Genomic DNA, 72,089 nt, shown 5'->3' with positions numbered 1-72,089 from the left:
ATGGCTCTCAATGCTTACTTTGAACCTTTCGTTCCCAGGGTTAAGATGTAAGGTTTTCTCTGTTTATTTTCTGAACCCGCAGAGTTATTTGGTAGATAGGCAAATAACAACCTGAACTGAGGGCTTTTGTGTGCTCATTCATCTTGTTAAAATATGTGGGAGGCTGACGGCCCTCTCCCTCATTTGCTCCAGAAATGCCAGGGTTTTCTCACTGCTCCCAGCGTATGCATCAAAACAGCACAGAGGCCTGTCAGAGACCCTGTTGTATCCCTTATCCTTACTGCTCCCTTTTTTTTAAATTTATTTTTCTTTTTTCTTTTTCTCTCCCCTTTACAGCTCAAGGCTTCTTCCTCCTTCTGTAGTTCTTTCTCCAGACCCATGCAGTTCAGGCTTTGGTCCCACTGAGGGTGAGCTTAGCAGACACAAAGCACGGTGCAGTCGTGTTCTCCTCCTGCAGGAATGTTCACCCAAATTCAGGTGTATGTGAGGGTCACGCAGCTCCTCTCTGTTTCTGTTTGCTCCTGACTTGGTAAATATGTGTTTAAATTTTTCCAAAGTCTCACCTGTTCCTTATTACAGCCTGTGCTTATTGGCATGTGCAGCTTCAAGCTTTATGGTCTCGTACTCCACAGTTAAGTTTGGTTGCTTTTCTCCAGCAGTGGCTTTTCTCAGCTCCCCTGCGAAGCCTGGCTTGGCTGACTGCTTCCAAAACAGGGCCCTCCCCGAAAGAGAAAGGGAAAACCCAGCCCCAGCCTGTGCCCAACAAAGGCGAGCAGCACCCACGCTCTGCCCACCTCCAAGATGCAGCACAAGGTCTGCACAACATCCTCCTGCTTGCTTTGTGGGAAACAAAATTCTCGGGCATGTTTTACAGCAGACCGACATCTACACAAAGCCTTGTTAGATCCCTCCCACGCCCACTCAAAGCATTGACCTTTTAGCTTCAAAAACACAGGGATTTCCTACTCAGGCTAGAGAAGAAGCTCTGTGAGGGAAGCCAAGGGCACCAGCGGCTGTCGTGAAGCAAGGCAAACAGCAAGCCTCACTATAAGGGAGGAGAATATTGCTCATTCCTACGGTTTCCATAAACACTCCTAAAAAACAGCGTTGCAGTGAACAGCATGAAGTGAGCTTTGCCTAGCTGGTGTTGTGAGACTAGCACTGCTCCTGGGTCCTCCCCTCTGGTGAGCATCCCTTGCACAGCTTGAAGGAGCAAAATCACCAAAGACAACCCCCAAAAATCCCCAAACTGGAGAGATTCCTTGTTGCTCTGCCTCTGACTTTTTATCTCTTATGGTTAGTTATTTTAATGAATGTGCAAAACTTGAGATTTATTTTGTGGGCTAGTGTACAGTGGCATTGATCAGACAGATATTTCATGTAGCACTCGTTCTAACCACAGAAGAAAATTCCCTTTAGGATCCCAAACTCCCTTTAGGATGAAAACCTAATTAGTGCTGTTGGTTGATGGGTTGAGGAGCCCTTCCAGCCCCCTTCAGGAGCTCAACGCAGAGCTACCGAAAGGTCTGGGTGGATGCCAGCCTCAGGGAAGGAAACACATTTGCAGAGAAACCCCAGATAATGTCCAAGGCTTTGCTATATAAACATATCAAAGATCTTAAAGTAATCCGCTGGCAGAAAGCGTGAAGCTTATTTCTTCTAGGGTGTTTGTTTTAAGATGCCAATCACGCAGCCTTTCCGCAGCGAGAACTCGGTGGAAGATTTGCCTTTGTGTGCATGGTGGGATCAGGCCCAGGAGGTGACAGCTTGCAGATAAGGACTTAACTAATGTCCCGTAAGAGGCAGGAGGGACAGGTGTTATCGGCGGCTTGCCTGACTCATGCCGTGGGCTGATAATCTCCCATGAGCTGCTGCAGCAGCACGAACACCGCACAGCTGCCGCAGAAAGGCAGTGTTGCAGCCCATCCCTCCTGGTACCTGCTGAAGAAGGACGGTGGAAAAGTCCCTCCTGACTTCCCTCGGGCCAGGCATCACCACTGACCTTTGGGAGTGCGGTCAGCGTTGTGTGCATGGAGAAAAACAGGTGAATTTTAGGTCTGATGCTCCCTCCTGGGGATGGAAGTGAGAGGCGTGAGGGCTGGCACATGGTCCTCTGCTGTCTGCAGCTTGGTACCTCATGCGATGAAGCATACACAGTACCTGATTTCCAAATCATGGCTTTCGGTGAGAAGTGCTATCAATATATTCAATAGGGATGGACATAAATAAAGTCTCAGATAAGTTAAACAGAAGAAAAATGAGATCTGTTATTATTTTCCTTGTAGACCCAAATCCCTCCTGTAGGGTTCAGAATGCTTCTCGACAAATAAATTGACTTCAAAACACAACTGCAGAATTTTAAGGTTCTTGCTTTAAACCTGTTGAGGAAAGAGGCAGAAAAGAAACTCATCTATAGTAATCAAAGTCATGAAGACGTAATTCTATCGAAGATCAAAAAAATGCGTTAAATCCTCATCTAATGATGAGCAGGAAGAATTCCCTGGTGGCTAAGTCACAAACCCTTGAAATTGATAGTATATGTATGTTGTATCTAGGTTCACCTAGTTGGGACTAGTAAAGAGAAAAAAATATTCAGAAGAAAAGCTGTTCTTTAAAGAAGCAAGATTTCCATGAGGTAAACATCCTGGTGCAGGACAACTACTCCAAAATATCATCTGGGCTGCTCGTGTCTGGCCTCTGGACAACTACAGACCCCAGTGGGTCAGACTGAGATCACATATAAACTTTCCTTTTCTCTCCCAAGTCTCCCATAGCTTGAAGGTGTCACACCTTCAGCTGTCCTGCCTTACTTGGTTTCAAAGTAAGCGTAACTCAAACTTAAGGCCAGGGAAAATCTGTGTCAGAAAGGACACACTTGGAAGGGAAATATGTGTATATATTTTTCAGTGGTGGCAACCATTTAAAGCTGCTCAGAGATTTGAAATACTCTAGTAGCAATGAAATCAGCTCGGACTGCCAGAGACATGCAGTAATGTCCTATTAATAGATTATGGGATCACGTAATAGATACGTGATCTGTGGGTACGTAATAGATATGTGATCAATAGATCACGGGAGCCTAGAAATTTATCTCAGGGATATCAAAATATGCATGGCAACATTTCCTAATTAAACAACAACAAAAAAAAGCCAACATCTGGGTGAAGCTTCATAGGGAACAATGTTATCAGATCTCTCTGGGCAAACATGAGGACCGTATAAAACGAGCTGCTCAAGGGAAAGTAGCACCTTTCTTCCAGCAACTTTCTCTGCCAGAGCAGCCGGAGGCCTGAGGGCTCCCAGGAGCAATGGATCTGAAAGGGATCTGCGTGCTCTCCGTCATCCTTGTTGTAGCCCTCATCACCACGACAGAAGGGAAGACACCACCAAGTAAGTACATTTATCTCCTGTTGCTTTTGCAGGTATGTATGTGGGCTTGAACCTACTGATTGTACAGGCAGCATGGGCATGTCTCCAGTTCATGTATCAGACAGTGAAAGTCTTGTTCTGACACTATTCCCAAAGCTGGAGTCTTTTTTAAAAAGTCTTTCAGAGAAAGCTATGGCAACAACAACAGCAAAAAAGACCACAGGTGAACTCTTATGTTGGTGGCATAACCGGGAACCTGCCACAAAGGTAGAGGGACAGAAATGCTCAGAAGCTCACTAGAACAAGATAGGGACTGGAACAGGATCTAGCTCTGCCTAAGTAGTCTTCTGACATCTATTTTATGCTACTTTTCTATGTTAATGCAATCTCAAAGAAGTCTATCTGCCTCCGCAATAGAAGGCATTTAGACAACTGAAGAAGTGGAAAGCAAGTAGCTCAACAGCAGACACCTAGGGACGTGCCAAGAATTTCTTGGTTGTGGATGACCATGTAGTAGACTCAAAATATTAAAAGTATAGCTGTGACTATTCTCACATAACCCTATGATTTTATAGTTAACTGAAGGTAAAGCAAAGATTTTGTATTTTTACACCTGTCTTATGTCCACAGGACCCTTTACTTGTTCTTTCTTCATCTGACATGGGCAAACCAACAAACGTTTACTAGCATAACATCTAAAGCTGTGTTTGTACCGTTTGATGTGGTCTATTTGAAGTCCACAGCCCCCACTGTGCTGGGCTGGGTTGACTGCAGGTGAGACCACAAGATACTTATGGGTGAAGTACAGACCTTACCGTAATGGGGCCAGCATTTCACCTGCCATCTTTTTACTACAAGCGGATCTTAAAACAGACAATTTCTGGTCTTAGCAAGTGACAGAAAGTGTACACTTGCAAGATGGACAGAGTCTAGGAAAGTTCACTGCTTTCAGTAGCCTCCTTATAAATACACCTCCAGTAACAAATGTGCAAACTGACACACAGTAACTTAGGATTTCTGTCCTCAACAGCAAAATGCCAGTGTAAAATAACCCCCAGGGAGCGGAAGAACTGTGGACCCCCAGGAATCTCAGCAGCGGACTGCAGGAAAGCTGGGTGCTGCTTCAACGCTTCAGTCCCTGGCGTCCCCTGGTGCTTCACTGCTAAACCAAAGAAAGGTAATATCTCCACCAGAAACACTGATTTACCTAGTGTTTGCTTGTACAGAAATGTGGACAACCAGGGATTAGCCCTGCTTTGCTCTTAGGCCAATGAAGCGGGCACACACCTCTGTTAGAAGACCTCTGGTAAGAAAGTACAAAGTCAAATCCTGCTTGTCCATCAGGCTTGTAACTCGTCCTCTCTGCATAAGGTATTTCCTTTTCCTTCAGGCTTCTAGTTATCACGTAGCCAAAGCTGATTATTTAAAAACATTTCACTGCCAGTTGTGGTCTTGTTGATCAGTGGAACACAGGATCCTCTGCACTTATTTAAATGGGTTTTCTGCGTGGCTGACAAGGACTTTAGCACTGCATGTTGAAGAGATCATGAAGAGTCACGAAGCGTCCTCAACAGATGAATCCATCTGTGGTTGTTTAACACCACAGGCATCCTGTAACTTGTAGGTTTTTCCCCTTTTTTTTTTTTTCCCCTAGATTGTGTTGATACTTGCCACTCCCTTCCTTTTCTATGTGTTTCCCAGTATATTTCCACTGGTGGTTCTTTTTTTCCTTTCCTATTTTTGCTCCCAGTCTTCATTCAGTGAAATCTCCAAAATACCCCAGAGCAGATCTTTTTTTTTTTTTTCTATTAGATTCTTCCTTCTAAAGACCCCTGGAAAATCCAAACATCTGCTTCCATTTTTTGCCCTTGTGTTCTCAGAGAGGGTTGGATCTGGTCACCTGAGTCCTTCAAGGACTGGGTGCATATTTTATGTAACTGTTGAGTGTAAGCTACACTTGCAGTGCCAACCCCTTTTTAGGAGAACCTCAGCAGTTGCACAATCAGCCCTGGGAACACAAAATGAGGGGAAGTGGGGGTACAAAGGCAATGTTAGCAAATAAAGTAACTTGATACAAATCAAGATTGGTCAACAAGGCTTCGAATTGTTGGAGGACAAAAAGTGATTTTGCCTTTGAACACTGCTTGCATTTCATGAAAATCTTGAAAAAGAAATGGCTGCATCTTAAAGTGTCATTTTCACAGAGCTGATTTTTAAAGCAGGAGTCTTCCAGGAGAGGAAAACTTAATTATTCAGGCTGTGTGGTGAAACCACTAAAAAAAAAACGGTTTTAATGCTGTGGAAGGGGTCTCAACATAGATTCTCCACAGCTGCAGTTCCTATCTGTTGGCTGCATCCCCACAAAGGTTCCCTCTGTACCTTTGATTTTACTTTTAATTTGCTGGATGAGCTGTGTTTTCCCCTAGATGGCTTACCTCCCCTCCACAACTGAAGCTGGCATGCAAAGGTGGGCTATGGCCTTCTAAAGATTGGGCCAAGACAGGGACAGCCCCGGACCTGAGGCCAGTGTCCGTGGTACCACCATGGGAGACAGGCTGGGTTGCTGCCCACCAGGCACTTTTAGGGGTGAATTTTGGCCCCTCTAGATCCTCTGGTGTGGCAGCAATCCCTCATCTGTTGGCATTTAGTTTTGCCTACCAGGTATGGCAAGGACTTGGGTGGTATTGCTGCCTGAAATCAGCATGGAGAAGGTCACTGTGGCTGTTGAGCTCTCTCACGGGCCGCACTTGCCTTTCATTTGTGAATTCTGCCACCAGGTACATGGAGCATAAAGTAACGTAGCCTTCTTCCTTCCTTCCTTTTTGCTTTCTGCAGTTAAGAAAGTCTGTCCTGCCGACCCTCGGATCCGAGTGAACTGCGGCTACCCTGGCATCACAGCTAAGGAGTGCACAAATAGGAAGTGCTGCTTCCGGGCACACCCCGCTGGTGTCCCTTGGTGCTTCTACCACCGCACGGTTGAGGAAGGTAACATCTCGCATGAGACATTGCCTGTCTGTCCCCACGGATGCCCTGCAGCTCCAAAGCAGGACAGACCCTCCTCTCCTTCCCAGTGGGGGTTCAGAGTGCCCAGGGCACATGCAGGAAGAGCTGGCTAAACCCAAAGAAGACCAGCTTCTTGTGCAGAGGGGTGGTGTCTATGGCCCACCAGAGCCAGGGACTTGTGGGCAATGGGGCTCTGATGTGAGCACAAGCCCTCAGCTAACACCATGGAAAAGGTGTAGCTACCAAACCCACATCTACGTTATCACTGGAGGCAAAAGGCTTCAGTTTAGAAAGGTGGAATGCACCTCACAGAAATTTCTGATCCCCTCCTTCCATTTCTGTAACTGGTCTTGCAGCACGCCTAGTGTAGGTAGCAAATACCCCTGGCTGTTTCCAACACACCTCACAGTCTGTTTTGCGTCTGGAACAATTCCCCATAATTCAGTTTTATTGATCTGAATCATAGCTAGGAAACACATGTAAGGATGGGTGGGAAAGTAATTACTAAAATCTGACATCTGGATGCACACAGCCTTTCTAATGTCCTTCTTCTAGGCAAACAATTCCTCGCATCTTTTCAAATCTGTGGAAAAAACAAATCCCTTAATCCGTTTCTCCCCTTTTTTTCTCCCTAGCTTGTTAAAGCAGAAACTTCCATCAAGAGCCTACTCAACTGGGAAATAACAGCCAGACGTCCCAGCCCAAAATTCATCATTTGTAACAACAACAATTTTTATGTCATTTTTTCTCCTTTCCGAAGAAAAGTTTTCCACAGCTTTTCTTCTATCAGTAGGGTAGTACCATACAGTTTTTCAATGTAATAAAAGAACCAAGACACAATCCATGAGTCCTTTGCTGTCTTTATTTTAAAGCCATGTATTTCTTTGTTTCCTGGGAAATCAGACATCCTAGCAACCTGCAGATGACAGCACGGTCGCTGACATTTCTGTAAGAAGCAGGGTGCCGTGCTTACCCTTCACACTTCACAGAACAGCTGCTTGCAGGTGTTAGCTGATGGGTGTTTACATGGACCTCTGTTGTTTGAACACTGAAAATACCCAGCATTTCCCTTTTTACAGTGTCAGCAGCAGGACTGGTTTGTGTTTTCCCCTCAGGACATAGGGAAGGGCCCCTTTGCTCTCCCGCCCCCGGTGCTGGCCCCAGCAGCCAAACCAGCACTGGCACGGCCAGCCTGTGTCCTCATGAGTGGGTCCCCTGGTTTGGGTGCAGGAAAAGTGTGATTGAGCTCAGCAGCATTAAAAACAAACCAAGAAACAGGGTCCCTGGTCCCAACCTAAACCTGAATCATATCCTGTGGTATGTCGCCAGACACAGGAGAAGCTCCAGGCCTCCAGGCGAGTGTGACTGCTTTCTCCTGCATGTTTTTAATGCTTGGCACTGCAGCTTAAATGCTTCTCTGCTCTGGCTGAGATAAAGGGTCCCTAAGAGCTTCCTTGGGAACAAAATGGGTAACATGAGGCTGCTGCAGTAGCATGCCGTGCTCGGGGGCTTTGCAGGAAAGAGCAGTTGAGCAGTTTTGCAGGGATGTGCTGCAAGGAGAGAAAATGATGAAGACACCAGCCTCCTTAGAGCCTTCTTTTATGATGATGAAGTTATCCAAGTGGGCGAAAATCAGTCATTTGTGAAACTCCATTATCTCGCAATTAAAACAGGCTCAGTAACAGGATATAAATATGGTTGTAATAGAAGCAAATAAACGGACAAGACTTCTGAATGTCTTCGAAGCTCTTTGCTAAGGAAGATTTGGAGGTGTAGCCCAGGTGAACTTGGGAGGATTAAGTACAGTGTGATCATTAAAATAGTGAAGTGGCCAAGGCCCCAGAAAGACAAGCTCAGCCGAGGGGCCATGGCTGCTCGCTATCGATTGCGTTTCACAGCCCATGTCGGCCAGCACATGGACACCAGCAGATACACGCAGCTCATCCATTCGGTCTGCGTCAATAGATTTACAGGCTTCACTAGCTGGCACAATGGAAACAGCTTCAAATGACTGGGTTGTGTAAAGCCTGTCCTTTCCTGTCCCTTCTTATTTATTTATTTATTTATTTATTCATTTTTAGCCCTGACTTGCCTTGGGAAAAGAGATTCAAATGGAAACTTGAACAAAGCTGTTGTTAGTGTTTCAGGCTGGTTACCCTACCCAAATTAAACTTCCAAATATAAAGAAATCCGAGTGCACCCGTAATGCCCTGAGAGCGATGGGTGGACGCACTGGGGCATTTCAGAGGTTCATCCAGCCCCGTGTCCTCCAGTCCCCAACAGAATTCTCCAGGGAAAGGGGCAGAATAAGCGTATAATGAGGCTGCCCTTCTAACACAGCACAGAGCTCTTGTCACAAACGTGAATCAGTTTTAACGAGTAAACATGGGAATCACAAATGCAGACTCACCCTTTGTATCTTTGCTTGCACACCCACATCGCTGCACAGCTAGTGCTGAACAAGTAAGCAAAGTGCTTAGTATTTTTCTGGGGGGGGAAAAAAGTAGGTCAGCTACACAATTTTCATCAGCAAAGGTGCTACCGTAATAGGAATCAATGCTGTGACACAAAGCATTTGTGCTGGTGAAGCTGTTACGCAGCTAGTGAATGATGTTTAAAACCACGCATGCCTGGTGGTCCTAAACTGACTGCAATCAAGACAGCTGTGTGCAACCAATGCCCCAGCTTCCAACAAGGCTGGAAAGAAACTGTTTGGCAATATAGATTGATTCCATGTGTGGGTCTTCAGCGACTGAGGATATTTGACTGTTTTTTAAAGCAACTGTAGCTAAGGTAAAGGTCTCAGAAGTCAAACATTTTGAAGTAATGCAGGAGAGCTGAATTTGGCTGACATGCAGAATTAATGGGAAAAATTGGAGCAGACAAGGAGCTCAGGGTGCAGATGGGTGCTAGCAACAAAGAAGAAGAAACCTGTAGCAATCTGAAAACACCTCTGAAGATGTATATTTTAACATGCCCACTTACTGCAGATTGCATTCCCAAGTATCTCTGGAAAGGGTATGCTGCCTGTTTGAGTATCACACACCTGGTATCACACACCTCCCCTGGCAAGGCTCCCATTCAAAAGGAAGATTTAAGGTAAGGTGCTAAGCCAAAGTGAAAACAAATACAGAAACTGAAATGTTCCTGTTGAGAGCAGCTAAATTACACAGTTCTGCCACAAGTCTCAATGAACAACTTTGCAAAAGTTTAATCCCTGGGGTTCAGTAAATATAAGGGACACTTGGCCCATATTTTCAAGTGAATTTCAAGACTCCTAGTTGCAGAGAAGAGCCTGGAAACTTGACCATGATGCCCTCAACCAGCTTGGAAAGCAGAAGGTAAGACCCAAGAACTACATCTGATTCCCTGTTAAATCCAGGAAGAATGATGGTATCAAGACCCAGACTAAGTCTCCAGGAGGTTGTCCTCACTGGCAGGCTGGGTCCAAAAAGGTGGAATCAGTGCTCACAGGTGCAGGTTTCAAAACCTTCCTTAGGAGCAAAGTTCAGCCAAGAGTTTCCCGAGCAGCTCTCTGCCAGAAAAAAAATCCTCTTTGGGCAGAAGAGTCCCCTGTTGCACTGTAGCCTATTTCCTCCCCATCCAAACCTTCTAGAGCATTTGAAAGCTGCCAGTGTCAGTAAATGAAACAGCAAAGTGCCTGACAGCCTGATGCAGCACGTGCAGTCCCTGCTCCAGTACACACCACCAGGTACACGATGGGAGGAGACTGCAAACGTGTGCTCAGCAGTAGGAGACAATTTGCCAAATAGACAGACTTTGCTTAAAAATAGGTGTGTTGCAATGCATAATACTTGGTTATATACAGTAGCACTCACCAATGCTCTAGAAGAGGATGCAGTTTGGTTGTCTCCTCCTGCTAGAGAATGGTAAAATTTCTGTGACGTTATCAGAGCTGAGCAGGGTAAGAAAAGAAGGTACTTTTCTGCTGGAGACTCGTGTATCTATTCTTCTAACTTCTTGTAGTTTGTGAGCACCCTTTCATATACCCATTGTGGCACCCAGAAGCACCTCTCCAGGAAGATCCTAAAGACAGGCTCTCTCAAGGTCTTGCTCCCATCTGTCTCTGAGTTAGGTGTCCCAGGCTTCCTTCAACATGCACGTCTGTATCTCAGCATATCCAAAGGCTTTTTTTGGAAAATGGAGTTTTTGAAGGATTTAACACTGAAATATCACAAAAATTGAAATGAAACTAGAATTCTTGAATCAAATAATTTCATCGCTGCTGAGCCAAACAGCTCACTGCTGAGCTTTCTTGTTGCAGAAACTCTAGGAAATACCCAGGGTGAATACCAGGGAAATACCAGGCTTTAAAAAGCCTGTGCAAGTCACACAGGGGTGACTAAAGATGGGAGCGGAGTGGTGGTGGTTTGAAGTAGTTATCAGCAGCTGGATGATTTTGATCTCTTGTGCTTTGAGGAAGCTTCATGGAAGCTGAATCTGAGAAGTTAAACCTGACCAAGTTCTCCAAAGGCCCCGTGATCCTTCCTGCCATGAAGTGGGATTTCCCCGGCTACCTCCCCTTCCTCAGACTTGGCATTACACCCCACCCAACGGGGACATTGCTACAACAACATACAGGTTTCAGCAAAAAGCAGCAGCAAAATCCTAAGCTTTGATTCATTTCTGTTTCTTCTGTAACGACTTCGGAGCTACTTTCTGATTGTACCATGGGGGAGAGCCAAAAACCACCTGTAAGACTTTTGATAAAGCCATGAAATGTTTTTAATATCTGACTGTAAGGATATGGAGGAATGAGCAAGGAGTTCCCAGGAACAGGTGGAACTTCATTCTGCCTGCTTAGCAGAGAAGACAAGCTCGCAGCAGAAAGGCAGTGGGACAAGGCAACAACTAGGTGCTAGTGGAGAAACGGTGCAATTCTGTTCCAAAGTCACAATTTGATAATGTTTCAACTTCATGTTCTGTTAATATTTTCCATTTGTGGAAGAGATGAAGGACTGGCACAAAACTGCAATGTCAGGTATCTAACAGTGCTATTGCACAAAGTTGACTTGGCATAAAAAATTCACAGATCTTCTTGAAAAATCAAGGCACAAAAAAAAAAAAAAAGAAAAAGGGAAACCAAATGAGGGTATGAAATTAATAAAAAAAAAAAAAGCAATTAGTGCTCATGCTGCCCTTGGCAGCTTTTCTGCCACAAAGGTGGGAATTCCCAGCCAAGCCCCTTATTATGGCTTTTCTAAGATAAACCCCAGTGCTGGTAAATGGCAGCATGACAGCTGCTCATCGCTCACCTGGGCGCTGCACACATCCTGGCATCCTTCCATGCTGAAAGAAAGGATCATTCTTATTGTAGCAGCTTCCTTGTCTTTCCAGCCTTTCCCATCCTGCATTATGGAAGAGTTTTTAAATTGATAGCTACGGGAAAATGCAACATCAAGTGTTCTTTGTTTTCTAATGCTCTTTATTTTATGACGCCACTTAGAGAACAGAGTGGATGGTAATTGCATGTGAGGTATATTAATTTTTGTACAGTTGATAACGAGAAGTTTATGGATGGCTTATTTAATGGCATTAACTGTAATATAAGACAATAAAAGTGATTGAAGTTGCCGCTCGGGCTACGAAGGAGTCCTGTTCCTCCTCTTCCTTGTCTGATCTATGGAGAGTTGGCATAGGGAGGAATCTAGTTTTGGGGACCATGATGTCTTCAGTCCAGCATTTTTTGCAGGTCTATAAAACATAAAGTATGACCTCTATTATCATTAGAAAACTGTCTTGCTCTTAGTTTTGAAAATACAGTCCTGGAGCATCCTCTGGGTAGTTTATCCTTTAGGCATCACTGCTCATGTTGTCTAGGACTGGACACTTAACTAACTTGTGGAAGTTATGGCTGTTAGCCTTGCACTGTGGTGAGATATACAGCTAATTTTGTTGCTGTGGCAGGCAGGAGGGATGGCACAAGGACAACTTAGTAGCATGAAAAGCCACCCAGCCAAACGAGTTGAAGAGACCTTTCATGATGTATGTGACGGAAATGCACAGGAGGCTGCAGAAGAACTTAGCACGGGTGTCGTGGCTGAACAAGGGAAAATGGTGCTTGGTAAAATGGGAAATGGACAGGTGGGACTGGCAGAATAATACATGGTTTCCCTTCTCTGGGAACAAGGGAGGAGGAAATCTGTAAGTTCCAGAGTACCGAGCAGAAGGTAGATAGGGAATGATCATTCACTCCTTCCTGTAATGTAAGAGTATGGGAAACCTCTGCTGAAACTTGCAGCTAGCATGGTCAACAGGAGACTCAAGCAGCAATTAGACAAGTCCATGAAAGAAAAATCCATCCAAGGCAAGAAAATACAAAGAAAATCCCAATGTCTCCAGCAGTCTTTGAATTGGCAGGCAAGCACCTCTCGATGCTTACCCTGTTCTTACACTCTTCCCTGTGTGTTGCTGTTGTCCACTGTCAAGCACTGGGCTTGACAATACAAATCCTTGCCCTGAGCCAATGTGACTGTATTTATGTTATGAAAAATTTTTACGAGTTGTATCTGTAACCTACCTCTACTGGGAGTTACCTGAAACCATATCTAAAACAGGCAATTTGTTGTCCTTGCTGACTGCCAGGGGCAGTAAGTGAAAATGTATCTCTACCACTGCAGCTGCCAGTTCCCTTTGAGAGAGAACAGGGACGAAGGCATCTGTCTGAAAATAATAACACTTTATTTGATTTTTTTTTTGTTACATTATCATAAATGTCTCTATTCTCAGAAAACAAAGCCCTAGTTTGGAAAATAATGCACATACAAATCTCTTACGGGTATTAAGTATACAGAAATATACAAAGATTTCTCTATTATTGTCATATATCATTAGAATGCCCCACATCCCACATTTTTACTCAGGTCCACTGTACCAGTAAGCGTTAACTACAAAGGTAACAAGCAACCTGAAAAAGACATGGTTTATATAATATAATTACATATATGTATATATATATCTACAACAGTGCAAATATATCACAGCGTGCAGGCAGCAAAAGTCTCTAGAGAAGCGTAATAAAATTGATTCATAGTAATGCAAATGCATTACAGAAAAAAGAGACAACAATGACATTCGATATACAGAATATGCACACTTCAGCACGCTGATTTAGAATGATACTTGCATTGACTCTTGCTTTAAAAACAAAAGAACAAATGTTAAATAATTCAATTACAGATTCAAGGATAGTATCTCACAATAAGGTCAACTGACTCAGATAAAGTATTTCGCAAGGCTTACTGACATACATAAGGGTTTGGCTACACTGCAGAACTTGTTTTCTTTTTAGATATATCACATACTCTTTTTCCTTAAATTTCATGTATTTATCCTGTAACTTAGGAGCATTTGTTCAATATTTAAAAAAATTGTTCAACAACTTTGCGCGGTGGGAAAGCTGCTTTTTAAAGGAAGAGGAAGAAGTTTGTGTAACGATTACACTAAATGGGTTACAAAAATAAATTAAAATGGGGTAAGAAGAAAGACATCACAGATGTCACCGAAGTAAAAAAAAAAAAAAAAAAACAAACACAAACTTAAAAATAAGGATTTCCATGTCATCTTATAATCTGCTTAAAAAGACATTTTAGATTTTGTTCTTCTTGAAGAGCGGAGAGAAGCGCACCCTCAGATCCAGACCGTGAGGTATTCAGTAGCTCAAAGAACTCTAAAAAGTCAGCGCTTCACCTCAAACTCCTTTGCACTGGTCCCAAGAAGCTCATTTTAACCACGTAGACAACAACAAGTAACTAGATGGAAGGACACGAGAAATTGTTTTGCATGGCCAGAGCTGTACAGAAACCCCAAGAAAGAGAATGGATCAATAAATTCTCGATGTACCTTGAAGGCACAAACAATGTACAGAACGCAGGCTGGTAGGCTGAGTCGTGGGAATTTCTTTTGCACAAGGGTACATATTTTGACTGGTCATCCTTTTACAGTTCTTGCAATTAGTCTCAATAGAAATCTAACTCTCTTAAAAGAAGCTTCTACAACTGACATCTGTGTAAAGCTATGGTTCATTATAAGATTTCAAAATAATAAAAACATTGAAGCTAGATTTAATGCTGTAAGGTACCATTACTCTTTAGCAAAATCTGTAAGAAATGTGTACAGAAAGAGAAGTATGCTAACATACAATTAAAAGCAAACTTGTGATGCTTGCAGGCTCAACCTGTAACTTCTGGACTTGTAATACGCATCTGGGTTATAAAAAAAACACTCGGTGGGATCCACAAGAAAAATCTCTATATTATGAGAACAGGTATTCAGGAACAGGACAGTAGGAGTTGATCCCTGAAAATGCTACTGCCCCTGTCCAGGAATAGGAAAGCCCGTGATTAACTTCAGTGAGACCTTGCAATTCATTTAAACACTCACTAGTGTGGTGTTGTACAATTAGTAGGACCTGTGTCATGGGCTCAGCAATGATCGGCCTGTCACAAACTGTTAGAAAGGACATGACACAGCGTCATCTTCTGCCTACTTCTAGTTCCCAACAGCTTATCAAAATGCCTTTGTGATTATCAGACATCATTAATGGTTTCCATACAGAACAAAAGGGAAGTAGTTCCTGAGCAATTGCACCCTTTCAGGGTGTTCTGGTAGGAAAATGGACACACACAAAAAAGGAAAAAAGAATAACCTGCAGGACAATATCTTTGATACCACTGAGACGCAGAAATCCAGCCTGATTATCTACCACACTCAACCTGCTCTGGAGGAGCCTGAGGTCAGCTAGTGCCAAAACCAACTGTGATGTTTTCTAATATCCTTGCTCTTCGAATCACAGAATTGTTTAGGTTGGAAAAGACCTCTAAGATCATCTAGTCCAACCTTTAACAGGGGGCTCTCTTGCATTAGGCAGGACAAGTACACGTCACCGTCTTCGCACTGAGCCACCAAGTGGGGTTGACCTACAGCTCAGTGAGCAGAGGCAATGTGGAAGAGGCACGCATGCCATCTGCACCCCTCTCGCACACATTTTTCCAAGGATCTCTGTTTGAGAACATAACCATTGCACATTAAGTCCCTCCCTCTGCCCTTTTTTATTGTTTCTGAAGGTAATCATCACAGAGCAGCAGGCAAAAGAACAAAGCCGTATTTCAGTAAAAGTTAATGCTGAAAAAAGAACCCTTCCTGCTTATTTTGGAAAGTACAAATAAACACTGGCATTTTTTGTATGCAAAGCAGACCTGGATTGGCATTTCTGGTGCAGAAAGAAAAAAATAGATTTTTTTCCTTACTAAAATTACACAAAAGCAATTATGCAAAACAACAGTAAATATGCAGGAAAATATACACTCATCTCTCTGCTTGATTTTCCTTCTCTTCTGCCCCTCAAAAGAAATTTGTGGTTCAAAAGAATAGATCGAAATGCCAGCCATCTGATACATCCAGTGTCTGGACACAAGTGTTCATTATATTACACCTATACCATCTCTCTTTCTTTAATGTGCATATATATTCCTCTACTGTAATGATAAAAGAAATATTTGGGGCTCCAAATATTAAGAATTGAACAGGAATTCACCACCAGATATTTTTGTTTCTCCTTTTGATCTATAAAGATGATTTTTTTCTGAATTTCTTATGAGTACAGACTACTTTCCAAATCTTTTATTTAATTGTAAATAAAAGTAATTCCTCCTAAAAACTTTCAGGGGTTTTCATATTATATGCAAGTTTCTGCCAAAAAAAAAAAAAAAAAGAAGCACATAAAGTGTTAATTGGTGCACATTATAACCAAAGCAACAGGAACAAAGTAAGTCCAAACGAAACAAGGAAGCCAAAAGAATGCCCATCTTCTAGTAATCACAACAGAAATCACACATTCAGTCTTCAAGAGAACTTTAGAAAACTTTTGTGCCTCTTGTGCAATTTTTAGCCAGATTGTGACTGGTTTGAATGGTGATAATGGCATTGATTTCAACCAGTTTATGGCTACTTATATATGGCTATATAAAATGAGGTTTTGAAGTCTTTAGAATCCTGCTGGCCTCATTATATCTCAGCACGAAGCCTCCAGAGCTTGGCAATGAGCTTGCTTACACCACAGCACATGCAAGCTCAGTCCACTAACATGGGAAAGCATTTAATACTAGCCTGCTAGAACTTATTTCCACATAAAGGGAGAAAGGCCAAGTAGAGCCTATGCTGAAAGACTTTGCAGCATACGAAAATCTAACTGGGACGGACTTCAAATACTTCTGTCCCACAGTATCAGCAAAAGAGATATCAGTTAATTTTAGCACTAAGGAGGGAAAGAATGATTATCTCATTTATGTGTAGCATTGGCTTCAAGAAAAATCATTTATTTCCTTACTGGGATACTACAGTCTGAAAGCGTTCCTTAGAATAGTAACTTTCAGCTAAATTCTGCCAGCAGATGGCTGGGAAGAAGCACATCTAATAAAAAAATAGAGTGACCAAAAATAGTCAAAAGCATGCATTTTCTTAGGAATACCCATGGAGGACCAGACTTTTGGCTACGGTAACACAGTACAAACTTACAGTACAGAACAGTATGTTGCAGACTAATGAGGTAAAATAAGAAAGTCTACAAACACAGGAACAGGCACAGATAACAAGACAGGATCCAAAGAGCTCATACTGCTAAATTGGTCTGGGTGGGAGGAGACAGCAATATCCTTGTCTAAGCTGAGAGTGGTGAAGTACCAGTTTTATCAGCAAAGTTATTTCACTTGGCAAGTTTCAAGAGATCCTCAGTGTGCTATTTGGTAAATGGTGTTGATAAACGCAAATCAAACCCTGAATTTATTTCATGCTGTGGATGTTACACACTTTCATACTCAGCTAGCTTACAGCTGGACCAGCAGTGTGCAACAAGAGTAATCTGAGAAACAGTCCTGTATCTGTTTGTAAACAGCAACTGCCTGAAATATTCACAAATTATTTTGAAAGCCTTAAAATAATCAAGATACGTTGTGCCAAGGGAATTCAGGGGAACAAGGAATTCGTGACTTGTTCAAAAACTGTTCACAGTTCGGAATATTACCTAGAATAGTCAAAGTGCTTAATTTCTCCTATCTGACAGCCATGGAGGCCCATACCTGATTGTGAATATACCTGGAAAAGCTGCGGAGCTGGATAAAAGCTCTACTGGCTTCAGGGATATTTTGTGAAAAAACAGCAACAAAAACATGCAGAGAGGTTGGACAAGGAGTTTTTTGCCTTTTTTTCTTCTACAGTAAAGATTGACCTTATTTTTGCAGGTCAACTTATTTCCAGAGAAAGTTCAGCTGACCTTCCTAATACAAGTGACCTGACTTCAGTCTAGAAGACTGGCTTAATTCAAGCACTCTGAGCTTAATAGATACGCACGGTCTGTGTCTGTACCAGCAAATAAAATAGAGCCTGGGCATGGGCCAGGAAAACAATTGTCTTCACTGCTAAGTGGCAGAGCTGCGGCTCAGCACAACCTGAGCTTTTCCAGACAGTGTTTGGGCACTGTTTAAAAGTTAGTACAGTGCAGGGATTGTTCCTGGTAGCTCCAGCTGTCTGAGGATTAACAGGACAGACAAAGGCAGACTGTGAAAACTAGCCTAAAGAACAGAGACCAGGCCCTGGAACTATTTAGTTTACTAATATAGATGTGGTCATGGAGTCCTCAAAGCCAGACTGTGAGCTGTGACTGTTGGTGGCCAGCAGATGCACAAGGTCTCTCTCTTCAACTATTCTGTCACGAGTTGCTGAGCTCCTGAGTGGTTTGCTGTCACCGAGCTGCTTCCAATCTACAAGACCTCAGTGTCCTGATAGGAATAATGCATTTATAGAATGCGTAGGTCTGGCCTGGATGTCTGTGACACTAAGGTAAAACACACAGTAACCGCAGAAGGTAGGAGAACTCACACAGAAGTTTACCAGGGTGTCCAACATGGGCATTGGTCCCATGCTGTCATTTTGGGTTGCCAATCCAAACCCGGGAAAATCAGCGACAAAATTCACTTCGACTTGGAGTCAGAATTCCCCCCGCCAAGTTTACAAAGGTGAGATATGCAGAACAAATGCATGCCTCTTGCAATGGTTTCACTGGTGTTAATTCCCATGTCACGCATGTAGACTTCGGGATGAGAACAAAACTGCTTGGTATAATTAACCCTGCAATATTACAAGGCCCTTTGCATATTTTGAGGAGACTCCTACACATAGAGTGTTACAGGTATTTTAAATGCTGCCACAGGAGGCAGTTGCTAGTGGTTTAACACAACACCCCAAGCTTTGAGCTGTGGATGTATCTTGCTCAGGCTTTAGGGATAGATTCTGCTTTCATAATTTAAGAAAAAAAGAGCATTGGAGTGCTTTGATCTTTTCATTCACAAGAGGTAGATCAAACGGATGATGAGCAGAGTCAGTATTTTCAATATAACAAACATTTAGGATTTAAAAGACACTGCAAAAGAACATTTTCAATCATTCAGCAGTAGCTTGAACATGTCTGTGCTATCTATTGTTGCTTCCACATACAGACCACAGGTTTAGTGCAGACTCAGAATCTGCCTTTTCCTCCTAACATTAAGATTTTCAGATATGAGACCAGCTCGACAAGTAAAGCACCAAAATTCTAAATTTAGACAGAAACAAAAATAATGACTTGAATAATTTTAGATTTTTTTGTTTGTTTTTAAAAAGTATCCATGTTAAAAAGATATTTTTTTGTTAATAATTATTACATTTACAGACTTTTGGCCAGAAGGGGTAATTCTGTGGAAAATAATTGCAAAATAATACATATAAAACTGCAAAGATGAAACTCTGAATTTAAAAAGATGAGAGAATTATATTTTCTTTGCATTCTCCATTTTGCATCTCATTACCTTGTCACTTATAATGACATTATACAATTCTGGCTACCAGGACTAGTATTACCTTGTCGCATGATTGGTTTTCATAAGGAAATTTCCTACAACCAGTTTTTTTATTACAGTTACACTGTCTCAGTATTGATATTCTGTGTTGTAAAATTCCCTTCTATTTCTTCTTCCTAGTTAAAGCTAGAAAGTGTAATAAAAACATGACCCAACCCAGCTGGACTGATTGGCTTAACACTATATGTCCTCTATCCCAATGCGGTTCTCTATGGGCTAGGTCATAACAGCATCTAGCTGGGCACTGGAGACGGGCCTGCCACAGTGAGACAATGTCAAGAGCCCTCTATTGCATGTCTAAAGATCTTCCTACTGCATCATTTTAGTTGTTTTTCCTTTACCTCTCTGCTCGGATTTTGTATCTGAGAACAAAATAGGCAATTAGGCGCAGAGAGATGAAGAAAATTCCAAGAACGATGAAGTCCAGGTAAAGTTTGGCATTTTCTACATCCAGTTCTCTCAGAATGGCCTCCGATTTTTGAAAATGGCAAGTGTCATCTTTGTCACAATGCAGGTCTTCTCGATCCAGTCCATAGATGGAGAGAATTACTCCTTCGAACCCATATCTGGAAAGAAGAAGGATGGATTATTATAAAGTAAAATGTTGATGATCTGTTTAGAAGTAGTCCACCAGCAATACACTCTCTATGAGAGCTTGGCTGGAAACACTGAGGGGTTCAGCATTGTTCTGACATGTCTCAAGGTAAATTCTATCCCTATTACAGTCAAGCAAATGACATGCCACTGGCATTTTACATGAGATTGAACAACGACAGAAGTTTTGTCTTGAATTGCTTCCAGTTAGTGTATAGTGCAATTTCTCAGAAGTAAAATGTTAAAATACAAAGCAGACTAATTTCAGCTCACACTCAGAAACTCCGCTTTTAAAAGTGACATTATTAATTCCATTTTTAAAACTAAGCAATGGGGATACAATTATGGTTTGAAGTCAGGATATATTAAAACCGGCATCAATCTAGAATGTCTCTTCTCTTACCTTCTGTTCACCATAGTTTCGCTAATTAATATTGCACAGTTCCCATGTCTCCCCTAGGACTGGGTGCACTTAGGATCTGACTTTGCAAGCAGATACAGTATCATGGTTCCCACACCTACGATAGCTCCCACCAGCTCCAGGAGACCCCGCAGACAATGTCTAAATGACTCTAGACAATGTCTAAAGTCCTCAGCTTGAATTCTAGCTACTAATTCGGGGGGGGGCTGTAGTGTCTTAATCATTGTTAGGTCTCTGTGTAAGACCTCACTTGTCAAACAAGAGGATATTTTAGCTTGGGTTTTCTTAGTAATAGTGCAGCTCAGGCATGGTGGGGAAAAGGTGGGTGGGCAAAGGAAGAACCACCTAGAAACCTATTTCTTCATACTAAAGTGGTCCTGCAAGTACATGAGCCATACACAAAATGATGGTCAAAGGACTGTTTACAAGGACACATTTTAGCTCCTTCTGCAACATGCACTTCCTAATCATTTTGTTTCATTCCAAAGAAAACCCATTCACCATCATCATGGGAATTCATCTTATCTAATTTCAACCATAAATATTCAGGTATCTGGTCTAAACTAGTCCACCTCCAGAGTTTTCTTCTAAGAATTCAGATTAGAGATAACAAAAACCTCATGTTTCTCATGGCAGTACTACTGCAAAATGTAAAGAAAACAAATCTTCATCCAACAAGTCCACCTAGGATACTGCAGTGATTTATACAATATTTTCTTCCAAAATGAGGTGCTGGCATCAATTTCTCATTTGGGCATACTGTTCCCATTATTTCACAAATCCACTGTTCCAAAATCCAAGGAGATTTGAATGCTGTGTAATTCCATTTAATTTAATGGAACTTACACAGACTTGTGGCTGATGATCTGTACTGAATGTTCCAGTTTATTTCACATCATACACAAATAAAATGAAGTTGAGATAATGTGGTATTCATTTACATCATATTCATGTATACTTTAAAGAAACATCCTCTGAACATAGTTTCCTTGGCACCCAAAATAACCAAACAAGCAAGCAAAAGAAAACAAACAGCATTTCCAAAATGGGAGGTTAATGGCCTCCCTAGCAGTACCTGACATAGGAAATGTAGGACATCCACTGGAGGTATGTTGGGATGGTATCAAAGCTGACAAAAAACCCGGAGAACAGAAGCACTGGGATGGCAGTAACTGGCCCCACAAAAGTGGCCACCTGGGTAGAGAAGGAATAGACAGTCTATTGCCAAGAGAGACAGAGAAAGAAAAACAAACAAACAAACAAAACACAAACAAAAACAAACAACAAAAACAACAACAAAAAACCTGCTCTTTCATCTGATGTCCTGACCTCAATTGAGAAAATCAGTCTTTTTAAAAGCACTTTCCTTACGGAAATCCTCTGTTCCGTGCCAAACCAAAAAAGTCAGTGAAAATCTACTCTCTTAGGCAGTTGGGAGTGATGCCACTCGAGTCCTTCTGAAAACGCTATTCCCCCAAATTATCACAGTTTCAAAGACCAAGAAATTACTGATTTTTTTTGACAAGGTTTCTTAGGGGGGAGGTTAGATAGTTAGTGGAGGAAAAGGGGTCCCTCTCCTCTTCCTAAACCTTGCTCCTAGTTGACCACACTGCTGTGCTGGGATCTGTCCTTTGAGACATTTGAACCCACCAATAATTTACTGAGCAAGATGGGCACAGGCATTCCCTTGCATATCCTGTGTGTGAGACCCATCTTCCTAAATATTATCCTTCCTCACTCACTCCCCTCTGCAGGCACACAAAGTTCCCTTCTCATTAACCCCACATGCACGGAAGCTTCAACTGGTACTAAAATTTGATGAAGAGCATTAAGGATTGTCTCCAGTTGGGTGGTTTTGGTGGGGAAGACAGATCTTGGCCCATCTCCAGCCTCTTTTCTCTACATCTTCTCTAGGGCAAAAGGCCTTATCTCTGGGAAGAGCAGACGAATAGGGGTCACAGCACAGGGCTATGCTTAGTTCCAGAGGGTGGCACAGAGAGGGAATCAAGATTTCTACTGCAGAAAAATTATAGTATCAGTGCCTATTAATGTCAATATCATCTACTACTACAGGCACCACAAAACATTTCTGCTGTGAATTATCACTTCACCAGCCTTCCTGCCAGGAAGCAGAACAGTGGCCAGCTTCCAGTGCAGCAGTCAAACCAACAGCTGCTTCCTGCCCTTCCTCTGCAGAGGTTTAGTTTCTGGGCAATCCTTTTTCCACCTTGCCTCCTGCAACCTTCTTGTATGTACACGGAAGGACCCCATACTGAGCTGCTGATCTTCATGGCCTACCTCCACTTTGTAGATGCATACAAATGCATCAGTCCTGCAGTTTTTAGGACCGAAAAATAGCAAGTGACAATCCACTCAAGCAAGCACAGTTCCATTCAGATGGGGAAGGAACTTCACAGCCTCGCATCCAGTGGGTGTACACGCTGTTAAAGTTGATGGCTGCGAGAAGCATCAAATAGCTCTACCAGACCAAGAGAATGTTTTGCCTGTCATCTCTTAACAAATGTCTTGTTGACAAAGCAGCAGTCATGGTACACAGTCAGCACTAGGAGATTGCAGGATTTCTGAGAGGTCACAAAACACCATTAGTACCTGGAGGGATGTAGAGGCTGCACCTATGAGAAGACCTAGTGACTGTGCCACCAGGGACGTCATGGTTCCCAAGGCTGCAAAGAGGACAAATCGGAGTGCATCAGATGGCTGCGAAGTCATCCAGTAGACGATGCTGCAGTAAGCTACAGGAAACATGATCTGCAAGGAGATACACTTGTAGTTAGTCTATTGAAGCCATTCACTGTCACTCTCAATAAGATAAAAATGTAGTGAGTTCCAGTTAACTCAGAGCTCTCAGACTTTGCATGTTACATGACAGGCATCGCATTCAGCTGAGGAGAATGAATGCATCTGCCACAGACTGCGATATTTATCATACTACTTCAGTATTAGAAGGCAGATCCCATTCACTTGCAGTCCTTTATGATTCCCCTTCTGCACAAAACCACAGATGGTAATGTGTTTATTCAAAAAATATTGGGTTAGATCTGGGCACACTATTATCCGTGTGCTTCTGATTTGGAACTGAAGATTCAGCACACATATATGAACAGTTTCATCACCACTCAAATGGATAAAATACTATTACTGATCTCAGCAAGTGGACTTGCCATGAACTTAAATGGTTCTTGTTTTATTGAAAAACAGAGCATATACCTGAAAAGGAACATCCGCCATCGTTTTGGCAAGATAGTAGGCTTTCAGGCTGTACCAGTAGTTCAGATGCTCTCTAAGAAATACTCCCATCTCAAGAGGAACTACAGAGAATACAATTTCGTAAGCTAGGTTGTCAGTGTGTAATAGTCTTGCACATAATAACATATCTAATAATATAATATAATAACAACATAATCCATATCTAATCCTTAACTGCTGTAGCCCCACAGTAAGACTGTAACTCTAAGGCCTTTGACAGACCAGCAATAGTTTCAATTATTTGTCACAAAATGTAAGTTGTCAGCCCTGAGACTTGCTCATTGTTTAGAATATGCATGAGGTTACTCAGATGATCTGAACTTTCCTCAAAGAGGTTTTTTGAAGTAAAAATGTTTTCAAAGCTTAAGGGACTTGGTTATTCATTTTGGTCCAAGAGGGAATACAAAGTAACAGCACTCCCCTAAGAAGTATGGAGCAGTCCATACTGCAGGAGTTTGTTTCTGATACCACAAGATTATGCTGATTTCATGCAGTAGTCATGATTTAGAAGTCCTAGAGAAATTAACAGTGTTTCTCTAAGATCAACCACAAGATCATGACAAAGCAGAGATCCACTGGCACCTTAGGAAAAAGGGGAAATCCCAGTCCAGGATTGTAACATTGGACAGTGAGGGTTGAGAAACGCTGGCAGAACTGTGGAGAGAAGTCTCTCTCTTCTGGCTTCTACACAGCAGCTAGTAAGTGCAAGATTTACCCTGATACCTGTCTTAGAAGTGGAAGCACAAGTCAAATACTACCTTACCTGTAACAGATACAACACCCTCCCAACCTGCTACAATCTCCTTGTCCTTTAATTTAAAATTATTATTGATACTTACATGTAAGGACAGTTGGCATGAGCGCAGCAAACATGAGAAACAACATGGAAAAAAAGAGGAAGCCGGAATTGCTGAGGACTTTCTTAGCTTCATTGCCGATGCCTAAGTAGAGCAAGCCAATGAGCAGACCAATTCCAATGTGTGAGGTGATACGCAAGTGTGTCAGGACCTACAAGCAAGGAAACAGGAAACAGAAATACCTCTGATCAGAAAGTCTACATTCAAAAACAATGGCAATATGACTGAAATCAGATATACAGCTTGCAGAAAAACAGTAATTATATCCAGAAGAACATATATAGAAATGTTCATTTTCTACTAGCATACTGATCCTCAGCTAAGGGAAACTTATGGTAATGAACTTGCCAATGTGAATCCGACCCAAGGCTATTGCTGCACAATTTTTTTTCCTGTAAACAAAAGCAGAAACTGCAAATTCTGCAATCTGAAATCTTATTGTCAGACTGTCTTTGAGTCATTGGCCCTCATTCATCAGGAGAAGCAGATTTTCTCTCTGACTAAAAGATAAATGTCCCTGAGCAGAAGAGACTGGCAAGAGAGGCAGAAGAGTTATTTGGGGCATATATAGACCAAATTAACTCAATCTGGCATAAATAAGCTTTCTGTGTCTTCTCTGCAATACTATACTCCTTGGAAGTATGGACAAACAAAAGACATAATTAACTATGGAATAACTGCAAGTCTTTACAGTTGAGCACGAAAAAAGTCTTAAAAACAACACTGTTCTTCTATCTATGCATCTGAAAATAAGCTATAGTTTCCACTTGGTGGAGAGGTTTGTATGATCCACATTTTGGATTTGTACACCTCTGGGATACATATAAATGGTAGTGTCCTAAAGGGATACCTCCCTAGGTGAGGGGCAAGAGCAGCGTAGCTGCAGCATCTGGAGCCAAGCTCATTCTGCTGCAAGGGTAATTCACTCATGCTGAGCTCCATGGAGCTCACCTGCTTTGAGGTTCCAAACCACCTCATACATATATTGTCTGGCCTTCCCCTTTCTTAAGGACAGGTATGTGAAATCAATGCATATATTAATGCATATATTGCCTTTTCTCCCCCATCATGTACAGCACTGAAAACGTTCCAAACCACTTAAAAAGCAGCAAATGAACCCTCTTCAGGTTTATCAAACTGCAAATTTTCCAACTAGAAAAGCACTGGGCCAATGATACTGAATACTCATGAGTCCCTTGGACAAATGTGCATGTAAGGTCTATTTGAGGAAGCTCATCTCTTTAATTCATGCCTGTTAATGAAGAAACAACCCTATCTGGAGGATCTTTCAAAGCAGTAACATCATTCAGACAGTGTAAGTACTCCCATCTCTTGAATTCACAAAGAACTCAGCTGCTTGGAGATAAGAAAAACTTTCCTGAGTAAAAAAAAAAATGTCCCATTGCATTTTGTTAATGTAGACTAGCCACCCAAAACATTTAATGAACTTACTTGAAAACTGCAGGTTTGGTGATTTTGAAGGGGGTTATTTATTTTTAAGAAAGGCAAATAATATATACATTTTTTCCCTTGGGAATGACAAGTTTCCTTATGATATTTACTCCATTTTGATTTTAAATATATGAAAACTAAAATATTTCCTTTTCAGAGAAACAAATTTTTTATTTGATTTTCTGTTTCACAAGGAAAGAGAAAGACTTTAAGCATTAACTTTACATTACACTGAAACTGTTTATCTGCCATCCTCAATTCTTTGAAGAGACTAATTTTGTGACATACCAGTACAACTCTACACTCACTTTTTACTAGGAAAATGATTGTATGAGGGACTTGCCAGTACAGAGAGGATTTAAGCTTTAGGTTTTTAGCCCGGATGCTTCTCAGTTCCACTGAAGAAAAAAGTGATTCACAATTAAGGTGGTACAATTAATAGCAAGGCTGAAAGATCAGTCTCTTTACTTTGAAGTTCTGTGTCAATCTTCATGCATGGGCTGTGGACAGGTGTATTATATGCCTTCAAGGTGTATTATACTGCCTCACAATCAACTGAATAGATCTTTAGGCTACAAAAGTATTACAAAAGCAGTCTTACTGAATCCCTCATGATGGTGAGAAAAGTTCTTTTGAAGAGGATACAGAACTGGGTTAGGCAGCTGGCGGAGAAGCTGTGGCAGCCTTCTGTGGATGAGGAATCCTGCGGAAACACAAGAAAGAATAAACTTCTTTCTTTGCAGTATCTTGCTTAGTTTTCTTTCACAAAACCCCATTCTCACCAGCTGAATGAGCCCAGAAACCTCCTCCATTGACTGAGGATTTTAAATTCTCTTCCTCCCTCACCAACCTCAAGCCATACCCGTTACTTGTGATATACACAATACCTCTTCAGAGGGCCGGTGCCAGAGGAAGGGATTCAGCTCATTCTCACCACCACCATCTCTCTTGTAGTCTGTGTCACATATCCTCTCCCGTACTGCCCTTACCAGCCGGCTGTTCTGGTCTCCATATTCACCAGATGCGACTTCCATAACTACACAAATCAAAAGGCGAATTACTGGTTTCTACTACTGGTTAGTTACAGGCTTTACTGTTAGGTTTCCTTGATTCTGTAGCATTGACAGAAACATGAATTTTGTTGAAAACAAACTCTAATCCACATACAATTTCATATGTATATACATATAATTTAAACATATTTTTCCACAACTCTTCAGGGAGTTCTCTTCATCCTGGTAGTTAAATGAACCATTTCAGAGGACAGGCAGTTAAAATAGCAGTATTGGTAGTCAAAAGTGACCAAGGTCTATTTTGTGGTCTTTACTGTCTTTGGAATTAAGAAAGAACAACGAAAAAGAATCTCAATTTTACTAGCTGTATGATACTACAGTGCTATTGTTCACGAAAAAAACAAAACACAAAAAGCACAAATACTGGAGTCACTTTGAAAAGCCACTAAGATTCATTCCTATGAAACAAAGCAACATGTTTTTCTTTTATTTCATGGACCTGGACTTCTGTAAGAGAGAAATATTCACTAAATTCTACCACTAGATGGCACTCAAATTGCTTAGAAAAAATCTGATTAATTCTATTTCAAATTTTGTTACATATATGTACACAGATATATATGTACGTACAAAAGTGTAAAGCACATCATGGTTCCCATTACCAAGAAGGTACTTATCAAATGCAAAACAAATAGAACAAATTATTCAGATTTTCCTTACCAAAATCTGCTGGATTGTGGTAGGTTGGACAATTCAACCCCAAATCTCTCAAGTATGGGACTAGATTTAATACTTTGCCACGGTAAATGCATTGACCTTGACTTAAAACATAGAGCTGAAACACAAGGCAAAGAAAAGAAAAGAAAAGAAAAGAAAAGAAAAGAAAAGAAAAGAAAAGAAAAGAAAAGAAAAAGAAACATTGAAAACATGAAATCGTATCATAATATCTGAACATGCTATCTGTATGACAGTAATCCATGAACCTAATGAAATCCTGTTGGCCCTGTGCGAAAAACACCTTGGGAGCACTTGTCATCACTCGGTATTACTTTTGCACGTAATTACAACTAATGGAAAATGAAATGCTGAAGATTTGAATTCTGCAAACATTCCCTCTACGACTTAAAGAGCATTAACTTAGAAACAGACTAATTCAAGCCTTAGACACATGCTGAAAATAGGCAAGAAACTCTATAAACAAGCCATCTAATTTCCATACATTATGGATATTTTTGGCTGGGAGACAAAGCTGGTGAATGTAGGAATGGAAGGAGAGGTGGAACAGCACAGCAATAGGAAATAGCTTGATTATTCTAACTTTTAGCCATGCTATTGACTTTAAATAAGCTCCCTTGCCAGACTCATAATCTGCAAGAGTTTGTTCACCTAGGGTATAGTAGGTTTTCTCTTAGCTCTCACAGCTCTAATTTAGATCTCCTAACAAGATTAACGTAAATTTAAATCTAACCTAAACACACATGGTCCACACCATGTTAGGTTGGAGAAAGAATCTCCAACTGACTTCATTTCAGTTATTATTTCACATGAATAATCTCTTCTGAATTTGCACCTTTGTAGCTAGGATGAGGACATGTACTAGCAACATTGCAGACATTTGTACTAAAGTTCTCTCGCTCTCAAATTCTCTCTCATTTACTTTACCAACAGCCTTGTGCCCAGGAACAGCAGTAGGTGAAGGTATAAAAATTGCAAGTGTGATAATCATGATTTCACAAACACATCAGCCAGATTCTTTAAAAACACTGCATTTAAATAATGGAAACAGGCAGAAGAAAAGTCATAATCAAAAAGCGTATTTTGCTCCAATTAATTTAATTCATTTATTTCATTTGGAACCACAGAGTAGAATTAATCACGTTTTTACTTACAGAATATAGCCTTTAAAGTATAACCTTCCTAAACCATGCATAAAGAGAAAGAGTTTGAAAATAATTTTGAGAATAATACCTGATCAAACAACTCAAACAGTTTAGCACTGGGCTGGTGAATCGTGCAGATGATGGACCGGCCACCCTGAGCTAAAGCCTTCATCAGAGAGACAACCTGAAAACATGATGCACTATCCAAGCCGCTGAATGAAAGGAAAGAATAAGTTTGTTATCCATTGGTCCGTACATACCACTCAGAACTAGCACATGTATTCAATACTTTGGTTTCTCACTATTATCTTTTCATAAGTTCTCTCTGCAGCGGTTTTATTTTATCATATGCCAACATTATGCTTGTATTTCTCCACCAGTCTTTTAATTAAGTTGGAAGCATGCCCGAAAATGAAAAATAGGAGTATTCTCAAAGCTGCCTTGAGGGACTTCTACGTTTTAGGACTACAGATTTAAATGTGCCCAACTTTAATGAAAAGATACATATTCATAGCTCTCCCAGCCTCCTCTTAAACTGATCACTGAATTTGATCCTAAATATGCTCTATTGATTACTAAAAGTCAGTCTTCAAAATGCTTATACTCAAGCTATCTTTGCTTGAAAAAGAAAATTCACGTGCCACAATCTGAAAACAATTAGTTCTCTCTTTCCCTTCTTGTTTCAGTTTGTGTCTCCCTTAAATATTATTTATAGTCCCATGGTCTGTTGATTACAGCAGTGACAGAGACACTAAGTACCCAAATCAAAGGATTTCTTTGGGCCTTCCTCAGTACTTGCAGGCAATACAAAATGAGCCTTTTCCAAGGACTTAGAGGTGAATAATCTTTCTGCAGCACTGCTCTACCACATAAAGCAGTATTGTTCAGTCCTTATTTTTTGGCCTTGAAATACCTGGTTGGTTCATCAAAAAACATGACAGGAGGATTGTTCACCAGCTCCAAAGCAATGGCAAGACGCTTTCTCTGGCCTCCAGAAAGACTTCCAGTCCTCGTATTGGCACACGTTAGCAAACCGAGGGCTGTCAATATTTCTTTTACCTAGAGGAAACAAAAAAATGTGTGTCATTTAATTTGTTAGGAGAAAAGAAGAGCCTCTTTACTGTATCACTGATTTTCATGGTGAATGTTAACCAGCTCTTGACTTTATTTCTGTATATATACACCTAAGCCTATTTCTATATAATATAGGAAAGGTGGGTCCTAAACATTTATTAGATTCAGCAGGGCTTAACTGCCTAGCACTTAACATTTTGACTTGTCTCTCCTATATGACCCATCTCAGTAGAAAGCCTTTCCTGTGAAAATGGAGTGGAAATCAGTTCTTTTACAGTATCTCTGGGATATGGCATAGATATCCAAAGACCTTTGCTGTATGTGAACTCATTATAAAGCAAGACCAACAAGTTTCTCTCATTAGAACTTCTAGTTGGTATTTACAAGGGAATGGAAAACTGTATAACACAAATCAGTAGTTTCTATAGAGTCATGACCTATTCTCATATCTGTTCTTCAAAGTCTACTCTTTAAAGTGTGGTCATTGATTATAAGTGCTTTCATTCTCCTCAGAGCCAATTCAGCTGTCACACATACTCTCAGATGTTTGGGATTTCCTCAAGGCACAGCCTCAGGAATGGCACAGTTTGTCCCAGGGTCTTTGGAACAAAAGAACAACCCCAGCTGCTATGAGTTTTTCTGTTTCAGTGATTGTAGATCTGACCTTGTAGCCCTCTATGAGCAAAATAGCTCTATGGCACCAGTAAAACACAAACATAAAAATGGCTGAATCCAAGCTACATTGCTATATTGCTCATGCAATTAATAAAATAACCACTTAAAGGGCAGAAAGGAAGCATAGATATATAACACTTCATCAAAGCATAGGAGAAGGAGTTTGTTATTTTTTAAAGTAATGTTTGGGTGGAGGCAGTTTTCCAGACAGGGCCGTTAACATCATAAAGACTGGTCAGACCAACCACTTAGAATCATAGAATGAATCACAGAACAACTTGGGTTGGAACAGACCTTAAAGATCGTCTAGTTCCAACCCCCCTGCCATGGGCAGGGACACCTCCCACCAGACCAGGTTGCCCAAAGCCCCATCCAGCCTGGCCTTGAACACTACCAGGGATGGGGCATCCACAACTTCTCTGGACAACCAGTTCCAGCGCCTCACCACCCTCTGAGTGAAGAATTTCCTCCTAATAGAATGATAGAATAAAATCATAGTCACTTGTCCTGATTTGATTTTTGGGAGCTGCCTCTCTTAGTCACAAGGAGGGAAAAAGAACAAAACTCACCAACCCTCGTTCTCAGAGAGAAGAACCCAACTACTTCCTTCTCTTCAACTCTAGACAGGGTGAACAGAACATGGGCAGCACAAGATAAACCAACTAGAAATATAAAGTATAGTTCACTGGAGATTTTTCACTTGTCCCTGACTGTTTTAAATAACCATCTGTAATCCTGATAACACAAGTGCATAAATTCATAAAATTTATCTATGATAAACATTTACCTTACAATTTACAGCAATAAAATGAATGACTTATTCCAGTACAGGCCAGTAATACTAAAATGAGTGCCCTTCTAACAGTTGTTGTATAAATGCATACAACACAGTCTTTTCCTCGAAGAGCTGTTTGTAGCTACACTGACAGTATGACAGCTGAATTAGCTTGCGTGGCCTAACTTTCTAAGTGCAAATGAATTAAGACTTTCAAAGTACAAAAAAAGTAGCAGCTGTTTCTAAACATAGACATTTTTTCCAATTAAAAAAGTGTCTTTGGCTTATTATGAAAAAAGTACTTGACTGAATCAAAGCAATCCTAACCTACCAAACATATGCTGATTCATGTACGCTTCCCTCTCTACAGTTCTTTCTGATTTCCACAGATTCTCTGAGATTGAAGAGATTTATAATGTTCCAATTAGGAAATAAGTAAGGACAAAAGGCAGCCATGGAAATGGCTGCCCTAACTTTGAAGTTGCCATAATTGTCATGTTGCAGGCAATGGGTATGCTTTTCACCAGACAGGTTAGAAGTGTTTCCACCCTTTCCTTTATAAACTTCTGCTTAGAAATGCCAGCTATGGCCAGAGGCATCTTTTACTAGAATAAGATACTCCTCTGAAATGCTCAAGTCCAACAAGTCAAGGTCAGGCCTCAACCAGATGTGCTCATCTCCTACTTCATTCTGCAGACTTTTATTTTTTAGCCAGGAGAAGTTGTGGATGCCCCATCCCTGGAAGTGTTCAAGGCCAGGCTGGATGGGGCTTTGAGCAACCTGGTCTGGTGGGAGGTGTCCCTGCCCATGGCAGGGCGTTGTATTATATGATCATATATGGTCATATATGGTCCCTTCCAAACCAAACCGTTCTATGATTCTATGATTCTATTTCAGTTGCGTCCTGTAAGGTGGCTTCTTCCAAGTCACCTGCACCATTACCAAATTTGCCCATGGAAGGTCTCCTCAGTGTATGACTTTGGGAGCACAAAATGCACCAAAATGAAAAACTGATCCTTCTTTATCTTTACGAAAAAGAGTACGCTGAAAAGCCATGGAAAGCCCAAAACTTGAACTTGACAGGAAAAAAGCTGTATAGAGTAACATACAAGTCCATAATGAAGGTAGAAGGAGCAGCCAACTTTCTTGGAAGGTAAGTCTCAATTTTAGCCATGGGCCATGTTATCACATAATCCCCACTAGCACTCAGCATAACTCTCAAATTACGGAGGTTTTTGCCTTGAGGAGGCAGTCTATGAGAGAATAATTACCATCTCCTTGTTGGTGTTGTCTTACACTGGATTGAAACATAGTTTGAAGCCAGCAAAAACACTTCCAAACACCCTCTGAGCTACAGGTTCAATTTTAACGAATCTCTCAGCAATGCAAATTATTTCTACATTCATCAGTGCTGTGATTTTTTATTTTCAGCTGCAGGCATAATGCTCCCCAGCTATACATTGTTTTGAAACACACCTTGCAGCACTGAACTGTTCCTCCCATATGGTTCAGCATTTCCTGCTATCTCCACCCAAGCCCAGACAGACACCTGAGCTCTGAGTGGCCGTAGGTATACACAAGCCTAGATTTTTGAAATGCAGAATAAACGTGGAGAAAGGTTACATTTCCAACCCTTGTAAGTATAACTGAGGTAACCAAATTCAGCTGAGAAAGCCATCTCATGCACAAGCTAACCTGTCAGAAGCCTTTCTGTCTAGCTGCACACCTCCAAGGTATTTTCTTTAAAAAGACAGCACTGTGTAAGGTCAAATGATGGGGAGGAATCACGGCAGTCAGATGGCTGAGAGGAGCATACTTAGTGCACGTCCAGCTAGGTTATAAGCCTCCACAGCCAAAAAACACCACCTTGGCTTCTCTCCCACTCAGGAAAGTCATATGATGGACACAGCTAGACAATATAGCAAATGTGCAAGAATAAATTGTGCAACTCATTCCCAGTGTTTTTGAAAAGATACATGCACGTTTCAGCCTGGCTTCTTACATACCCAAACCTTGGTCACTTAAAACAGATTCAAAATACATTAGCCCGTATCTTAACTACAATTTCATTAGCCTGCCCAGTTGAACAATATCTCACCGCTCACCAGCACAGCCATAATGATCAAAGATTTCAAACATGAGCACAGAAATTTCTGCAGCAGTTGCAAGAACTACTGAATTTTTTATTAATCCTTGGAAAGGTGAACTTTGCAGCTGGCCTACAATCACTATTGCCAGACATGACCACACACAAGAATGCCTGAGCCCTCCGACCTGCATGTAAGAGAATCTAAGTGTTAAGGGACAATAAAAGGAATCCTACAAAACCCATGAATTCATTTCACTACATCTTTTGCAATTATCTTCTCAGTGTCAGCTTCAGGCACACTGAAAGCAACTTTCATACAGTCAGTACTATGCATTCACTCATAACGATACCTGTCAACTTTGAGGTTATGATTTATTCTATCATTACAAGTCCAATGCAATTCAGTGTTAGATAAAAAATGTCAGCTTTAGAGAGCTCACTTCACAGACCTCTTTGACAACCCCCAAAATCTTCACTTTGATGGATAGTATACATACCATTTCTCTTCTTCCTTCATCTTTCTCTTGAAGTTTCAGATGAGCAGATACCTGGAATGCAACATAATGGAATTTAATTTTAAACTGGCCTGAAGCATCGCAACCAGTTAGAGTGGAAGTCTCAGTCAAAACATCCCAATGTACCATTTAAATGACCTCTTCCAACCCTGAAGGGAAGGTTTAAGTTGAGCTATAAAGTTCAAATCACAAGCATCATATATGTCTCTGCTTTAGGTAACAGTACAACCTTACTTAAGCAATCACTCAAGCATCCGACAAAAATCATATTAGAAAGAAAGGCTGTTTTTCAAATTAAAGAACTTGAGAGGAAAATGGGAGACTCATGTCTTTGCACAGCCACTAACATCCTAGGCAATACTGGAATCACAGTTTATCTGTGCTTCCTCCATATCATGAGGATAACCGAAAAAAACTGCCATTCTCTAGGAAGTCAACAAATGAGTACAGAAAAAAATAAGTGATTATTTGTTAATAATTAACAAATTAATTTTAAGTTGTAATTAAAAGTAATTATTAAGTTAAATAAATATTTTTGTCAGAGCTTTGATTGATTAGACAGAAAGTACCATCTGGGCCTACTTCTACAAAAGTGGTCCTATGGGATTCTGACTACAATGTTCAAATAAACAAAAGAGAAAACATTCCTCACTAAGTGCCTCTGCAGGAAATTAGCCACACAAGGCACAGCCAAGACTACAGTGAAATTTGTGGACTGATGATGGCATGCAGTATGAGTAACCTTAGCCTTATTTCTCAAACTAAGCAACTAATCTCTTCTAGATTGATTGGTCAATTAATAAATCTCTTGATGCTATGATAAACAACAAAAAGAATTTATGTTGCCTGTACATCTTGGGATTATTCTGTTCTTGCTGTTTTTTGAAGAAATTTTACACTATTTTTATTACAGACTAGTCATGTAAGAGTTTAGTAGCAGAGAGATCAAGCTTGAAGTCAAAACAGCAACTTTTCAGTCAGAGCATGGAAGATGGAGAGAAAGGAAAGAGAATACTTCACCACCACCCAAGAAAAAGGATGCTTCCTACAAAGACTCATTCTGCATTGAATTGCAGGCTCCATTGCCTAGGAGGTCTACTTAGTACAGCCTTCTTATAAATCATAACACCGGTCACAAATTGAAGGCAATAAAACAGAAGCTCAGACAACCCATAGAAGAATGGGCCTGAAATGGAATTCAAGGGAACATCAAAGTCTAGGCACTTCCACTGAGCAGGATCAAATAGAGCTAACAGCTAGTGGCATTACTAAGTACATGTGTGCAATAAACAATTGGAGATTTTCCATTTTCTCCTGCTCAAATAAATTACAGCCAGAAACAACGATCACCATCATAGCTTCTTGGACAGTCAGATGAGGAAGGAGCATGTCATCTTGCATGATGTAGCAGGAGACTTTGCGAAAAGAGCGCAGGTCACGAGGCTGTCCATTGATGAGAATTTCTCCCTTCATTCCTGTCTCTCTGAAATGAACCAAGAAAACAACCAGGGGTGAATCTTGCCTTCATTTGAGCTGTCACAGTCCTCATTATGTGGAAGTCCTAGGTAATAATTATTGCCTAGTATGGAGTAAAACTGATACGGTGGATAGAAATGAATTTATTTCATGATTATTTTCTCTTTCTTAAGAGGCTTCATGTGATTTTGTTGACAATTTCAATCCAATACAAAATGTGTGCTGTCTTGCATGAATGTCTGAAAAAATATGAAGCTATTGAAGTGAATTTATTAAGTTTCTCTATCTTGTTCCTTATGCCCTAATGACAACAACACAGAAGCACCTCATAGTTAGCCATAAACCAGAAGATTCAGGATGATAAACCACAGTCATTTCACATGTTGCAGTTTGGTCTAGAAGACATCCACATTATGAAGGTGTTGATTAAAAAGGGGCTTTTTTCAAATGTTTATAAGATGTGATTTTAAAATATCGCAAACATTAGAGCCAGATTTGTTTTACAGCTAGAAAAGAGAAATCTTTTTGGTGTTCTAGACTTTAAATTGCTTCCTGTTCTTGAACCTGCCTTGTTAACAGATAAATCACAAGTAACCAGAACAGGAAAAACAGAAAAAATAGAAGCAATGAGAATCTAAATAAAAATCTGTGTAATACTTATTTTCTACAAACACTGGCTAAGATTTCTTCTGCTGTTGTCTCCAAGGAACTACCAGGTTAGGTGATCCTTATCTTACTTGGGATTTTCACATTACTGACCTGTATCCTGCCAGAATGTTCATGAGTGTTGACTTCCCAGCTCCCGAAGGACCCATAATGGCAACAAGTTCTCCACTGCTGAACTTCCCTGAAATTCCTTTCAAAAGGGTCTTATAACCTGAAAGAAGAACAAAAAGTTCATTGAATCCTTCATACTCATGTCTGGTGGACAATGTAAGTTTATTTCTGCTAAAAACTTACAACAATTAGGCATTAGTGGGTATGTACTGAGAGGCTGATATTATGATCAGCACATTGCAATAACTACTGAAAGCCAAATTCTGAGTGAGAGTGGCAGTCTTCTCCCACTGCACAAATAGTATGATGGGATCACAGGAATCCATTTATAAGCACACACACTCTTCATTCACTCTAGGAAAATTTTCACACAGGGATAAGCCTTACTGCCATTTTCTAATTGCCTTCTCAGAGTATTTTAGGATGCTTTGTGTCTCAGCTACAAAACAGAATACTCCACAGCTTATGTAACTCCACAGGCTTGGAGCAGAGCATCCTCCAATCACAGCAACTTCAACACCAAAACTCTGCCCTCTCACCAAAACACTTTAGAAGATCAAGCCACAATAATCATGCTCTCAGGCAAAGCTGTTCTAGAATAACTACAACACAAATTTCAAACACCTCACCTTACTCCTGAAAATGACCTTTATCAATCAACCTTCATTTAAAGCCCCAAACTCCAAGTTTCTGTAGGCATACACAAACTGAACTCCCATGAGAATTGCAGATTCAGAGTTAGTTACATCCAGTTTTTCTTGCACAATGCACAATTTGAGGCATACTACACTCTAACACATCAGCTCTCCTGTGCTGGAAGTCAAGATCTCTGGTGCACAATTTCTCACTATAGCTGAGAGGCATTTTACTGAATCAGGGAATCTGTATAGATAAAAGTTTACTACATTTTTTGGCAAGCAAAACAAGCAAAAGGTTGCCATTTAGTTAGCTGACATCTGAAAAACTCAAGTGCAGTAAAAATGAGATTGTTGCTTGCCAAACATCTCTGGTTAATTGGATTTTCATTACGATCTGTAATAATGATTCAAAAATTTGTCCTCTCCACTTATGATTTAGAGAAAGTCTTTTTCCTTTAGTGATTTCTGGAGGATTAATGGGGTAATGAGTAGGTGAGGAGGGTGGAGAGAGCCCTGACCTGCATTTAAACTTTTCAGAACTGTTTTCCCTTTTATTTATTTGCTTGCTTGCTTCACTTTAAAGACCAGCGCTTTTAATTAAACTAATCATAAAAAAATGATGAGTAAGGTGTCAAAAAACAATCTTGCTGTATGTTGAAAGTGTTTCTGTAATTAAATAATCTCAAAAATGGAAGGGTGGAAGATGCATTCATGCACAATGCTGGGATTCAGCAACCCTTTTTGCCACACTGGTGCATACTCGGGAAGCATTTATATTCCACAGGTAAACAATCCCAGCGCTGTGATTATCATTAGCACAGGTTGTAGCTGGAACATTGAAATGCTGTAAAAAATCACCTTGTCTGCAAGCTCCTAGACAATGAATGATGGATTGTCTTCTTCTGATTTCTCTTTCTTCCTAACTCCATCATTTCTTGTTTTCCTTTCATCCCCACTTAGCATTCTCCTTAAAATTTCTTCTTTATTTTCTGCTCATACACTTCCAATGCCAGAGAGCAAACTTTTACACCAAGAACATTAATCCTACACTGCTGTGGGATCCCCAAAATCCACATCCAATACTCTTCTCTAAGCATTCCCCAACCCAGGAGGAAAGCAGTGGACACAAAAATAAACCAAGACCACCACCAACAACAACAAAAAAAGAACAAATGTATCAAAACAATGGTTTACTCAAGTGTTATCCTTTTTAATTAGAACATTAATCCTTCATTCTAAAAATTTGCCCTGGACCTGAATGAAGCAACGCTTTGTAAGCTACCGAGATATCCCAGGTATGAAAACAGCGGTGTATTCACATTGCCTGCTGATGGGGCAAGTCCTAAGAACAAAAGCACAAAGAATCTGTCAAAAGGAGCATCTATTTAGAAGAAAGAAGTCCCTGGCACCCAAACGAGGTCTAACAACCTCGTTCCTCATGCCAACGTCGCCATCTTTTTGGAAACTGGGATTTGAAGGAAAAGCACAAGGAACAGCTCAGACCTTTCAAACATGACAATATCTATTAAATTGGATCTACAGAAATAAAGTCCTTCATACCATCCCTTAAGTCCAATGAGAATCAGCTACCTCCCAAGCCTATTAGATTTGTAAGGGACTCGAGCATTAGACATTACCAGCACTTGTTTGCGTTATGCACACACCCACCAAACACACAAATGATATGCAGCTGGGAATCTCTTGCTCACGTTTGTCAAAAGCTGGCCAACTTGGACTGTTACTAACTTCCACTGGAAGAGGATTTCCTTGACTGGATCCCACGTGTAGTGTATAGGGTAAACTATTCACTGGTGTCTTTCTCTGTTTTCTGTCTGCCCCACAAAGCAGTTCAAAATGATGGAAATTCACATTCACATAATTCTCTGTTACAACTATTGTATGGCCTTGTTCTGACCCAGATTACCAGGGGAAAGCATTCTTGTAGGAGGTCAGTAGTAGCTCATAATGAGGGCTAAGATCGTGACAGCACAAATTTATAGGGGAGCATAAGGAATGTGTACAACCGTGAATAGTAAGGGAGATACAACCTGAAACACACACTCATCATCCAAAAACATGTACCAACGTATGTGCCTTTACCTAAAATTGAAGATTTTCCTCTCGCAACACGACTGTGAGATTTAAAATTACATCCATGAAAGTCAGTTTTCCAAACAATACTTCACAAATGACAATCAGGCTGCCTTTAATTATATTGTCTTCCCCCCTCATCACCTGCACTTGTTTCTGCTGATCTGTTGGGGATTTCTATTTTAAATATCTTGCACACAATGCCTAAATCAGAATGGGACACGTCTCTGAAACTCATTTGCAAAACAGTTAAGAAGAAGAAGAAAAAAAATAATTTTAGATCACAATCCCAATCACTGGCATTCTAAATTGCTACCAACTCAAAGCTTTCTCTTCTTTTGACTGGACACGCATAAGAAGCCTGTCTATTACAAAGGTTAATTTAGCAACCCCCCCAAACATTTCATATTGTAGCAGTAGTGTGGTACCCAGTATAATCCTTTATCAAGAATTAAAGACCATAAGTAACTACAGCCTTCTCTTTCAGAATATTGAGGCTAATCTGCAACTGAATCATTTGACCTAAAACTTCCATATTGGGCCACATGTCTTTCACGAGAAACAGATTATGCATTTGAAGGAGATTGCATTCTTAAAGCACGGGGACTGTTTTATATCCCTCTGCTGTATATTAGCAGTTTCCGACCACCTTCAGTCCCGGTTTACCTGGTCCAGCTCATTTTCCAATGTCCCCTCCCAGAGTTACTGTGACCTCACCCTTAAAAATATATTTAAGGTCCTATGCCCATGAGAACCTACGTACCAGTTTTCAGGGACTACTTCAACTGAACATTAATAAACCATCACCAACCAGAACAACTGCTTAGCAACTTTCTCAATCCAACCCACTAAAAAAAGGATTAAAAAAAATTAGGAATCAAACCTGAAACAGAAAATGCAGGTAATGCAAAATGTTTTGGTCTTAATTTCACCTAACATTAAATTCCAAAGTTCAACTGCTTCTCCTGAGAAACGACAGTGGTTTATTTCTGTGTCAGGATTTCCCACGGAAAGCAAACCCCAAGCTCTGTGACACTGGACCCGATTCAGAGCCAGAAACACATGACTGGCCTGAACAGATGCCTATTCAAGAGGTGGATTTCCCTCGCTGTGTGATTGCAGCACAAAGCCCACAGCAGCCCCTTGTTTCATGAGCTGATCTAGGGTGACCTTTTTATTTGATAAAGATGCCAGGGGAGCTCTTGCTGCTTAACTCACCAAAATTTTTGCCAATGGATTCAACAGTGGAGACGTTATGTTGATGGTTTAATCTGCTTCCTTGTGGATTCTACAAGGAATTCTGGAGAGATTTAGTTTTATCATTTTCCAAAAATTATGATTAATCTTGAAGAGAAGCAAGCCTCCCCCTCCCCATGCTTAGGATAGGAGCACATGCTTAAGAATGTGTCTGAATCAGTAAAAAAAAATGTAACTAGAACTCCTACCCTTACAGTGAATATCCTCAGGTAAATACTACCTCTAAGTTTTTGATTAAAATGTTTCATTCATTTGCATTTCATTACCAGTAATATACTCATCTGGTATTTGGAGAAATGTCACAGCCTCCTCGAAGTTTCTAGGCATCTTGGCCTAATTCTGCAGCCATCAATAGGCACACAGAGCCCGCCTCAGCTCCCAGTGGGCCCAGCAGGATTTCCCTGCTTGCTGCAATTAGAGCAGGATTTGTCCTTCCCAATACGTCTGAACTGGTTCTCTTTCAAAACAAGCTCTTCTGAAGGAAGGAAATAGCTGTTGATGCCCTGTAACTACCACTGGCCTGAAGTTACTCAAAGGTTTCACAGAAAATTTACTGTTGCAAATAAGTAAGGTGGGAAATTTCAACTCAAACAGTTCAAATGTGGCAAAAGTAGAAACCACTGAAAACCAAGCTACAAAATAAGCAGCACCGGGCACTTAAAAGTCAAAGCCAAAGTCATTATAGCCTACTCTGTCCACACTTCCTACCTGCAGCAAAGTAAAAAGAAGTGCACTATTTTATTCGAATACAAGGACTGTATTTCTATGTCTTTTTATGCTGCTTTTTTGGACAAGATGCGACTTACTACTGCTCAGAAACATCCAGCTGGAAATACAGAAGACACTTGTACTGTGTTACTATCCTGCCTTATTTCAATACCTTCAACAAGCAACTAACTTTTAAAACAGCAATTTAAATACACAAATCTGTTCATTTACGCTACCATCAATACAATGGTTTGTTAAATCCTGAGCAGAAACCTCAGGAGTTTCTTGTCACTCTATACCGTCCCTGTTGCATTAAAGAAACTCCATTGCATTTTGCTATTCTGAAATTCAGGTTTAATTTTCATTTTGTTCCCTCTTATTTAAATTAATAATAATAATAAATAAAAAACTATGCCGAAACCCAGGGGATTCTCCAACACAAAACCTGAATAAGAGAAAGTGGTATCAAGACCCCACATCCACATCTTTCCCCTTGAGGCAGCAGTAAGGAGTCCTCCTATTAGGAAAAAGGCTCCTAGCAGAACCACGACTTTGCTGCTGTCCCTCAGCCCCATTATACCCACACATTGATGGCTAAAGACCACTCACTCCCTGAATTACCTACTGCGGAACAACACAACAGGCAAAACAGATGCTGTATCTCATATTAAAGGGAAAGTTAGTGACGTGCATGTGAGGAGATTGCAGAATTCCATCCAGGAAAACATCCTCATGAAATCTTGCAAATATTTCATTTGCAAATTCTTTAGATTTACAGCAGAAAACTGAACAGCTGGGGAATGCTGGCAGATACTCTACAGAGAAGCACAAGATGAGACACACACACATGGAGGAAACAGTCGAAGGTCAGATATATACTAAAGACATTTATAGATACAATAAAGCATCATCTATGAGACGTAATTCTTTATCATTTTTACACCAGCAAAAAGTCTCTTCCATACACCTAGGAGTAGATATAGTAACAAAAACTCTCGCCCAATCCTTTGCAAACCGTTATTCACAACCTGTGTCTCTCGATCCTTGTTCCCACTCCAGAGAGGAAGCCACTACATAGTGGCAAAACATTTACATGCACCATAGCAAAACATCTACATGTTTCCTGATAGAGACTATGCCAGTCCACGTCATCTAACAGTTTTATCCCTGCAGGGCAAGGGTATGCAAATAGTGGCAGAGATTCCCAGGGAGCTGTTAGAGACAGCTCTGCGGTATCGCTGTCCTATGTGCTGTAACTCATTCTCCCAGTGCTTGATTTCTTCTGCATCACCCTTCCCTGAGTGAAAATAAACCCCATAAGCAAGTATGTGCTTACAGAAGACCAGCAGGCTGCAGCTGCAGAGCACTGAAGTCAGTGACAGTGAATGTCTTCAGCTTAGTGTGTCATGACCATATTTCAAAGGTGAATGCATGCATACACTTGTACATGAAAAGAGATGCAGGTTGCTCTTCTTTGCATATAAATAACCTAATTGTGCATGTAAATTAGTTCTTGATGATTTACAGTCATCCAGCTACCCAGTTTGTGTATGGAAACACGAGAGCTGTAAATAGGCCAGGAGATGCACAGACTGACTCGCAGCTATCGCAAGGCGGTGGCCAGGTTCTGGGCTTGGGCTGTTTGGTGCATGGAGATTCAGGAGCAGCTTACAGCAACAGAAGATGCTGCTGCTCAAGAAGGGGGTCAGCGTCCTTCTGCCCTCTCCCCAGGACACCTTCCTATCACTTTCCCAGCTGGCACAACCAGCGAGAACAGCAAGCCCATCCACCTGGAAACCACTCCAAGGAAATTTAAAGAAGAGGGCTTGTTCTCAGCTGCACGGGCTGCAGGAATGCCACTGCCAGTACCAGGAGGCACAGCGTGCAGGACAGGCTGGGCAGGGAGGTCAGACAGCCCTTGCAGCAGCTGGGTACATTGCAGGCAGTTTACACCACCATCAAATCCATATCTGGAGGCTTCTTTTTCATTCTGAAACAAAAATTGGACTTGTAAGTTAAATGCAACTAGCCCCCGTGCACAATTCATGCTATGCCATTCAAACCATTTCATTCCAAACTGGGCTGCTTGCTTGCTGTATTTTAATATAAAACAATTAAATCACTTCCCAGGGACAAGATTAAGATACCTGGGGCTCTTCACTAAACCGAAGTTAGTTCAAAGCCAAGGTGTTTCCATGAACTGACATACTGTCAGGGCAATGTTTTCTGGATATTTCTCATTCTGCTATTGACCAGCCAGGGCACCATGCTCCTCACTCACAATCTGAGTACAGCGTGCTTTCTTCTTGGTGGTAAGGATTGAGTTTGTCAAGGTTTAGGTTCTCAGATGAGAAAGTTATCTGTATCAATTGATATTATTTGAATAATTTGAATCATTTTTGTACTTTAGAATCCATACATCCGTATATTTATATTCCATTCGCACCTATCCCAGGGACACAGAACAATAGGATTTGCCATTGTCTAAGCTCTGAGCTCTGCTTTACAACAATTAATGGAATTTACAATTGTAATGCATTCTTGTGCCCTGCCTCAGAGAAACGACCTTCGTTATGTAAATGCCTGTAAAACAGCAAGCCAGGCACCTAGACAGCAGGACGGAGAGGACAGAAAAGCCAAGCAAGTGCTTGAAGTAATCAGACCAAATGCTTCTGTCCTTTCCAACTCAAAAATGAGGAATCTGTTCCATTCAGCCCAGGAATATAATGTCTTCTGTGCTTTACCAAAAAGAAAGAAGAAAATCCACTGGGTAGCAAATCTCTTCGTGGTAGGCTAAACTGCATTTCTTAATGTAGCTGAAAGGTATCGCTCTTGATCCACAGCCCATTTCCCACTTAGTGATCACGGGACTGATTATTCATAACTCAGATGGAGAGCTTAGCCCACGCTTACGGCTGATCTCGTAGAGTTCATTTTACCTCATTATGTGCACCTAGAAGCTTGACACCTAACCTAAGTTAATTGTTCAGGGCCCACTTATTACCAATAAAGAGAGACAGGCACCCCCAACAGGTAATTAATTCCACCTATTTTGCATTCCTGTTCAGGGAAGGGTTAAGAGAGCCTCTTTCTCTCACCTACAGTGCGAGCTCAGGTCATAGCTTGCACTGGACACTTAATCTCTAGATGCTGGGACAAATCTCATCCTTTGTCAACAAAGTCATGGCTGATTTCAGTATCAGTCACAAACAAAATGGTTACCAAGACTTCTTCTGTATTTCTTAAATGTCAATTTGATCATAGTACTCCATTTGCTTGCACGATTGCAGTAATTAAACACACAAACTGCACATTCAAAATCTTGTAGTTGGCATGGCACTCCAAGATGCTCCTACAAACATATCAAGGAGGGCATCCTGCCCATCTTCAGGAAGTACAAATGTAACAGGCATGGTGGTTTTGCTTTATCATTATTATTTAGCACTTCTTTCTCACTCTGACAACCGCAGGCAGTTCAAACCTCTAGGAGTTTTTGCTTCAAGCTATAAAAGCTCAAGAATACATCACTTTCTTGGTAGCACTCAGTTCACACTTAACCAGAACACCTCGAAGCCTGAAAACTCCATTTAAGCTTTGGGAGGTCAGATCTTAAACAAAAGCTAAATGTTGAGAACCAACTTTTAAAGCAGCTTTTGAATTCTGCTCGTGTGGGTGCCTATGATTTGATTTCTAAGTGCTAGTGCTAGTGCGTGGCGCTTCCTATGTGCTAAATGCATTAGCTAACTTCTTCCTGTAGAAAGTCAGTAAAGCATGCGGTAGATTGGCATCTGAGAGATTATGAATCCCCAAACCAAGATTTAGGACATGAAATCCCTAGTTACCCTAGGCAATGCTGTATAATAGAAGAGACCGTGTTGACAAGAAGATGGGAATCTAGGTGAGAAACCAAATTTTAGCAGAGGGAGAATCGTAAATCAAAACCCAGAGTAAAAAAAAATATCTGAGAAGACCATTTAATTTTATTGTTCTTTCAGATCCCTGGATGAGATATTAAGCTTATGCAAGACATTGGATCTGACAGTCCACATTGTTTAGTCAAATAAAAAAATCCCTGACTAAGTAAAGATTTCTCCCTTTTGAAACTTCAAAATAAGGATTGTGTGCACCATGCTCTTTCCCTACTATGCAGGCTGCTCATCACATTATTTTAGTACCTGAATATTTTTTTCTACAGAGTAACTAATTAGATATGACAGTCTGTTAGGCTGCAAGCTCTGCAACCCTCTAATTTTGGGTCCGAAGGTTTCATAGACTATGCAACCTCACTCACCTTGTCTGGCTGTATCACATCTCCTGGCTGGGCAGTGTCTCTTTATGAACACGAGGAGTTTTCTGCACCCAGAACCCCTGCCACCAAGTAACATGAGAATGAAGCGCTTGCAGGTGGACACAATTTACAGACTTCCTTGGAACATCCCATTCCCCCAGCAGTGCAGAGGAACAGAATGGGAAGCAGGAGCATTGTAGGCACACTTCTTTGCTCCTTCTATGACTGATTAGACCACCCCACCATGCTGTGAGATGAATGGGTTTTGTTTCAGCCCCCACTAAGACTATGCTCTTTACAGCTATGACCAGGAAGAGCTGAAGTATTTAAGAAACCTATCAATGTAGTAAGAGACCTAGGTAAATATTTGACATCTTTCTTTCTTGTTAAAGAAATACCTCATACGGAATGACACTAATCCCACTGGAACAGCTGCTCTGAGCCACTTGTTTTATTCACTGAGACCAAATATCAAATCCATCCACTTCTACGAAGAGCAAAATAAGACAAATGACACCTTCCTTATTTCTCTTCCTACACAGTCCTTCCAGGGTATTATAACACCTTTTTGGTCCACTCACAAAGAAGTCCAAGAAAGGCCAGAATGAGGTTTAGTGAGGAAGACAGCAGGCAGTCTCTGGATACCCAGGGAGCTCAGAGAAGCAAACCGTTTTTGCGTAGCTCCCTTCAGCCTGCCCTATAACAAGGTTACAGCCTTCCACCAAGTTCTACAGGATGATTATGGTGATATATGGGTACTCATTTTAATCAGATATGTCCACGGCAAGATGTGGTTCTTGTCTGTTTCCTTGCTGAATGTTTTTGTTTGAGAGAGTTAAAGCTGTTTGTCTTTCGTAGGCATGCACACGAAGCCATATGCCTGCAACTGAGGATAGGGAATGACAATTAAATGGGTCAACGAACGAGAGTAACCTTCGACTGTGAATGCAAATAAATCTGTACTTGCAATGAGACATGATGGCTTCAGAAGCAGTATTTACATGTTGAAGCATTTGGAGATCTGGGGCATAGCTTGTGCTTTGCCTGCAAAGAAAATTGCTACCCTAATTTATCTTCAACCGTTAGGGAACATGAAAGGGGGAAAAAAAAACATGTATGAATGACGCACAGCTTTGTCTTTCTTCTGAATCTATTGGAAATATCTTTTCAAAGCAATATCCATAGCCCAATCCTTGTTTGATAATTGCTTTTTGCTACCGTTTTTTAATTTCTTTTGTTTCTGTTACTTAAATGCGCAAGAAAGGTCTTTCCTTACAAAAGAAGAGCCAACACAATTTGAAATGAAAGGCTGACACATTCTCTCGAATGACAAACTGAAGTCACGAGCCTGATGCATACATTTAGAGATGAAAGCTGTTTACGTATGCCAGTCAGGCAAAAAGCAATTTCCTCATAATTGCAGTACCTTTATACCTCAAAGTACAAATAGTATTATTCACAGTCTTACAAACAGATAAAACCAGAACTCTCCCCAACACCCCTTCCCTTTAAAAAAAAATCTTCAAGCAGGAGATATTCTAAAATAGCCCAGCAGCTGTTAAGAACCGAACTGCCCCATCTGCCTTCATTTCAAAGTGCAGATGCAGCTGGGTCACTCCGTAGTGGGAGTCAGAAACCCTTCCTCCCTCAGAGAGGACTTCTTTGGGTCTTCTAATGTTGGTGTTCAGAATAGCCATGCACTTCACTTCTGTTCTCTCCCTTCTTCTTTCCAGCCTCTCCCCACCCACATGCATGCACAAAGCAAGAAGAAAAAAAGGGAAAAGTAAGACTGTGTCTCTCTCCTCCTATCTACATTTGTGTAAGGTCTAGGGAACAAGGCTCTGGGGCTCTTCAGTGCTACAGAAGAAATACAGCAGAAGTTACATAGCACCTCTTTCCTCCATGCTGGGCCTGATGGTAATGTCTACTCTGAAGAGCTTAGATGTAAAAATAAGTTTTTCCCAAGAAGCTCTTCATGCAAACAGCTTTATCACAAACTCTAGGTTAAATTGGTATCTGATGGGATGTCTTCTGCAAACTGCATAGCTAGTACCCTTTGAAACACACTGAGAGGTAAATATCAGAGGTGTTTTAAAAGAAAACTTTAAACTCAGGTATTAAGACTTTAATTACAATACATACACTCAGGAGCAGAGATACAGACAGAAACGTCAACAGTTGGCCTCCAAAACTGGAGAGATGCTCAGTGAACAAGAACAGGAGTCACATGCAGAAGAACCGCTGAGGCTGAGGAAGCTGCTGTGGCGGTGGGATATATCCTGGTGGCCAGCCCCATGGCTGGCTGGAGCAGTTATTTTGGGAGATCCTTCTTTTTAGTAACAGTCACGCTGATTCTTCCCTTTTTCTCCTTGATACTTTCATGAAACAGAAGCACAGGGTAATGTATTTACTTCATCCTAGCACTCATCGAGTGACAGATCTAAACTATGATTCTCAATGCTAAAATAAAGGAAGACCTGAAGGGTGTACGGAATAAACGCTGGGTTAGCCCCAGTGCTTGCGTTTTACTTAAAACAACTGTGTTTTTCTCTCTCGTCTTGAATATTTACACTAATGAAGTTGCCCAAATTAAAATACTTTTCGTTGTCAGCAAACTAAATATAAAATCCTCTAAACACCGCTGAACTAATTAGCGTCTTCTGTGGCATGTCAGAGCTGAATATGTTGCAAAGAGAACCCAACTGCACAGGGCATGGCTGCTTCTGGAATGAAAACGAGTTGGAATAAGCGGCTTTTAGGAGGCTGATTTCTGCTTTTTCTGCAATTGGGAACTGGAGAAGTTGGCAGCCTTGTGGGGACAGGCATCCATTGAGCTACCATGAACTAGTCGATTTTAAAAAGCTCCAGTTGACCTACATTTTATGTTATGGATTAGCTGAAGCTTACGGAGTAACATAGACAAAGCTTGACTCTTGCTGCTAATCATATTTCCTAAGCAATTAAATATTTTGCCAGTCAGATGGCCCATGTAAAGATGAGAGCTTTCAAGAGGAAAACTTTTTAGCATTTCATACACAAAGCAGAAATGTTCACTAGACAGATGCACTCAGACTGCAATATAAATATCAAGCTGATTAATTTTTCCTTAGCATACTAAAACAATTCAAATGTACAAACTAAAATTATTGGAAGTTTTTAAAAAAGGCTAATTAATTCACAATTTCAGGACATGCTAAGATGAGGCACCAAAATCGTTTGGCATTTTGGAAACCCTGTGTTTTTTTCTAAATTATGTACAAAATGATTGGAAAAGCAACTCAGAAAGCAAAGACTCACTACAAAAAGCATCATTTCCATTCAAGTTTCCATATTCTTATTTTGAGGCAGACAGAAAACTCAACCTTGAGTTGGTTGGGTTTTCTTTTACAAGCCGGTAACATCATTCCAGCAGCCAGTGGGACACACTGACATGAGCGTTAATCAAGTCTAAGTCCTCGAGTCAGATCAAGAACTCCAGTTTGGATCTCCTACATTTTCAAGGGCCCTGATCATCAGAGAGACTAGATTTTCACTCTTCCTCTTCCTAACTACAAAGTCCTGGACCTGACAAATCTCCATGAAAATCCAGTCAGAAAAAAATATAGTGAAGAAACAACCTATTTCTACTCTGATGCACTACCATTTTCCAACAGAAAGAAGCTATTGAAAATTTCCTGTTGGATTTTCATAGGAGATCCTCCGTATTAACAGTCCATTTACTTATCTTTGTATTTGTTTGGTTCCCAGTAACACTTGTAACTACTTTTGACACTTTTTGTCCTTCTTTACAATGAGGTTCTTCAACTGTTTAATGAAAACTCAAGGGATAAGCTAAGAACCGGCTTAGGCTGATCCAACTGGTCTATTAAGACAGGAAAAATTTGGTAGTGAAAGCAATTGGTTCATCCACAAATTGTAACCCCATCAAAAGAAATCTAATGCATATGTTAATGACCTGAAGATTGATGTGCATCACTAGGAAGAGAGGCTCACATAAGCTGGTCTTCTCACATCCTTTTCGTAGATGTCCCTGTAAACCATATTCCAAAATACACCTGTTTTTTCCAAAGTCAAGACATGCTTCCATTTTTTTCTGACCACCAACTAAACTGACAATATCATTTCAGAAAAATGCCAGTTGGATACATTACCTGAAAACTAAAATTGACTTGTCTCTTGGGATTTCTTTATTCTCTGTATGATTTTTGTACGACTGCCTATCTATACTTAATATCCTTCAGTAAGTCATTTATCTGTGCTACTTGTTAACACCTGCACACTCAAAAAAGAAAAAGGTTTTAAGAGCCCAGACTGCTTACATGGATCTCCTCACCCACAGAGCCACTTTAAATGAAACAGTAATGATACACAGTTAGAACAATATCCATGCTACCTCAAAACACATGCTTTGATCCTAAAAAACACATCTTCTCACCGGCCTCAATTGCTACCAAACTGTTACCAAAGCTCTGCTAAAACCAACAGAGCAGCACAGGCTCATGCTAGCTGAGTGGCTGGCACACGGCTGAGGGATTGAAAGTGGGGATTCATAACAATCTAGACACACAGCAATATTTCAATATTCAAAGATTAGAAGGTGTAAAGCTTCCATGAAAGAAATACTGATGTATCAGGAACTCTGAATCTCAAGGAGGGATTTATTTTAGCCAGTTGCAACATCCACAATGTAAACACTTGTATGTGAGCTATTCTGATGCTGATAACACACCAGTCTTTTGGCTATTGCTGAACAGTGCTTGCACAGCACCAAGGCTTTCTGTTTTTTTTCCTTTTCCCTCTCTGCCCCCCGCATCCATGAAGCTGGGGGTGCACAAGAAGCTGGGCCCCAGCCAGGCCAGCTGACCAAAGTCAGCTCCCGCACCATATGGCATTGTGCTCAGCAATAAAAGCTCAGGGAAAGGAGGAGGAAGGGGGGGGGGGGGGGGGGGGGGGGGAAGCTTGGGGTTATGGCGTTTGTCACCCCAAGTAACTGTTCTGTGTGCTGCTTTACTGGAAATGGCTGAACATCTGCATGCTGATGGGAAGTAGCAAATAAACTCCTTATTTTGCTTTGCTTGTGTGCGTCGCTTTGCTTAGCTTATTAAACTGCTCTAATCTCGATCCCTAAGTTTTCAGGTTTTGCTTTTCTGATTCTCTCCCCCATCCCACTGGGGGGCAGTGAGGGACTGGCTGCATGGGGCTTAGCTGCTGACCAGGGTCATCCCACCCCAGCTGCTCCTCCTCTCCAGGGTGGAGAAAGAGTCGCTCGTTGGGGTCACCGAGGGTGAGAAGAATACTAACCTCAACTCCACTGACTGCCAGGGAAATCTCTTCAGTCTCTAAAGAGTGCCGAGGTTGATGTCTAACTCAGACACGGACTTGTATGTGGTAGAAACCTACATTTACTCAGATGAATCTGTCCGGCACGTCTCTTGCTGCTGCGAGGTGCCTAAGGGAAAATGCTGTCTGCTGTCTCTTAAGTGTAACTGCTCGCATAATTTCTGTCTTAAAAAATATCTGATATACAGAAGTATAATTCAAAATCTCATGTGAGATGAACAGCTCCATTACACACAAGGACAGAGCAGCTGCAGTTTACCTGGCTACAGGCATTCCTTCTGCAGGTAATGTGCTCAGTGCCAAACTGGAGATGCACAAATTCAGGTTTTTCTGGGTACATTTTTCTAAGTGTATGTGACAGAACAAGGGAAAGTAATGACAGCTGTAGCCTGAGTGCAAATGGAAAAATAAGTACACCTCCAATATTGTCGGTGTTCATTTCAGCGCTGGGTAAATGCTTTTGATCGTTGTGTGAAAGCGGTGAAGGTACCACCTGTGGTTTCTTTGTCTTTCTGCCAACAGGTGAGATCCCATCACGCTGACAGGGGCTGCAACATTTGGGTAATGGCACAAGCACAGAACATTGTTCTGCCATCCGATCACAACAGTTTGACAATGTTACCACTTTTTTTTTTTTTTTTAATCTCTGTATGTGCATGTTAAACTGAGTCACCCATCCACCTCCCGTGAAGACCCGAGTGAAACACAGCAAACTTCTTTTAAGCGCTGCCATCCGCCCCTAACAGTTGAGTTTCCACTTCGGCATTTGTAATATTTGCAAGAGTTCAGTATTTTACAGTCATTGTTACAATTGTCAAAGTAGCTTCTACATACATTGGCCAGATTCATGGTCCCATGTTCTCAGTGAACTGACATCGAATATTAAGATCCTGTAGCAGGGACAGAGTCTGCTTTTCTCTGTTCTTCTCTTTCACACTCTCCACTTGAGAAATGATAAACTGTCCCAATTTATCATCGATTTACAACAAAAGGATTTGCTACTGTATGTTTTCCTGCAGGAATCCAAAGTACTGCTTTAAGAGCCTTAGAGGTCAAGAAAGTGAAGCTCATGCTAGGGTAATTTCACATAGGGTGATAAATTCGAAACTTAATCAAACCTACAGGTTTGGCATTGACCACAAAAATCCTACTGTCTGTTACATGGGAAGAATCCTTGGGGAAACTGCACACGAGCAGTTTCGTGCTCTTCTAGAGGGATGACTGCTGTATCAAGAAATCAGAAAGTCATTTTGGAACTGATGAAGAATCAAAACCCCATGTATGAATTCCACAATATATAAACCCCAAGAATTGGACCTATAAATCATGTGGCTAGAGCCCCAGCTGGAGTTTCTCCATATACTTGAACTATCTTGGCCTTTTTCTGCAGTAAGGTACAGCAGCTACTGGATGACAGAGCCCTTGATCAGGTAAAGGACCTCTTCTGGCAACTGGGAAGAATTCCCTGCTCTTTCCCATTCCCTCTCCATACAGCTTATCTGAATTATGGCTCCAACCCCCTGCTGAAGGCTACTTGTGCCAATAACAAAGTAGCAGGGGTTATTCAAAACCAGCAGATGATCTTTTCCAGGTCTGACCCACTGAGCTCTAACGGAGCTGTTCTGTCTCTGAACCAGCAACTCACAGACAACAAAGACAAGGGTCCCCTGTGGGGATCGTCCACGAGTCAGTGATTCGAGGGGAAGAAGTCTCTTTAAAGGCAATGCACAAGGAGAAGATGCAATTGCCTTTGGGGAGGTTTACATCTGTCACTTTTTCCATCTTGCAAATCCGCAAAGAAAATGGTGTAGGTGGACGGCTGAAGATTGCTCTTCTCAAAGGCTTCCTCCTGAAATGGGTGCCTACGCTCTAATACTGACTAAGCTGCAGGACTTTGCTTCTGATCTAATTAGATAATGATGCTGCGATACAAAAGGAGAGGTTAATCTTGACTCCATCTTCAATCTCCTTTCCTTGTGTACAATTGTAAACATCCTGGAAGCATTGGGAGTCACTTCTCCCTATGTGTTTAAGTATCAGCACTTGCACAAATATGGATAATTAGGAGATCTGGAAAAGAGGAGAGAGGAGAGACAAGCTTTTAAAATACATTGGGCAATTCACACAGGTCTTGAGGTGTATTAGTGCCAGTGTGGCTAGCAAAAAAGACAAGGAGAGCAACAGAGTCTGATCACAACCAGACAATATCCTCACTCGTGCTCTCCCTTCCCTCCTATATCGGAGGTGCTCACAGAAAGTACATGTAGCCACAGGGGAACATGGACACCCATAGTGTTAACAGTGATATTTCTGGAAAGTGCCCTCCACTTGCAGATCTCAGGCGCTCACCCTCACACTATCAGCTCTGTTATTTGCCCTCCCTAGAGCAGTCAAGGGACATTTCTAGCCCCCAAGAAAATCAGCCAGTAGAACACCTCTACTAGATTCCCATTCTTTGCATCACTCTATCAGTGCCTTTTGCAAACTGAAAAGGCACATTGCCGTTAGCTTACATGAAACCCTAATATCTTCCTTCTGTACCCCAAAATACAGACTTCTTCCAGTTTTCTGTCACCAGCAAACCACTATCCAAACAAACAGGAGTAGAAACCATTTATCTGACACACAAGCATACTCTCCGTTACACCTAGCAAGAAAGGGACTTGCAATCATGTTGAAATTAATAAAAAGGGAAATTCAGATAATGATGCTGGCAGTTGTAAACAGGAACAATTGTCCAAACGTGTATGAATTGGACCTACCATTGATAAACACAAGGGCTCCAACCCATTCTTCCTTATAACTTCTAAGGAAAGCAAGAACAAACAAAGCACAAGCAATCTGATTACAGCAGAAATTACCGAGAGCAGAAAATTACTCAACTTATGTAATGCAATAAGCCCCTATTGAAAAGCATCAGCAAAATGCTGTCTTTTATTTATACCATTCTTTACACCAGTGGCATTCAGGTGGATAAAACAGCTTCCATTTTACAGTCATTTTTCCTGCTATTTTAGCTTATTATGCTCTTAATCCAGTAGCAACAGACTCGAACCACTTCTAAGCAACCAATATTCTTCTGCTTTTCATTAAAAAGCATCAGGTTCTTACTGTATTTTTATAATTATTTCACCTTGTCATGAAAAGGAGGAGGAATATATACCTCAATGAAAATATTACCTTCAAAATATCTGCTATAGTGATACACGGCCAGATTTTGTACATAAATAAATACACCTGACTGAGTGTATGGGCGTATGTGCATATAGATATCTAAAATATACATGTGCACATACACATTTATATTTACACATATCCATGTAAATATGTTAGATCACCTATATATATCTACATTACATTGAACATATTAATAGATCATACATATAAAAATAAAGAAAAGGCACATACAATACACTTATAGATTACCAACATGAAAATGTAGAAATCTGGGGAAGAAGCCATACAAGACTCTCTGCACGCTGAAAGGGTGGAGGGTGTTCTGATCTTCTGAGACATGCCCACATTGGATGACGGAGACATTTGTAATGCTGGTTATCTGGACAGGAGCTGGACCACAAGTCAGGACCAATTTTCTCAGGTTAATGCTGTGGGTGATGGGAGGGAGTAGGAAATAGATGGGCTTTGCTTTGTTATGCTGGTAGTCAGAAGTCCACTTTGCTTGACTTTCAGCACCGGCATTTGACATGAACTGCGTTAGCTTCTGACTGTTCTGGAAAGCAGTTTTAGCGCTGAACCGCATTAATGAGTGGAAAAAGTGCTTTTCAGATAGTAGGTCATACTCTTCCTTCAGCAAGCTTTATTAATTTCAGTTAATTTATATCGAGGATGAATTTCGTCCAAAATGATCTACTGTAAGACAACACCCTTGGCAGACTACCCATATGTATTCTTTGGGTTATCCAATATGCCATTGCTGAGATTTTAAGATTCATTTGGCCTTATGCTTCTTAAGTAGTACTGCTTGAGTGTCTGAGCTGAACCAAAGGTTGGCTCCAAAGTTAGGTTTATTTATTGCAGAATGTGTGTCACTTTTTGTCCCAACCCACTTGGCTTGATGAAGTGTGTTTTCCCTACTTAACACTTGTCAATGAGACTCAAACACAGTGTTAAAATACCACAGCCATGCCCACTATGGGAAGGCTTACTTTACTTTTGTTTGTTTTCATACATCATACACAAGGTATTTGGAGAATATGTGACTCAGGAGGCTGGGATCGTAGAATCATAAAGGTTGGAAAAGACCTCCAAGATCATCTGGTCCAACCATCCGATAAATAATAAATAATAAAGATAGTAAAGAGTAAATATGATAAGTAGTATTACTCACGTTACGGAGTTTGATGTTTCTTGTAGTGTCCCCAGGTGTCTTACTATTAGTGGAGAAGACACAATCATTGTCTACAAACACCTAGTCTTTCAGTGATCCCAAGGTTCACGGACTTGTGACTACTTCAGGCAGTATGTTTTTCCTTGAGATTTACATCATCATTTTCCCAGGCAAGAAATCAAATAGTCAACTTTCTTTGCGAATGTCTGTCAAGGTCCTCTGACTATTTTTAATACAGCAACTCACACACATTGTTATAACTCAGCCTTAAAGACAGCAGAACCTGATTTATTATAATCACAAATGGCAGCACCTCTATTCCCTGCTGGCAGTTTCTCAACTTTCCTGATACTTTCACATGTGAGGGTAAAAATGTTCAGGTGTGAGTTCTAATTCAATGATGATTTAAATCACAAGGAAAATTTTCCCGGACTTAAAGGAGCTACTGGCTAGGCAGATGTCATTTATTTTTAAATAGAAGGCTTAGCAAAATCAAATCGGCCAAGCAAGTCTAAAAATTGTCTTTGCTCGGGTATGTGATAAAAGGTCAGCCACGCAGAAAACAAAAACTGAGGCTGAGAGCACCAGCAGAGGTATCAGCCCCACCAACCTACTCTGTGCAAACACAGCCCCTGAATCAGCCACTCTTAAGGCTCTTGAAGGAAAAGGACAGGACCATTGACCCTGGGGGAAAACCCACCAGGGTGTATCAATGGGGAAACTCTCTCCCTGGAGTGGAATAGGACTACTTGTGCCATGCAGGGGGAAGAGAAGCGGGGACCTGTGCAAAACCAGCTGCGGGATAGAATACCTGCCCTGCCTTGTAACCAACTGGACCTGCAGAGAACCGAGGCTGCCATGTAGCCACAGGGCTAGGGCAGGAGGAATCCCCTTGGGTCCCGAAACCCCGCCAGATGTGGCTATGGCTAGCTGTCTTGTTTTACAGCCATCAAAATTAGAAATTCTTGCAAATTTCTTGCAAAGACCTTGCACTTCTGATTGCAAAACAAATCTGACCCAACTGGTTTTCAGCAAGGTCTCCCATCCAGCATCTGCACGGTTAGTGTTTATTTACTGTCAAATTCCTACTCTACGGCAAATTCTCCTTCAAATGATTCTACAAGGTTCAGGGTCAAAACCAAGACCCAAATGAGTAACTTCTCATGGGCAACTGTGCACAGAGGCATTCCTCTGCATTTTTCCTTGTCCTCCCATCCTATGACATTCCCCTCTGAGTGGAGAAAGAAGCTCACTCCCAGATGGCCAGCCACAGGTTTCAGCTTTATGGACCTCAGATAGTTATTTTAGGCAGTCAGGCCTTGACAGTCCTATTCAGTAAGCTGGCTGAACTTAGTGGCATTTTGACCCAGGTAAAAAATCTGTCCTCCCTCCAAAAGCAAAGTGTTTACCTTCAATCCCCATCCTTTTAATTGTATGCTTGTTTACCAATTCTAGCCTTGTAATGCTGGTGCTACTACAGTGTTTAATTTCCAAAGCACTTGAGGTAGTGACTGGGTCATGACTAAAGAAATTGTACCAGCCATGCTCTGTTGGTGCAGCCTCATCCACTTGAGCACTTCAATAAGCACAGAACATATGCAAAAGGGCAGAATTTAACTCTGCTGCTTAATGAGAGCATTAAAACCTTCTGATTTTTTCTCATTTTTGTATTGACTAGCTGCATCACTTCATTTGAAATTCCTTTCTTCTCCTGCCCTGCATGAAAGCCAGCTCTCTGAAGATCAGCATAAGGCAGAGCAGAGGTCTCACTCTCACCTACCCAGGAACCTGACCATGGCACGTTCCATTTTCTCCTCTCTGCGGCAGCAGATGTACTGCAATTATAAACAACATTTGTTATTATTCTAAACATGCAAAGCAGGAAGAAAGATGATTCTTACACAGAAGATGTAGGCTGCAGATACTAGATGAGAGGCAGATGGTAAATTGTCTTGTAAAGCCAAGGTCTCTGCCATTTATTTTCCTTTGGAACAGATAAGTAATGAATGATGAACAAACAAACAAGTGGTTAACTCGGTTTGACTGTTATGTAATTCCACGTACTTCTTTCTGTTAAGAACTTGGACTACTTCATCCCCATCCTCTCTGAAGAGAATTAAGTCTTCAGATTGCATCTGTTTCTTCCAACAAAATAAAAAAAGTCTAAATGAACTGTGAATGAGAATACAAGCCTAACATTGACAAGAGAGCCCAATCAGGAAACGTAGGAAACATTAAAAAGGTTTCTGCAGGATGACTAAAGACATATTGCAGTTTAAGTCTCCAGCTATACGATTTCCTAGAAGGAATTATTCTGTCCTTGTTCAACAGACACTTACACAACACTAGGCTTTCTGTATTTTATACAACCCCTTACATTCTCTATCAAATATTCATTCTCCAATCTTCTTTTCTAAGAGAGGAAGTATCCGAAGGCCAAATTAACCTCAAACGTCTGTACTAAAGAACACAACTCACAAGGGAGTAATTTTCAAATACGTGTATCATCACCGATGGGATATTTCAACAGGTCTCCTGATAGTGCACTTAAGGAACAAATGAAATACATAAGGACGCTTGCTTGTAGGAGGCTATTGCGATTCAAACAGTTACTAAAAACAACTGAAGATTCTTGCCCTTCTATCGATGTGCTGTGACCTTTTCCCATCATATTTAAACTATTGCTTTGGGGACAAACAGGTTAAAGAATTGGTTGAAAGGGGCAGTAATTCTTTCAGACATTTTTATTAAACTGTAACTTCTTTAAATGTCTTTGAAAGTTGGTGAAGAAGTGACTACATTTGGAAGGACTTGAGGACGCTTAGTCTTTTGGTTTCCTAATTAACACAGGCATTTATATCAAGAGGATGACAATGTTACTAAAAGATAAACTTTCCACGTGGTACAGTCTAAGCCAGGGCTGGTGTGTCTGCTGTCTTCCATAGTGGTGATGTTAAACAGAAATTGCTGGCTTCTAGGTTCAGAGCCTAGCTGGCACAGTAGGCAGGCAATCCGAACCCCTAACATCCCAGCTTGTTGCTGTCCCAGTGCTTTTAACAGACAAAAAGGGAGAACTTGTGCAGAAGTCTCTGATCCAAGATTCAGTTATATAAATTGCATGTGATGTCCTTTGGAAGTACTGTCTTAAAAGAAAGGCCATTTTGTCATCTTACACGGATGCCACGGAAAGTTTCAGTAAGGTCTTTTCCTAAAGTTGTTAAATAAATGAACCTAACAAGAAGGTAGATGGACGGCTCTCAAATAAATGAGAAAGCAGGTAAAGCAACAGGAGACACCAGAATAGGAGTCAGTGGTCAGGCAGTGGGGAAAGTTTACCCCCGAGTACCAGGGAATTTGTAGCAGGCTATGCGTTTACTCCTAAATGATTTGGAAAAGCAGGCAAACAGCAAGGTGACAGCACACACACCGAAAGCCTGCACAGGGTCAGAGAGCAAGTGAATGATTTTACAAAAGAAAATTCCACGAACAGCTGGTAAACAAACCTGATTTTGGAAATCTGAGCTGCAAGTTGCAAGGACATGGGGCACATTGCATGCCTGCCTGTTCTCACACCGTTCGCGAAGTATTTACTTCTGCCTGGTGTCAGGGAACAGACACTGGGCCAGGTGGGCATCCTCTGACTTTGTACAATGGCAAACTGACCCAAACTCCCACGTTATTTTTGCCAAAAAGTGTTAGACATACATCCTTACGTAGCTCAGGAGTGTGAAAGCCACAGAGGTCTGCAGGATAAGACATGGCCTTTTTAGTTAATGCATTGAGTTCTGCCTGAAGGACATTCACTTTGAGACTGAACACCCACCCTTCAGTCTGCAATGCTTTCATTTTAAATCCAGACCAGTTCCTTCCTGTGTGCTATCCCATTTTGCTGGGATTCTCCTTGCATATTTTTCGGAGCAAGTCTTGAGGTGTTAATTCTCATTGTAAGACCAAACGTTTTTTCCTCACAGAGGACAAAAGTTGCCATCAGTTTAACAGGTATGGTTGTGAATTATACTGCAGCAGGGTATCCCTTCTCAGGGTCTGCCACATTTTTGAGGAGTATCATGTTCTCTGTGCTCTGTCCTCCCAAAACCAGCCAGTTTACATAGAAGAACAATGCTACAGGAAAGTGTGAAGGAATTAGTTTCTTAGAGAATAGAGCTGTATTTTGAGATCTTAAATCCCCTGAGAACAAAAGTCTTGGTACTTATGCCTTGGTACGCGTGTAGGTTTAGACCCTGTGGGCTTCCAGAGGGCACTTTCCAAAATGACATGTAAATACACAAGTGAAAACGGCCTCTGACAGCATTTCTGCTCTTGCACTAGCTTCTGCTCTTGGCTGCTTTTTTGATTTATCTCCGCTTTTACTGAGACTGTAGAGGACCCCGATCAACCATTTGATGGCTGAAGCCTTCAATTGCAAAATGATCCTTCCCCAGTCTTCCCTCAGACATACCTTCAGACTACGGACTGAGTTCTACTTTGAAATACCATCAGGTGAAACAAAGTACACCCACATGTCACAGCAAACCACAGGCTAGCATTACCTTACCTCACCCTACAATTACCTTAAAGGAGGCTACAACGAGGTGGGGATCAGGCTCTTCTCCCATGCACCAAGTGATAAGACAAGAGGAAATTTCCCCTTACATTGCACCAGGGGAGGTTTAGGTTGGATATTAGAGAAATTTTTTCCCTGGAAGGGTTGTGAAGTATTGGAACAGGCTGCCCAGGGAAGTAGTTGAGTCATTATCCCTAGAGCTCTTCAAAAAAGGTGTAGATGTGGTGCTTAGGGACATGGTTTAGTGATGGACTTGGCAATCCTAGGTTAATGGTTGGACTTGATGATCTTGGAGGTCGTTTCCAACCTAAATGATGTTACGATTCTATGATTATCCACACGGCACAGCTACACACCACCTCTGAAGATGGCGCATGCAATCACTACCTCCTCAACACCTCGAGCAAGAGATGAATGCGTATGGGCAGAGGACAGCAAAGCACTTCATCAAATCCCACTCAGTGTACAGAAGGTCGCAGTGAAGAGCTGTCAGGGTGAGTTACAGCCAGCCCCCAACACACGCTCACTGTGAGATGGAAACAGTGGAGACGGCAGCTCAGTCTCCCAACAGCTCATCGCCACTGCCATCACCGCTTCCCTGGGATATAAATTCTGAAATGTTTTAACTGGTCCCTCTCTGAAACTTCCTTCCTTGATCACGAGTTCTCAATGTTGTTGGCATTGTTTTACCAGCAGTATGATAAAGGGAAAGAAGAAAAATATGTTCCACTCACACAAAAGCTCAGTGACCAAGACTCCCCGAGTCAAACTTGGACATGTTTCCAAAAAACAAAACAAAACAAAAACTCTGCATACAAAAAAAAAAAATCCCACAGTAATAACAACGGGCTCCATGTGAAGGAAAATAAGCATTTCTCTGTTTCAGCAGAACTACTGCTATGAGAATGTCATTCTTGGCTGGGAAACTGACAATCAGACAAAGGGGCTGACCAAGAATCGTCCTTAGTATCCTCTATTTTATAGAACACATGCAAGAGGATGCTAGGAATTGTTATTTCTCTCTTAATAAAACACTGTGAGCTGTTCCAGTGACAGTGACTTCTTAGGACACAGCTTAAGAGGTAAAAGAGAAGCCGTATGGGCTTTAACAAGGGTGAAACACAAATTTAGAAATCTTGTTAGAAGTCACGTTTTGTTTTCATTAATCCCTCTAACATTTTAAGTCACTGAAAAAGAAGACACAAAATGCTTGGCTGAAGAGCTTTTACTGGTACTGCAGCTCGTTTCAGCCAGCTTAACTTGTTTATTCTTCCTAGCACACGGCTCTGAATTTGCACACGCTCTGCTCTCCGGGCTGAAACCATGCTCTCCGACGAAACAGGCAAAACCTGCGGAAAACAATGCAACCCATCTGTCGGAGAAAGGCGAGAAGCGAGAACTCCCTCTCTCGCGAAGGGCTTTTTATTTATTTAATTTTGGGGGGCTCTTTTCTGCTCATCTTTTCTCCTCTCCTCTTAGCAACAGCTCGCGGAGCAGCCAACCAGGGCCCGCTCCCCGGCGCGGAGCATCGCAGCCGCGGGTTACTGCAGTGCACTGACCGCCAGTAACCGCCAGCCAGCCCGCCCGAGCATGCGGCGCCTCTACCGCAGTGCACCTGCTGGGGCTGAGGACAGGCTTTTTCCGACTCCTCTGGCAAGGATTAGCAAATAATTTAGGGCAAATCCCACCCTCCACCCCCCCCCCCCCCCCACGCCCCTTTCCTTTTCCGTTCAGGTCTTCGTCGGGTGGAAGCCGGGAAGAGGAGTCACGGGAAAGGTGCAGCAAAACAAAAACCGAACAGCTAAGTAATAAAAGGAATCGGGGCTGTCCGAGCACACGTACCAGAAATAAGGAATTCATAACAGAGCAGCAGAGCAGAGCAGCAAAAGCCAGCCTGCTCAAATCTGTGTTGAGGGCTTGACAGGGGGCTCTGTTTCCACCTCGTTCAGAGATCAGCATTCATACAGCACACAGACCTCTGGGCTGCTCTGATGACACCACCTCAGGCGGTGATGGACGCTTTCAGCCCTGTACGAATACCAAGCAGCCTGCTAAATATTCCCTGTTTTCCGCTCAGACACTATGGGGCCAGCCAGAATAAACAGAGTCCTGCATCCCCCTCCCTTACACCGGCAAACCTCATCTGCACGTTTCACGTGCTGAATCTTTACATTACGAACCCAAAATCTTGTCAGAAAAGACAGGACCTCTACGACCACTCGTCTTCCCGGGGTCTGAGCTCTTACAGCAAACCCCAAATAACATTTGGGCATTTTCGGCTGAGCCTAAATTTCTTCGTGGCCGCTAATCCTCCCAGTAAGACGAGCAGGTCACAGTCGGCCCGGCGGGGGCCCCTTCCCCCAGAGGTTACTACAGATCAAATCCTACCCGCACTTCCATCCCCAGGCGGCACGGGTGAGTCACTGCAGTCCTCAAAATAACAATGGAGAAATTTCCAACTACACTGTTGCCTAATTAACCACGAATACTGAGAAGAGATAGGAAAAAAAAAAATTACTCCCCAAATTCTGGTGGAGTTTTAAAAGCCAATTTATTACTGCTTTCTACCCAGATGCACTCGTTAGGTAGGAGCGATATTTCCCTGGGATCCTACGTTACGGCAGAAACCTGGAAACAAAAGGATAAACGTCCTTTGGTGTGTGTATACAGAACCAAACTAACTGAAGGGAAAGAGTTGTATCAAGACAGAAGACTCCAAAGTACTTTTTGTGGCTTCCTCATATTTGGGACCATCCATAATTTTACTCCTCAATCAGTCACTCTATTCAGATCTCTTTAGGGTGCTTATAAAACAACAACAACAAGCTAAGGCACAGACTTTTCTACAAAATCCCCTTGTATACAGTCTTCAAGCAGACTTAGATTTAAAACCTACACATCTACTATTTTTTTTATAAGCTGGTAAACCCAATACATGTTCCTGTTGTTTGCATTTTAAATGACATTTTCAATGTCATTTGAAAATACAGCTTAAGGAGACAGTTCGCAAGCCACGATACGAGCCACCTTCAGTCTCTTTTTCAACCCTTAGATAAATGGCTGTCTGATAAGGCAGTGAAATTTTGGCCAAGGTTTGTTCTGAAGCTCTGTGGATGTTGCTTTTCCTCAGTTAAGGAGCCCACACTTGATCTAACAGAGGACTCTCCTGTTCTCTCTCTTCCCCTGGCTGAGACAGCTGGCTCCCTCATCCAGCTTCTCCAGAAAGGAGAAGGCATTATAGAATATTATTTGTTTGTGTGCTGAATTTTCCTTTTTTTCTGGCTTTGCCAGTTCATGTTAACCTTGACACGCTGTCTACCTGCTCCAGCAGTCCTGGAGGTTTCTTAAGGAAATCTTGAATCCTGCTGACCTGCGCGAGACTTCTGGCACATGCTTGAACAAAAACTGGAATCAAAGACTGAGATGCGTTTTACCAATCTCTTTCCTTCAAAACTGAAGGAAAAGTTCATTCTGCCAGCTGAGTAATTCCCTAAAAGCTTTATGGAGGAAATACCAAAGTTACGTGAGACCTTCCGAAAAATTTCACTTCTGTAACCTCTTCCAAATTCCCATATTGATAAGAAGGCCTGCTGAACTGACCGGGTCAGACAGAGTTTCTTTGATCAAGGACTCATCTGCCAGGTTCACTCCTGTTAATACCACTGACTTTGAGAGGAATTACACTGTGAATGAATCAGACCCAGACTCATACGAATCCTCACTATGAATTTGATAAAAACTCAATTCGATAAAAAGAGCTGACCAGGCTTGTTTGTAGCAAGCAGCATTTCTCAGATAATTCTGAGAATGAAACTTCCTTCCTTGTTTTTACAGAGATTTAATAGATAAGTTAAATGAGATTTAATAGATAAATTAGGCGCGTTAAGGCTGAGACACAAATCAATGAAAAATTCTAATTTGAAGTCTACTATGGCTTATTTAGCTTTTTTGTTGTTGACAAGCAATTCAAGCTCACCTTCTTTGTGCTTTTAATAAAAAGTAAATGATGTTACAAACCATGAGTTTCACTGTCTGAACAATGCAGCAAAGTACAGAACACAATGGCAGCATTACTAATTATTCCTCCTTTTGTTAATTTAGAGCCTAACCTTAACATTACTTTACAATAACATCCTCACTGAAGGGAGTACGTTTTTCTATTGTTGCTTTTTAGTTCAATTCCTCTCTAACACACTGGCACAAATTGTCTTCACAAGGAAACTACATTTCTACCTTTGAGATCCAACACTCACTGAAAGGTTTTAACTAATTCATTACAGTTGTGGGGAAAGATGTAGGAAGAACAGAATTTTTCCAGTTCCATTTCAGAATAGAAACGCCATTAGGCATGTTTTCAGAACAGCATCCCTTACCCCTTATTGCCATGAACAGCACCAAAGAACAGAATGAACAGAGAGACATCTTCCGTTTTTTTCCATCTTGCACATACAAGTTTACTGGTTTTTGTTTGTTTGCTTGTTTTTAATTAGTTGGACTACCAACACTGGACTTTGTATCTTCAGGAGTATGCTCTTGGCTACTCAGAAAAGAAAAAAAAAAAAGTGAATTTAAACATTTCACTTCACAGCAATGAGAAAGAAATTTAGTGCAGGGAAGCCCCAATTATTGTAGAGCTAAAACAGCCACCAGTGTTTAGAGGTAAAATACGCCCTTTTTCCTGAACAGGCACAGATTAAAACTCATTGCAAAGTCCCAGTTTCCCACTGGAGAAGAAACTGGTAAGAGGCATTCAGAATAGTTTTATGTGTAATGTGTTTATCTACAAGCCTACTCATTTTAAACAGAGATAACCAAAATTACACACAAACAGTTCTATTCACACAACTGCTAAAATGATTCAAGGAATCTAATATTTTGGTCCCAACCTTCCTTTGAGACTATTTAGGCAGTTTGGTATTCAGTTTTCTGTTTCTCTACTGGAAAACCTCTATTAAAAGCAATATATCGGGTCAATCTCTGGAGTGGGAACATGGTTGGGAGGGAAGTTTGTTTCTGGAAGGTTTCTATAGTCTGAATCATAAAAGCGTTGCTTGGAAGGGACCTCTGGAGGTGCCCTGATCTAGCCTGCTGCTCAAAACAAGATGATCGCTACCACCAGCTCAGGCCAGCTGTGGTTGTGCCAAGTCCACTCTTCTAAACCCCGCAGCACGGAGAAACCACACCACCAGGGTGACCTGTCCCAGCACTGCAACACACTCCTGATAAAAAGCTATTTCTTAATGCCCACTGTAACTCAAAGTGCAGTACGTGGCCACTGACCCTTGTTATGTATCAGCTGGCTCTATCACCAGGAGTTTGGCTCCAGTGTCTTCAGAGCTGCCCTTTGTATAATTGTAAGCCACTGTGAGACCATCTCCTCTTGCAAATCCAAGTGTAGTGGGTTTCTGGTCTGGAACCCCTTCATCATTTTTGGCCAGTGAGAAACAGACCAGTTAAAACCCTCAAATTGCCAAGTCCAACATGAAACACTTCGGCATAGTTCTATTTCTTGGGGGAAAAAAAGACTTCAAAATTTGAGTTTACTCCATAAACACAAAAAATAATTTTGAATGTACAAAAGTTGTTGCCAAACCGAGTTGTTCTCCTATGGACAGCAGATCTAGATGCAATGTTACTAAATAATTTAAAGAAGGCATGTGTGTACACATACAGTTTTGACATTGAAAAAAAAAAACAAAAACAAAAACAAAAACATTAAAGCCAGAAGACCGCACATCCTTCAACAAATGATTAACTGCACGCATAGGCTATCCTGATACGGCAGCAGTTGCACGGCCACAGCTCAGTGTTTTTCATACCACACATTTCTAGACTATTAAAGCCTCAGTGTTATGATAATGACAACATTTCCAGACAGCAGCAATGTACTTTGCGAAACAATTTCAAGTGGAACCTTTAAGCCAGTGGATTTATAGATTCAAAGCAAGTCCAGGTATCAAATATGGCTCAGGCAGCACATTGGCAGGGTCTTATCTCTTAAAAATAACTAAAGCACACAGCCGTACCAATTTACATTACTAAGAGAGAATTCCTCAAGAAAGAGCAATTATGTCATTTAGCACACAAAATTCTCCGTAAGATTTCAGTATTTTCTTTTGGACTTCCTTCTTTTCCCTAGCAGGAATTTACTGCATGACCTAGTTTTTCTTTCAAAGAGACAACTAGTCACACAAAGACACACAAGAAATTTCTCCAGAAAACACACGGCTACACAATGCAGATGAAAGTATAAAAAGAATGAATACAAAGCAGATGAAAAAGGGCAGAGCCACGTTACACCCACCTTTCAGAACTGGAATAGACCAAGAGCATATAAAGAACAGAGTTGAATATGCCCTCCTAACCCCCATCAATAAATCAGCACCAGAAGCAATGTCTCAGAGCTATAAGTGAAATTGTATTGCGAGAAGAAAGTGGTAATGTTTGACTTCCTTGACACACGCATCCAATATCCACATCATGTTGGTGGGCCCTGTGTTACAGGCTGTGAAGAGTTTGTTGTGTATTAGCGAAGTAACTAGCAAAAAAGCATGCTGGTCCTTGACTAAATCTCAGGATTTAGTCCTAGCAATAGGCAGTCATTTCATCAGTTAAAAGAAATGGTAAACTTAAAGACACCCATCTGAGAAAACCAAGAGACACGGATGTGCTGACATGCCAATAGCCCACAGCACTGACTTTGAAACACAGCATTTTAAGAGAATAACTATCTTGGTTTCAAATGCCTTCTGAAATTCTGAGATGCTTGCTGCTCTGCAAGGGTACCGAAAAAAACAGCCATTTGACAAAACAATGTATTGTAAAAGTTAAAAAAAGCATTCCCTTTTCCCCGACCCCCATCTTTAAACTACTGCATGCTCAGCCTGTCCTCCCCCACCACTCAAACAACAAATTGTAAACATGCAAAATCACAGGACACATATTTGGCAGCACAGGAGTACTGTATGTGCTTCAGATACTTTAGAATTGGGAGGCAAAAATAAACAGTTGTACGAATTACTGCATCTACAGTATCTTGGAGCATGAGCATCAGGCTCCTGGGAAGTTCCCTGCTCTGCTGGGGGCAGCGGGACTCTCCACGTTCCTCAGAAGGAAGTGGTGTCTGCTTCCAGAGCAGGGACAAATCCTGCACCTAGCCTTTCAATCAGCCCCGGGGCAGCTTCTTTATGCTCTTTTCAGCTATAACGTGTTAAAACATGAAATTTTCCTCACCTTTCTTCCTCCACCACGGCCCTTCTTGGATGGAATACGACAGTTCTTTAAACTCGATGTTTACAGCTGGTCTGCGTGGCAGGTAGGAGAAACGATGAGCTTCTGTCAGAGTATTGTCCACCTTTTTTAAGTGTCCATTCATCAGTCGAACGTCTTGGTTATCTGTGCCATTGGAGACCACCTCATCCACTGAAACGCACACTGACTTTGGCTCGGCCATATTACAGGCAGAACTGCTGGCGTTCTAGAGGGAAAAAGTTGGAGAAAGGACAAAGTTCACAGACTTTCCCTTAGGAACGCATTTCAAAACCTTCTGCATGAGAAGAGTTATTATATAAAATAAAATCCAAGCACAGAATCCAGCACAGAAATGTGTTGAAAGGTGAAAGAGGGAAAAAAAAAAATCTTTTGTTTGTTCTGCCAGTGTCTTGATAGAAGAGGTAAAAGAGCTTGTAGCACACAAAGAGCAGTTCCCTTAGCACCACTTTCCTCTCAGTGGGTATATACAGCACATCACTATCTAACTTCAGAACAGAATGGCTCTTGCACCAGAATAATACAGCAGAAGAATACAATTTCTAAGTACAGTCACAGTGTATTCAGTTTCTCATTCCCTCCAAGAATTAGGCTCTAGTTGCTCTGATTCCAGGGCTTGTATTAGGACAGAGCTGAAGGGGGAAGGGAGCTAGCTGAACAATTGTTTATGCAGACATGTCAAAAGACAGCCTCTCAAAAAGTCCAAGAGCTCTTACGCCTTTAGATCAGAAGATACTTCTGTAAATGTGAAATTGCACAAGTTACACTTCTGCAAATTTTGAAATGTACTGTTTTCTGCCTTGTCTGCTCCTGCAGCAATAGATCTGGAGACTCTGAGACCTGCAGCAGTACAACTTCTTTCCTAGAGGTTTGTTAGGAAAGCACAGCGATTTCCATCCAAAATCCTTCCTTGCTTGACAGTGATCCCTAATGGAAATCTTATCAGCTACATACACATACTAAACCCTGCTCAGTACAGCACTGCTGACACTGCAAGGTCAATGCTCTCTGCTCACAGCCATGTCTCTTACCATGCTTTGCCCAGCATGGCACCCAGTGCAATTCCACTTGGCTTTTTTTGGACAGAGGCTCTTTCCCCTCCTCTCCTGACTGTGACAGCAGCTTGCTGCCTGCCTTTCTCTTCTTTTTTATTTACACACACAAAATCTGTACTTTTTCGATTCCTTTTACTTGCATGGGCACCTTGGACCAGTATCAACAGGATATGTCCAAGGCCTAAATGAAAAAAAACATGAATCTTCTTCAGCTAAACAGAATTTTAAACAGTTCGGAGGACATCCTTTGTCATCTGTTGTTTGGAGTATGCCATAAGCAGTGCCTAACATCTGCACAGTTGTCTATTATAAAATCTAGTATTTTTAATACAGATTTGCATCAGAAAATAATTCTGTAGGTAACATATGCCAGGCTTTCCATCCTGTCACCCGTATCCAACAACCTACATGTCTCCAAAGGTACCCACTGAAAAGCAGATCTACTGCACCTCTTTCCAAGGCACCAGCGTTGAACACCCTCAAATAAGGAGCTGTAGGTCATGACACTGTCTCTCCCTACTCGCTCTCCAGAGCAACTAAGTCACACTGCCTCCAAAATCATCCTCTGTCATGGGGAGCGGTCTCCCCATTGATGTGCTTTTCAGGTCAATCACTTCTGATGAATGCTGATGAAAAACCCTAAAATACAGTCCTTCAAAACCACCGGTTACCAAACGTCTTCCAGTTCTTCACCCGCAAGCACATAGCTCTGGATGTAAAAATCTGCTCTGCTTACCACGTTTTCTCAAGCAAGAGATTTTAATGATGCTCTCAAGTTGCTCAGAGGTCAAGTATCCAGTAACACTTACCCCCAATTTCTTAAACAGATGACTGTAATAGCACGTAATTTGAACATAACAAGTGTAATGTGAAACACCTTAGACCTGAACAATTAAAGAACATGAACCTCCTTCTTCTCTTAAAAAATTAACAGAAGGTGAGTTAATAATGTTCCTGAATGTTTTCAAGGCTTACTTTGGCATTCTCAAACAGTTTGGTTCACAGAAACTACTGAGTAAATTCACATGCCAGAGGGAATATCCAAAAACTACCAATGAGCAGGTCACACTGACTATTGTAGGGACAGTCAGGGCTTCTCCAGTTTAGATGATTTCAAGAAGAAACATCCTTTGGACAAGGTCCTTGCTGTATGACTTAATCAGCCGCGAGTACAAAGCCAGAGACTCTTGTTCCTGGGACATAAGCAAACCATTTCAGTCACCTGGTGGACTGAAACGCCTCTTCTTAGCAGACCGTGACACAGTCCTGGGTCAGACGCCAGCCTGCTGGGCGTCCCCTCGCTGGGGTGAGGATGTCCCCTGCCACCTGGGGTGCCTGAAACGCCACTGTGCTGTGGAGTCTTTGCTTGAAATTCCCCACAAGGTGGGCAATTCTGGTGGCTCATACAGCCACCAGTCTGTATAACCTGGCATTGGAGGAGAGCCTGAGGAATTTCATGTATCTACAAGCACAAGCCGTGTGCTTTTCCAGACACGGTGGTGTATGCATGCAGCTGTGTCTTTCGCACCGGTGTCCACCTCAAACACACCTATGGCACTTATATCTCAGCCGATTTCACACAGTTTTATTTCACACAGCTCCCGTGAGGAGCTGGACTGCCTGCTGGTGTTTACCGGGCCCGGCAGCTGACACGGTCCCGTCCCCATACCGCGATGCTCCCTCACACCCCGCAGCCTTTCCCCCAAACAACTTCCCCGCACAATTCCTTCCTCCTCCCGCAGCCTGCCTGCCTTTCACCGAGGCTATTATGTCAGAAATAGAGGTTACGGTCCCCCCTGGTAAATCCGTTTCGAGAAACCACCGGCGGCGGGGCAGGGAGCGTGCTGGCACAACCCCCTAATCCCATCGGCAGCTCAAGCCGGGAGGTTACTGCCGGTCAAGCACCGCCACCGGGCACCTCCAGCCGCCCCCCGCCGCCCACCCTTCCCTCACGGAGCCCCACGGACCCCTCCTTTCCCCCCTCGTCCCGGCCGAGCCGCCTCCCGGCCGCGAAGGAAGGGCGGGCAAGGCGCCCTTACCAGAGCGGTGCCCAGGGAGAAAGCCGCCATCAGGCATGCCATGTGCCCCGCTGCTGCTGCTGCTGCTGCTGGCGGCGGCGGCTCCCGCTCCGCCGGCACCGTTCGGAGCCCTCGGGTGTCGCCTCCCCGGCCGGATTGGCGGCGGAGGGATGGAGGGAGGGAGGGAAGGACGGATGGAGGGCGGCTCCGCCGAGCTGGGGGCCGCCCCGCCCCGGAGAGCGCGGCCCCGCCCGCCGCCGCCGCGCTGAGGGGCTGAGGGGAGAGGACCGGCAGGTGTGTGGCGGGGCAGGGGGGTGTCCTAGGTTGTAATAGAAGGTTGTAACCGAGTTTCCTTCTCTGATTGTTTTCTCCTCAATTCTAAGACCTACATGGCAGCAAAGGTGGGGCCGGAACAACGTACTTGCCCATTAAGTGCAATGGATGGTGTTAAGAGTTGCATTGGCACTCCTGCGATGAGTACAGATCCACAGCTAGATTTCCAGTCAGATTAATTAGCCTCGCTACCCAGCGGCAGGAAGCTCTGCCCAGGCACTTCACCGTGCCAGGAAGCTGAATGCTGAAACACCCACCAGCCTTCTCCAGGGCCTCTGAAGTTGTGCGCCCACTGGGCCTATTTTCCATATGCAAAGGGGCTCCCTTTCCTCAGGGAGCATCAGAAGGAATATATGGGTAGCTAAATCATAGCAGGGATCTGAGAAATGGATTCAAAATGTCTACAGAACATTTTATACATTAATTCATTACCTGTGAGGAGTCTGCTAAAGGGAGCTTGCCATAATGCTTGGCACTCACGTAGCATTGTACAGATACCGAGGTAATAATCCTCACAAAGCCCCTGGAAGACAGGTATGTATTTCATCCTTCCTGAGCTGTGAGGAGATGCCTACCAGCACGGCAGGGCCAAGAGATGGATGATCAAAGAAGAGCACAAGCGCAAGGCTAGTGTGTGTCAGATGTCTCCTTGAAACTCTGCCAACCCACAGACATTCTGGGCTCAAGGACTTCTTGACATATAGTTGTCACTCCTGAATGTGCTAATAAACTTCAGTAGATGTCTCTTACATGAACTACACCAGGTTTCCCCTTGAACAGCTGTGATCTTTTACATCCACTACATCTTGTTGCCAAGTAGTAGAGCATTGAGACTCACTGCTCTTCACCTTGGATTCAGTCACCAGATATTGCAGAAAATTACTTACTTGTTACTCATGTATTGGGGAAAAAATCTCTACCCGTTGTGGAGTACCAGACAAAACATGGATAGGCCCATCCAGAAGTCTTCACCAGAGACCTGAACTGTTTGAGAAGAAATTTGAAATAAAATTAACACTAATTTTAGAAATAAAGAGAAATTATGAACTATTGTTCCAGTGAGGGTCCAGGGTTTTACTTTACTTGATTTGGAACACACATCCATAGCATCTAAAATTTATTCAATCTTTATTTCCTCTATTTTCCCTTAGAAACATAGGCTGAATTATCTCCCACAAGACCTGAAAACGGCTGTGAAATACTACATTTAAGGCATTTATGGGGTTAAACGAACTGCTTAAAGATGTCAGATGTTTTAACTGCCAAGTAGAAGGAGATGCAGAGAAGGTGCATGAGATATCCTCATCACAGTGCACATGCGATCCAGACCCAGCACAATGCCTGTTCTCCTCTGTTTCTCACCTGTTTCAACTTCTTAAAGGCTTGGGAAGAAGCAAGATAAAAAGAAAGAAGGCTGTAACGCAATGTAAATTTACAGTACTGAAATCTGCTGCACAAACGAAAGTTTTAGCTCAGGCTGTAAGCAGCTTATGGTACTAAGGGCTAAACTGTGCCTTTTACAAAAGGGTCCTGCAGAGAAAGGCACGTGTAGCTTACCAGCTCTGGGACTGCCTGTGCTGCCCACCTGAGCCACCCCAGCGCGGCCAGACAGGTCGCATTATTTCATGAGGTGGCAAAGAGACACAAACCCTCTTCAGGTGAGGCATGGGATGAAGACAACTGAGGGCTCAGACCTGCAGCCTTTACTCAAGCACCACTCCTGTTACTGTCCACTTTAGCCTGAGCACGAGTACACAATCCCATCCCAAGGAGTTATTTTTTCACAGTGGCTGCTGTATCAGTATCTAACAGAGCTTCTTGTAAAACACTGAGACGTAAAAACAGGTTTCACAGAAACTAAATTCTACCTACCAACTAAATTTGGTATCTATTTTGATATCACACAGGGAAAAAAAAATGATTACATAAGATGAAGCCTGCTAAAAATAGCAATCTCCTGCATTCCTACATTCCCTCATTAACTCTTCCATTAACTTCACAGGTGATCCCCTGGTCCCTGCAGACAAAAAAT

At 41.8% G+C, this 72,089-nt stretch overlaps 2 protein-coding genes across 2 annotated transcripts; one reads left to right on the top strand and one right to left on the bottom strand.

The window, feature by feature from the left end:
- Positions 1–3,308: 3,308 nt before the first annotated feature.
- On the top strand, positions 3,309–7,015 carry LOC121073862 (trefoil factor 1-like). The gene is made up of 4 exons (XM_040565360.1): positions 3,309–3,390; positions 4,400–4,546; positions 6,205–6,354; positions 7,008–7,015. Exons 1-4 carry the CDS (start codon positions 3,309–3,311, stop codon positions 7,013–7,015), a joined length of 387 nt encoding a protein of 128 aa, XP_040421294.1.
- Positions 7,016–13,055: 6,040 nt separating this feature from the next.
- On the bottom strand, positions 13,056–69,974 carry ABCG1 (ATP binding cassette subfamily G member 1). Its single transcript, XM_040530463.1, has 15 exons — positions 69,746–69,974; positions 66,616–66,859; positions 36,131–36,248; positions 35,246–35,378; positions 33,878–33,928; positions 29,681–29,826; positions 28,856–28,979; positions 27,608–27,722; positions 26,762–26,910; positions 26,476–26,577; positions 24,405–24,573; positions 23,527–23,627; positions 22,909–23,067; positions 21,374–21,492; positions 13,056–19,849 (listed from the first exon to the last, which is right to left on the bottom strand). Exons 1-15 carry the CDS (start codon positions 69,785–69,787, stop codon positions 19,621–19,623), a joined length of 2,001 nt encoding a protein of 666 aa, XP_040386397.1. The 5' UTR covers positions 69,788–69,974; the 3' UTR covers positions 13,056–19,620.
- Between the last annotated feature and the right edge of the window lie 2,115 nt (positions 69,975–72,089).

Source organism: Cygnus olor, chromosome 1 (assembly GCF_009769625.2).
Source record: "Cygnus olor isolate bCygOlo1 chromosome 1, bCygOlo1.pri.v2, whole genome shotgun sequence".
Lineage (NCBI taxonomy): Eukaryota > Metazoa > Chordata > Aves > Anseriformes > Anatidae > Cygnus > Cygnus olor.
This window is presented reverse-complemented; position numbering and strand designations above follow the sequence as displayed.

Bases quoted from the DNA above. Each gene is read 5' to 3' on its own strand.
- LOC121073862 (XM_040565360.1), top strand. From the start codon at position 3,309: ATGGATCTGAAAGGGATCTGCGTGCTCTCCGTCATCCTTGTTGTAGCC. The intron at 3,391-4,399 runs GTAAGTACATTT...TGTCCTCAACAG, and splicing joins AGAAGGGAAGACACCACCAA to CAAAATGCCAGTGTAAAATA. The intron at 4,547-6,204 runs GTAATATCTCCA...TGCTTTCTGCAG, and splicing joins CACTGCTAAACCAAAGAAAG to TTAAGAAAGTCTGTCCTGCC.
- ABCG1 (XM_040530463.1), bottom strand. From the start codon at position 69,787: ATGGCATGCCTGATGGCGGCTTTCTCCCTGGGCACCGCTCTG. The intron at 23,628-24,404 runs GTAAGTATCAAT...TATTCTCTGTAG, and splicing joins CATGCCAACTGTCCTTACAT to TTCCTCTTGAGATGGGAGTA. The intron at 19,850-21,373 runs GTACTGCTAGGG...TCTTCTTTCCAG, and splicing joins TCCTACATTTCCTATGTCAG to ATATGGGTTCGAAGGAGTAA.